The sequence below is a fragment of the Molossus molossus genome, unplaced genomic scaffold (genome assembly GCF_014108415.1).
Source record: "Molossus molossus isolate mMolMol1 unplaced genomic scaffold, mMolMol1.p scaffold_m16_p_9, whole genome shotgun sequence".
Taxonomy (NCBI): domain Eukaryota; kingdom Metazoa; phylum Chordata; class Mammalia; order Chiroptera; family Molossidae; genus Molossus; species Molossus molossus.
The window spans coordinates 39,636,334-39,708,422 of record NW_023425403.1 but is presented as its reverse complement, the minus strand read 5'-3'; the positions used below and the strand labels follow the sequence as shown (position 1 = coordinate 39,708,422).

At 34.0% G+C, this 72,089-nt stretch overlaps 1 protein-coding gene across 1 annotated transcript; it reads right to left on the bottom strand.

The window, feature by feature from the left end:
- Nucleotides 1-42,533: 42,533 nt before the first annotated feature.
- Nucleotides 42,534-49,445, bottom strand: SLITRK5 (SLIT and NTRK like family member 5). Its single transcript, XM_036250133.1, has 2 exons — nt 49,254-49,445; nt 42,534-46,742 (listed from the first exon to the last, which is right to left on the bottom strand). The coding sequence occupies exon 2, from the start codon at nt 46,732-46,734 to the stop codon at nt 43,861-43,863; it is 2,874 nt and encodes a 957-aa protein (XP_036106026.1). The 5' UTR covers nt 46,735-46,742; nt 49,254-49,445; the 3' UTR covers nt 42,534-43,860.
- Between the last annotated feature and the right edge of the window lie 22,644 nt (nt 49,446-72,089).

Below are 72,089 nucleotides of genomic sequence, written 5' to 3'. Positions count from 1 at the left end.
CAACGTTCTTATTTGAAGGTTTGGAGGTTAAGTCTTGCTTCTCTTTAATTCTTTACAGTTTGAATGAGATCTTATGAGCCAGTTAAAGGTCACAGGTCATAGGAATTTGAGTTGCTTTTCCACATTGTTCTATCATTTACTTTGAAAAGGAACATGATGTTTAGAGCAAAGTCCCCTTGAAAACATGAAAAGATTGGCTTGGTGAAATCAGAACCTGTGTTATGTTTTGTTTTGTAAGTTTATGACAGCAAGTTAATAAGAATATTTTTACATAACAACTCAATTGAAATAATGAGATATTTAAATTCTATCCTTATATTTAAAGACATCAAAAAAAGAAAAGGAGGGAAGGAAGGAAGGAAGGAAGGAAGGAAGGAAGGAAGGAAGGAAGGAAGGAAGGAAGGAAGGAAGGAAGAGGGGAAAGGGGAAAGAAGGATAAAGAAAGAACAGGACAAGAAGGAAGGAAAGGAGGAAAAAGAAAGGAAAGGGAAGGACGGAAGGAGGAAGGAAGGAGAGGAACGGAAAGGAAGGATAGGAAGGAAGGAAAGAAGGAAGGAAAAAGAAAGAACAGGAAAGGAAGGAAGGAAGGAAGAAAGGAAGGAAGGAAGAAAAAAAGAAGGAAAGGAGGAGAGGAAGGAAGGAAGAACCGGAAGAAAGGAAGGAAGGAAGGAAGGAGAAAAGAAAAAAGGAAGGAAGGGAAGGAAGGAAGGAAGGAAGGAGGAGGAAAGAAGGAAGGAAAGGAAGGAAGGAAGGAAGGAAGGAAGGAAGGAAGGAAGGAAGGAAGGAAGGAAGGAAAGAGAAAGAAAGAACAGGAAAGGAAGGAAGGAAGAAAGGAAGGAAGGAAGGAGAAAGAAAAGGAAAGGAAGGAAGGAAGGAAGGAAGGAAGGAAAGAAGGAAGGAAGGAGAAAGAAAGAACAGGAAAGGAAGGAAGGAAGGAAGGAAGGAGAAAGAAAAGGAAAGGAAGGAAGGAAGGAAGGAAGGAAGGAAGGAAGGAAGGAAGGAAGGAAGGAAGGAAAGAAGAAAGGAAGGAAGGAAGGAGAAAGAAAGAGAAAGAAGGAAAGAAGGAAGCCCTGGCCAATGTGGTCAGTTGGTTGGAGCATTGTGCCTTACACCAAAAGGTGGTGGGTTCAATGCCAGTCAGGGCACATACCCAGGTTTCGGGTTCCATCCTTGGTTGGGGTACCAGTAGGAGGCAACCACTCAATGTTTCTCTCTCACATCCATTTTTCTGTCTCTTTTTCTCTCTCTCTCCCTTCTTCTCTCTAAAATCAATTTACAAAAAAAGAAAATAGATAGTAAACTGATAGTGAGTATAGTACATTTTCTTCCACCATACAAAGGAACAGAAAACACAAAACATTTAGTGTATTTGCCAAGTAATATAAAATGTTGTGATAAAACAAGTTATATTTTAAATGCATAAAGGAGTAAATTAGAAGAATTAAAATAAATAAGATATTTTGAGTTTTAATTACACATAATGTCATGCCAGTAACTTTATATAGCTTGATAATAGAAAGTGTTAACATAAATTTTGATGTTTAATTTTTGAAGAGTATTCAGAGATTTACAAGAGACATTTATTAATACAGAACTTCGGGTACAATAAGAACTCAGTGCTTTTGTGATCATGGTAATAAGTAGGTTGACTATATAATTTTTCATCAACCAGCAAAGTCTGGAAATCTAACAGGTTTCAAAAATAAAATATTATTATAAAATATTTACATCTTGATTTTATTTATTTATATTAACTTATAATATATCTGATTAAAAATTAGTAGCTGAAATATTTTTTATTTCTATGTGTTCACGGTTTGTCTTACCAGTGAGCAACAAAGAAGGGCATCCTTCAGAGAGAGGTGTTGGTAACATTTCCATGACAATGCTCATACAGGGAGAAAATTGTGGTTCAGGTAATCCTACCTACATAACTAAATTTTAAATTGAAACAACCAGAAGAGACCATGGAAAAAGCTAGTTTTACAAAATGGAGTTCTACTCTACCCAGTTTGGCTTAATTTAATGCAACTATTAGTCCTAAGACCACAACAAAATGAAAACAAAAAAAGATAAATGCTAACTTAGGTGATCCAGACTATTCCAGAAGATGTAAATAGGAATTCTCCTAGCCAGACTTGGATTTATATGCACCCAGCAATCAGATAGAGAATGATATATTCACATTACATCAAGATAAATAGAGAAGAAATTTTTATATTCTGTAAAATGTAAGGTATTGTTACAAATGAATAAAGAAGCAAATGAATATTTTATTTGAAATATTACTAGTAATGACAATTAGATTAAAAGAATATTAAGACATAATTTTCAAGGTTTTATTATGCAATGTGGTGTTTTTTTTCTTAAATGAGTAACTAAATTCTTCTTGTTTGATTCATTTAAAAAACTATTACACATAATTTCCAGTACAAAATTTGAAAAATAGTAAATGGGTTAAAAACATGTGTTATTTGAACAATGCACTTTAATCTTTACCTTTTATTTAGGGGAAAAAGTTTATTTCAACAAACTAAGTAATCTATCTTCTTTTATTGTATTGAATTATAATTTAATCTTCACAGGCATTTCTTTATTTTTTCCTTCCAATGACACACTCAAAGCCAGTCCACATTTGATAACTAGCTGTGAGGTCTTAGCCAGATGGTCAAAACTTGTGGTAGACTCTTCTTCATCACTTTTTGATTGAAGACAGATAACATGTATGATGTTTGTGATTATATGTATATATTGAATACAATTAGTGTAGCAAGTTGTTATGTTAGTTAATAGTTATCGAATTCCTAGAATTTAAAATATTAAATTATAAGGGTAATGTTTCTCCTGTTACATAATTTAAAAAAAATTTCTCTATTATTATCAGATTTTAAAACATTTCAATTAATATTTATTCAATATGTTTTTAAAATTTATAAGGATAATCTACATTATACTTTTGTTGTGGTTTGAACTTAAATATGTTTTTATTTTAAAAGAAAAATGTTATAGAAAAACTATAAAACAAAAAGTTAAAAAATGGAAATTGGCATAACTCTACTACTCATTAAAAACACTAGTATTCAGTATGTTCCATATTTATACACAAATTTTATCATAATTTATTGTAATGTTCTAACTCAAAATATAATAAATTAAGTTAAAATACTTCAGGTGTAAGGAGTATTAATAGACTACATTATTTTAAAATTCTTATTATTCTAAAATATTATCATTTGGTTAACAAATTATCCCAAATTTGTTTGAGGTACTTGCAATTCTTTGCCACAAAAATAACATGAAGAGTAGAAAAATCTTTAGAATTAAGCTTTTGTTTATATTTAATTTATATTTTTACACCATAGTCTTAAAATTGTACATACAAAAATGTGCAAACTTTTTTTTCCTTTATATTTGTATCTATGTTTTGATGCCTGTATCTGGACATGGGCCTTTACCTGAACCATATGCAGTACTTCATATTTATTTCTGTCTATATATGTATTTAATATTTGGTGCTATAGTAGTGAGAAGAGAAGATGTCTCTATTGTTTGTTTATTCTACTTTTGTTGAACAATTAATTTTAAAACTGTTTGATGTGTTCTTCTTTAGGAATAGCCTATTTATATATTTTATATACTTTGTTATTGGGATACTCTTCCCTTTTTTTCCCCTAATTTGTAGAGATCCTTTATGTATTGAGGAAACACACAATTTCCTTTAATATATGTTGCACTCAAGTGTTTCTTGATCTGACAATAAATTTAGTTTACCATTATATATATTTCTAAGTAGTTTATCTTCTTCATGCTATTTGCTTTTGGAGTCATGCTTAGAAAACCTACAGCAATGCTCACTTATATTGTGTCCTTCTGTTATTTTAATAACTTTACATTTAAAATGTAGGTCATTCATCAATTTGAAATTTGTTTTGGTATATCTGCTGCAGCTCTTTTATTTAGATTTAGAGCCATTCCTGGAATTTTTGAGTCTATAAGCTCTGCTTATTTCTGTAATATAATTCCATACAATTTTTCATATGTCATTTTATGTATTATAAAATTTAAAAAGCTTTCTGTACATGATAAAAGTACATTCTTCTAAAAAAATTTTTCAAGCCACTAAGTATATGTGACCTGTTTTATATTTTTACATCATATCTGGTTTACTTTAACTTTGCATAACAGGATACAGAAAGAAAGCAAAATAGAGAAAAGATGAAATTATATCAAATACATCATTTTGAGAAGCTTAGGGAATATTTGCGAGGAGGCAGATGCTCCATTTCTGGAGAGATGGCGAACAGGACTGAGACTCTTAGTAAAAGTATTTAAGGATATGTAGGCATATGAATCTATGAAATATCAGTGTTCATCTCTTGAAGTTATTCATAATGTTCATCTGACAAAGACTAAATATGCTGGAATTGTAGCTTTTGAGACGTTATGTAAAGATTCATTTTCATAGCATGAAGCACCCAACTATCAAACTAAATATAAGCTATGTTCTAACATTTTCAAGCCATTTAAATTATCTTATAAAACATGATTTTTAGTAATTCCATGTATGTATTTAAGTTACAGTCAATGTGAGGCTAAATGTATTGTTCTGATGATTATAAATTTAATACAAAATTAATTCATACTTTACCCTGATTTTCTGTGGAAACATTGTTTTATTTAAAAAGAAAATCCCTCAGGCTCATTTTATTTCTGGTTGTTTTTTTCTCTGTAACTTAGTAACATCTGTCAGTGGAGATTCCCCAGGGAAGAAAAACTGCTTCCCAATCCTGAGTTATTCACCTAGGCAACAGTGGATGAGGGTGGGTAATGCCGTCCAAAGTGAGATTAAATTGCATTGGCTGCTACAAACTATTTCCAAGCCCCCACTGCCTCAAAAAAGTTTATCATTCAGATTTGCATTGGCCTGCCCCAAAGGATGTCCCGGCAGCCTTGCTGGCTTCTTTCTCCTAGAACCCACATCCCTCTAGCAGGAGCCAGAAGCTCCCCAGTTCTGTTTTAGTCATTCCATGTGTGGACTGTTGGAACCAGGATATGGAAGTGTGTGTGTGTGTGTGTGTGTGTGTGTGTGTGTGTGTGTGTAGAGAGAGAGAGAGAGAGAGACAGAGAGTAAGCATTTATAATTATTCTCATTCTGTCTGGATGGATGATTCTCCAACACTCAACTCTAAAATGACCAAGAGCCTGAGCATAAGAAATAAACAGTTGAACTTGTGTGTGATAAATTTCTCCTGGACCTCATCAAATTATTATAAAAGGGAGAATAGCACCTTTCTTGCATTCAGGAGCTCTAAATTGAAGTTTATTTTTATTAGTTCAGAAGTCTCTTTGCAATATTATCTTTGCTTGCATTAAATCTCATCTAATCTAGCATGCCAAGGCTCTTTCTTTTTAGATAAACTTAAAATAAATGTCAGATAACCTTAATATTACCACTAAGTCGCCTTCCTAATCCACTTTCCCATCTCCTTGGTGTGTTTCCTTTCCTCCTCCTTCTCTCGTCTGTTTCTTGAAAATTGGAAGGCAATGTATAGTAATTACTGTTTCCTAGATTTTCCAGAATACTGAAGAACAGGCCTATGTATCCTGAAACATAAAAATAGGCAACAGATTTGATGTCTTTAACTTTCTTTTTGAATCCTCTTTTTTATCTGTAAGAGTTAAGTCAGGACCCACACTTGTAAAGAAGGGTTTGGAGAAGCTTCGAAAGCACACCATCAACCACGTTCTCCTACAGTGCTGATTTTCACAATGGGTGAGGTGGGGATCACAGTGCAAACTGAGGAGTCCAGCTCTTGGATAAAATCCTACATGTGATTGTTCAGACCCCACCACAGGCAGTTACAAAGCTTTACCTGTCAGGCCACAGCTGGGAAACCCGCCTGTCCCACACCAGGCTTGGTGCACAGCCAACGCGCGTGCCATCTCTGAGGGGAGTTTCAACCAAGGGCTCAGGCCCTCCTCCAGTCATGCTCACAGCATCCTTGCTTCCTTAGCCCCTGTGCCCTCATTCCTAGGTCTCTATCTGAGGCCCCAGGGCAGAGGTTCTTTTCAGGCACCTTTGCTGAGGCGCCCCGTGGGGGAAGGAGTGGACTATCTGGAAGACACTTTCCCCCATTCTCACTAAGTACCCGGTACATTTCCACTCATAGCAATTCCCCCCTTAACCCTATCCCAGGGTTCATAAAACTACAGAAGCCTTTTGTGTGAGGCTTCTCCAGGTGGGATGACCCCACATCTGCATGCTGACCCACCTGTCTCTTCAACCTCTTTCTGCCATTCCACAGAGAAAAATAGCTCAGTGGGAATTGGCACTTCCTCAGTTTTAGAATCTTGTTTATTCCATTGGGGTAAGTGATTAAAGCCTTAACTCTTTCATTTTTGACATGTTGCTCTAATGAGCTACTCAACACATGATAGCTCGGTTCTCTTTTCCATATTAGGTAACTCTTGACATGAACATCCATCATTTTTAGGATGAAATGGCAACATATTAAAATAGGGACCAACAGAAGTAATTGACCTTGTTGCCAAGAATATTTAGCTCACAAGTACTCAGCATTATGCATTGCTGATACCCATAGATTTCCAATACACACTTCAGCCATCTGTTACTATATTAGTGGCCATATCAACTGTGAGTGTTCTCATGCGACTGAAATCTATCAGCATTCCATCTTCTTTCCCTTATTATTTGTATCCTATTTCTTCTTCTCTTGGCAAGATGAAATATAAGCATTGCCAATTCCTTTGGCAATTGACCTTACACTAAAAAACATTTAGCTCAGATAAAATCAGGTGATGTATATATAGTATGGAAGCTGAGGATAGAGAGTCAATGTCATGGCAGAATTAATATAAAAATATTTTTACAATATATTGTGAGCAATTCATACTGCAAACCATGTTTGTTTGATTGCAGGCCCTGGCTAGTATTGATAATTTAGTTAAATGCTTTAGGAAAGCTCCTTGCATAAACATGAATATGATAGTTTTTGAAAGTATATATATATTTCTAAGTCTAGTCAAATATTGATTTATTTTATATAGGCATTCAATAAACTTTATGAAATTATAATTATGGTGTAATGTTTATGTAGCAATATATTCAGAAAAGTATTAAATTACATTAAAATCACTTTTCATAGTCTCATATTACAGATAAAAATGAATTAAATATTTAAATGTGAATTTATGTTGTTTTGATCATGTAATCCAATAAAAGTAAATAGAAAGTAAGTTTTGTTCTACCAATGTATATTAGAAATTTATATATTTGTATTTTGATAATAAAGTCTAGTCTGAGAATATGATTTGTAAAAGTTTTTTACTTTAATTTATAAATTATTCTTGTGATGATTGTTAAATATGAGTAATGCTAGAAAAAAATGATAAATTATAAATTTTGGTTGATCTGTCCCTGTGATTTTGTTTACTTAACTGTTCAAGTCCCTTGTACTTAACTACTCTTCACTTGGAAAAAGAATTGTTTTTATTAACTCATTTTATGATAAAAATTTTAAAAACATCAAGAAAGACAGAAACTATTGTAAATGGAAAAACAATTATTATAATTAATAAATGGGAAATATATATTTAAAGAAAAAAGTGTATAATCTTATACATAACTTTGCTTCTAATTAGAACAAATAATGTATGGCTTATGTTGTGATGTTTAACTAGTATTCTTTTTCAAGAAACTGTATAGCGATAGATAGAAAATAATAAATGAAACAAAGATCAACAATAATAAATGAATACACACACACACATGTATATTTGGGATATTAGTTATTTTGTTCTTATATCAAATCATAGAAGAAATTTCTCTGCCCTGAATTTCTTCCTTTTCTCATGTGAATTAGAGATAGAATACTGTTTTTTAAGAGAATCTTATTTCTTTCTCTTATTTTCAAAGGTTTAATTTCAGAATAAGAAAAGGAGAGTTTTAAATTATTAAGACCTGAGCCATTTTCAGGGAGTATGTAATGTCTTTGTGGAGAGAACAGGCTCCATGGAGAGAACACACAAATGGAAATAGCTGGTAAAGAGGAAATTGAGGGCAAGCAGCTGAGTGTAGAACACGGTTAAGACTGATGCAAACCCAGCAGGTTATTCTAGGAGAATGTGATGGTGTTCTAGAAGGTGAGGGAGAAGACAAAGTCATCTCTCTGTTCACCTAATCAGACAAGTGACAGGTGTGGGAAGAGACAGACAAGTGTGACAGAATATATAAATACTTCATGTAAATTCCAGAAGCTAAGAAGAAAGAAACATAATGTAGGGAGAGACATTAAAAATAAAGAAAACTTCTTGAAATTTTAAAGAACAGAAAACCACAAATGTTATCTAACAAAGAAGGTAATAAATTATAAAACTTTTTTAGGGGGAATGGTTCAAATCAAACATTCAAGAAAAAATTCAAAAATTTGGAAAACTTCAGTATGAGAATTCTCTAACAGATTAAGTAAAATTTAAATATTTTCTTTTATAATTCATTGCTTTTTTTAGAGGAACCAATACTTCCTAGTAAGATTGTAACTTTTGAATATATAAGACCAAGATGCATTCATGTTGTTTTCTTTATGACTGTCTTATGCAATGCAAAAACATATTAAGCAGTGTATGAATTATAAAAATCTCTATGGAATATAAAGCAATTAACTGAACATTTAATTTAAAATCATGAATATTTAAATCACTAAAAATATCTGAATTTTAAAATATTTTTAGCCAACCTTACAGTCTTGAATAAAACATACTTATTTAAACATGTTAAAATTATAAGAGCTTTGAAAATGTAGCAAACTTTCCTTTATATAGACATCTCATATAAAAATTATGCAGATACTAAAAATGTATATTTCTGGCATTGAAAAAATATTATCAAAAAGTACAGTGGTGTTATATGAAAAATTATATCTCATGATGATAATGTTCTGTAGTGTGTACCCCACACACTTTATCTTTGTTTTATTAACTGGTCTGATAACTTTTAGAGTATACTAAAATATATACATTTTATGATTTAAGCAGAATCAGATCAACCTAACTTTGGAAGAAATTCTTTATTTCTTCATTTATTGTGAATACTTATACTAAAAAAAATTCTGTAGACTACAGTATGATGTTGCTATAACTCAAGTCTTATATTTGATCTCTATTATGGTAAGCTTTTTACTGTTCAATAACCATAAATAGTATAATTAATTTCAATATAACATGAGGCAAACTACTTCCAACTTATCTTTGTGATCACAAGGAGACTACTCACTGATCACATAGGGAAGAGTGGTATGAATTTATATAAATTTGCAGAGAAAATATTTTTTGGCATAATCTTTATTGGCAGTTCATCAAATCTATTGCTTTCATGCATTTAAAATGAAATTTTATGTTTCAGAAAGGTGACCATCTAAAGTAAATAATTATGTAGGCAGGAAGATAAAAAAAAAAAAAATGACATCAATATAATGAAGTATTTAACATCAGAACATTTGTGGCAGACAGATGTGGGTTCCAACACGAACTCTGCCAATTAATTTCTTTGTGAACTTGAAAAAAATTATTTACTGTCTCCAAGATGTTTAATGGTAAATAAGGATAATAATAGTTCTTTTTGTTATTGGGTTGTTTTCTTACTTAATAGTTAAAACTGTATAGTAAATTTAAATGTTTAGTATGGTATTTGGCACTTCCCAAACACTCAATAACTATTAACTAAATTAGTACTTGCATTCAAAAGTGTTTTAAATGTTTTAAAATTTATTTGTGTGTGATTTGATAAAAGCACAATGCCATTAAATAAAGACAAGAAATATAGGTATTAACACATTAATTATTATAAGTTGTGTTGATATGTTAATAGACTCTAAGATCCTCACTATATTAAGATCCTAGAATTAGAAGATATGTTTTCGGTTGTTTATTTCTAAACCCTCATACCTAGCAAAGTGCTTAAAATATTATAGGAGAGGTCAACATATTTGTTGGCTGAATGTGTTTTAATCATTCTCAGATTTGAAAAAATAAATATAGCAATTAATTCTTATTTACAAATAAATTTTAAATATCCAAATCATCAATTTTCCTCTTAAAAAAATAAACACATTTTTATTCTCCTGTGTCTCAAATTGTTTTTTGTTTTATTTCCTAAATATATGTTATTATAAGATGTTATAAAAATATACATGAAATATTAAAAATGCAAAAATGCATTATTGCTAAATGTGATTTTATGGTGCATTATAACTTGGGATGGGGCTCAGTTCCTAAATTATTGCTTTCATTTTGATTAATAACATTAACTAATTTCTGACAATGGTTTGAAAAAAGTGTTGAAAGGATAGCAACCTTATTAACAAAATGTTTACCTCCTTAATTTTGGAGACCTTATTTTAAATATAATTCCACAGGGAAATTGAAGACAGTTGAGTGATTTGTCTCTAACCCCACTTTTTCTAATTTTCTGCCATTTTTTCCTAACCCTTTCAGTTTGAGTGAATACCTAGTTTTTTTTAAAAAACAGAATTGATGAAATATTTTATCATGTAGTTTTTTTCAAGATGTAGCTCTCCATATTAATCATTTGAATTTGTCATATAAATGATACATATATGTATATATTTCAAAATCACTTACCATGCATTGTAGAAATACAAGAAAAAATCATAGTTAGTTAAATAAGAAGTTAATGGGGCATAGATTGTAAATTGACATATATGTTTTCCTAATAAACACTTATATCTTTTATTTTCAGACTTCTTTTATATATGTCTATGTTATAATAATTCACTATTTGCAGATTTGATTATTTTGTGTCTGTTTAGTTTTAGTGGATCTCTTTGGTACATTTAATCTGTCTTTAGTCTTCTTTAGAAAAATAAAAAATTTCTTATTTCCTTTTTACTTATAAATGGGTTTCACATATCTGAGACAATAGTTCTCTTTACATCTTCCAATGTTTCTCAAATCAATTTAACTAATAATTCAGTTAAACATTCATTTACAATGTTTCTGACATGTTATGTATCACCTGGTAGAATTTACAGTGTATTTATTTATTTTGACCTGTTGACTTTGGTTTTCGCTATAAAGTGTCTTCACTTTCCATTGCACACCTCTTCTTGTAGATGTTGCTAAGTTTCTTTGTATACTCTCTTCCTTCTCCTAACAACCTCGATTTCCTTCTTTATTCAAAGTTTCCCACTTTGAAAACAAAACAAATTAAAAATATTTCTCACTTATAGGGTGATTCGTTATTAGTAAAACAGCTTTGAAAAACATTGCAAAAAATAAAAGGATTTTGAATTGTAATTCTACAACATACCAAACGTATACATGTTCATTTACCTTTTCAAATTCATTTTATCAAAAATAATATATTCTTATGGAAACCATGTTAAATGTATACTAATTTTTATGTCTCTATTCAATTACTTTACATATTCTAGAAGTTTTCTCAGCAAAAACTTAAACATATAGTTCATAGTTCCCAGAAACCTTTCTGGAGCCCTTGTCACGAATGAGATATATATAAAAATCTCAATTAATTCTTCAATGCACTGGATAACTAGTCCAATGAATAGTTCCATTTAAGTTACCTCCAAACTTTGGGATTTGTATTTGCAGCTGTGTAATTAGCCTTTGACAATATTAAATATAAAACATTCCAGTTATATTTTAGTTACATTTAGTTTGCAACCCCACCTACTCGAAATGATAACAAAACAGTTGGCCTTTGATTTAACTTCTAAGGCTATCTAATAGTTAACATCAGAAAAACAATTAGAAATGAAATGATGTTTCCAGTGTAAATTCATTTCTTATGGCTGCTGTATAAAAACAACACAAAAGAATTCTCTCACATTTCTGGATATCAAAAGTCCGAAAGAGTCTTATGGGCTGAAATTGAGTTTTTGATAGGGGTAATTCCTGCTGGAGGTTCCGGGCAGAAGACAGTTTTTGTCTCTTCCAGCTTCTAGAGATTGCTATCATTTTTTTTTTTTTTTTTTTGGCTACCTTATTGCTCTGTCCCTCCCTACAGGGCATTATTCCTCCCTTAACTTTTCTTACTTCCCCCTCATAAGGATCTTTTTTTTTTTTTTTTTTTTATCCTCACGCGAGGATATTTTTCCATTTTTTGTACAGATAGAGTGGGAGGGAGAGAGAGGAAGGGAGAGAGAGAGAGAAGCATCGACGTGAAAGGGACACATCGAGTGGCTGCCACCCGCAGGACCGACCAGGGCCGGGGACAAACTGCAACCGAGGTACGTGCCCTTAGCGGGAACCGAACCCGGGTCTCTTCGGACCGCAGGCCGACGCTCTAACCGCTGAGCCAAACTGGCCAGGGCAGGATCTTTGTGATTACACTTAAGCCGAGATAATCTCCCCATCCTAAACATTTAAACCAGGTGCCCCCTTTACCATATAAAAATTCATTCATAGATTCCAAGTTCCGGAGTTAGGAGTAGATATCTTTGGTGGGGCTGGGGAGCCTTTTTTTCATTTTACCACAGTCAGTATTACTGAAAGTATAAAGTACATGTGATATAATTACCAAAAATAAAAATAAAAATTTAACTGGCATTCTATGAAACTCTGTTAATTAGAATTAATATTCTATTTCAATATTTATTAAGTATGCATTATGTACTAGATTCTGGAAGATATAATAGAGTTAACCAGAACAAAAGTGAAAGACTCCATGATATTTACTATAGTTTCAGAATTGTTCCCAATTTTTAAAAAATTGCCTGCTTATGTATAGTATATTTGGTGGTTTCATATTAATTAGAAATGCCAATTTCCTATGATAGATACAGTAGAATCATTACAGAGTTTACAGCAAAACAAAGTTAACTTGCATTATAACCTTGGTTCCCTGATGGTTTAATTTCTAAGCCTCAGTTTCTTTTACAAAATAGGGATACTAGATAATTTTCCAGGTAATTTTGTAAGGATATAATGAAATAGTTTTGTAAGGAATCTAGTTCGCTTTCTGGCATTTGAGCAATGGTCAATGCCAGTTAGGTCACTTACCTGCAAGATACGGAAGATTATGTAATAAATTTTCTTAAAAATACAGCATTCTTGAAATTGTTATGATACCCTTCTTCTGTCACCTGCAGCCGAAACTAAATATCTTGGCATGCAATGTATGTTAGTTTTGTATAGCATCATTCGACCATCTGCACTGATACATTGTTAATATGATAAAAACATTTAATATAAAAAGAAATAAATTTACATTATATGCACTATTAAATTTCAGAATATCATATGAGAAGCATCACAATGGAATTTATGTTGAATAGCCAATTGTAGAACTAGATAGATGAGCAGAGACATATGTGGATATTACATTTGGCCCAAACTTTCCAGAACCATCCATCTGTAGTGGTCAAGCAGCTCATAACGGATTCTGTTCTTTCATTGTACTTGTTTCTTAATTGATAACTTAAATTTCAAACATTCTTAACAATGTATTTCTGGAGAAAACTAAAAATAAGACCCACTTAAAAGAATTTTAAAGAAAGCAATTAAAATAGTCAATACACGGAGTACTCACTGATAAGACTACAACGATTACACTATTTTTCAGCCTGGAAATACTGAGGTTAAAGGAATGTCATTGATGCCTCCAATACTGAGAGAGAGAGAGACAGAGAGAGAGAGAGAGAGAAAGAGAGAGAGAGAGAGAGAGAGACTGTAGAAAGCCCAAAATTTATATAAAAGTCCCAAATTACTGATTTATTCAAGATGGGCTCAGAAGACAACTATTCCACAAAGTTCCTCTTGCCTTCTTCTCTCCCCTTTTTCATTTATCCCCAGTAGAGTAGGTACTTATGTTATTAACCAAAAATTTTTTTAAAATCATTGCTATATCTCTCATAGCATTAATAAGCAAGTTTCCTAAGGTTTCAAATCACTTTTCATTTCTTTTTCTTAATTCTAACACACTGCATGACACATTATGTGAACCAAATAATGTTTGTGAAAAAAAAGGATATAGAACAAATGCATGCACAATTTTTTAAAAATATGGCACTGAAATTTTACAATAGCTAAAATAAATACTTATGAAGTAGATGTTGCAGATTAGAATCACTAAAAAATTAAGAGACATACAGATACATTATTGTGATTATTATTGTTATTAATAAAGTAGAAATGTCAGTGCTACAGTTCTATGTTTTTAGAAAACTAATGATAGAATAACATAATTTATTGTAGGTAGTCTAAGTCAGAAACCAGGTACAAAGGAGATGGTCTAATAAAGAATGGCACTTCTTGAAGTTTTCATAGAATTTGATAAGTGAAGAAAGATTGGAGACTTGATCTAATATGACTACTGTTCTTATCTTTCCCATCATATTTATGATTTAATGAAGGCTATAGCATATTTTAGTAATTTAGTTCATATAGAAGCAGAATATACATATAATGAATAATTGTGGGTTTTATTTGGTTCCTTATCAACTATAAAGAAAAAAAAATTATCAGTTAAGAGAGATATTGAAGGAGATGATATCCCTAGACATAACCACATACAATTTCAAAGTCAAAACTAAAAACACAAATCGAAACTAGTATATATTAAATTAGAAAACATCTAAAATGAAGTAAATAATTATTTCAAGTCTTAATATAAACAAAGCAAAATAAATAACTGTCATTTCAATAAATCAGAAGTATAGCATTATATTTAAACTGGCTTATCAGAGGAATATTTGGCTAAGTGTTTCTAGAATAGGAAGATTTATTCAGAATAATCATAGACTGATATTAGTAGCAGATTAAATCACCTGAAAAAATCAAGAATCTCCATCATAGTGTTCTTTTCCCCCTATTATTTTAATCCTACTGTGTATAATAAGGAATGGGCCCCAACCCAAATGGATAGTGAGTGGCCAAATGGCTGTGTGTTCTTTCTTCTGGGTACTTTCAAGGTTGAGTTAGGATTTATTTTTTCCCTATAGTCATAATTTCACTCTCTTATAGGTAATACATCTATCGCAGCTGCTGCTGACCAACTGCTGCTGACAGCAATTTTTGTTTCCTAATAGGGAGGTAGCCATGCCTATTTTGAACATATTTTCTACTTGGCATTTAGCCCAGAAAAAAATACTTAACTTTCTTAGATGTTCTTGACCTACACCTTCAGATGACCCTTCTCAAATTTTCTTTCATCAAACATATATCCATTGTCTTGCCTTTATCCAGATTTCTTACTCATAGGCACTGGACTACACTTAAATGCTCTTATTTTTAAACTTGCCCTTCCTAAGAGATTCTCATCTTGCCAATACTTCCCCCATCACTGCCTTTTCTAACATCTTTTCTCTCAGCTCATCTCAAAACTACACGCTCTTCAAGTTTCCACCTAATCAGCCACTAATTTTATATTAAACCTAACATTATGCTAGACGTGGGATATAAAGATGAATAAAACATAGTCCTCTCCCTAGGAAAGCTCATGGTCTAGCAGGAAAAGTGACAAATATTATTATTTATATAGCAACTGACAAAGTCATTGTAAAAAATTAGGCATTATATTTAGTGGTGCACATGAAATGGACCCTATTTGAGTTTGAGGCTTAGACAGTAATATGTTATAAGGAAGGATCTGCCCATGGTATGACCTGAAAGAGACAGATGGCATTCTAAGGAGAGGAATGGTATCATCAAAGAGAGGGAGGCCATCAACTGCAGCTTATATGTCAATTCTGCGTGGAGAGTGAGGCAAGGACTATGTCAATGATAATATTATTCACCATCACAAGGACCTTAGTGTTTTTCCCATAGACAAAAGGGATATATCAGATTTTTAATCATGATCAGATTTATAACTTATATAAATTATTCGGATAAAATGTAGAAGAATAAATAAAGGTAGATGTAACAAAATATAAAAAAAAAAATAATGAAGTTGGATCCTTACCTTATATTATATACCAAAAAAAAAAAAAAAAACAACCCTCAAAATGGATCAAAGACCTAATTGCAGGAACTAAACTATTAAATTCAAACAAAAACACAAGGGAAAGCTTCATGACATTAGATTTGCTAATTATTTCTTGGACATGAAACTATAAGCATAGGCAACAACAACAAATAGATACATTGGATTACATTAATATTTAAAAATTGTGGGCATCATAATACACTATAAGCAGAGTAAAAATATATTTGCAAAACATATATTGAATAAGGGACTAGTATCCAGAATAAATAGAGAATTACTACAACTCAACAATAAAGAGCAGTTTTAAAATGGGCAAAGAACTTGAAAATATGCATGTGACCACCAAGCACATGAAAATATGTTCCATATCATTAATCATTAGGGGAATGCAAATTAAAAACACAATGATAAACAACTTCACACTCATTTAGATGGCTACTAATGAAAAATAAACAAACAAAAACAGAAAATAACTAATCAACATTGGTGCGGATGTGAAGAAATTAGAACACTTTTGTATTGCTGGTGGGAATGTAAATGGTGTAGCTGAGATAAAAGACAGGTATGGCATTTCCTCAAAAAATTAAAAATACAATTACCATATGGTTCATCAATTACACCTCCGGGTATTTACCCCCCAAATAGAAATAGGGACCCATGTTTGTACACCCATGTTCAAAGTAGCATAATTCACTATTGCTAAGATGTAAAAGCAAACCAAGTGTCCACTGATAAATAAAGAAAATGTGTTATACACTATATATTATTCAGTCTTAAAAAGAAAGGAAATTTTGACACATGCTACAGCAAAGATGAACCTTGAAGACACTGTGCTAAGTGAAATAAGCCCAACACAATAGGACAAACATTGTATGATTCCACCTATATGAGGTACCCTAAGTAGTCAAATTCACAGAGACAGAAAATAGATGGTGGTTTTCTGGGACTGGGGGAAAAATATTGTTTTATTGTTTAATGGGTATGGAGTTTAAGTTTGGGAAAATGGAACATATTCTGGAGATAGATAGTGGTGATGATTGCACATCACTGCAAATGTACTTAATGACAGTGAATTGTATACTTAGGAGTGGCAAAAATGGTAAATTTTATGTCATCGATATTTTACCACAATTAAAAGAAAACAAATTGATGGTTTCAATTGGAATAGTATTGTCAGAAGTAAAACAGAATAATTTTGGAAATATCCAAAAGATAAAATGACAGCATATAAAGAAACAGAAGGGTAAAAAAATATATTTAGCATGGGTGAGTTCCATTTTACCTTTCTCCTTAGAAATTTCAAACAGTGATGGTCTATACATACCAGAGAGGGTATGTAACATTCTCTTTCAAATGGCAGAATCTGAAAGACCAGCTGAATCAGACTGAGAGTAGGGTAGGGGCTGTCCAAACATCTGAAGTTATAATAAACTCAAAAGCACCTCAAAGTTTTAGAACCACAAAGCTAGGGAGAAAAGAATGATTAGAAGACCAAATTTAGCCATCTGGAAAACACCAACATTAAGAGGAAGAGGTACAAATGATATTCACGATGGAGAGAAGAAATGATTAAACAGATGCAAGATGAATCATAAAAGGTCATTTGAAGCTAACCAGACAAGTTCATGAAATATAGAAGTAATTAACTGTGTCAGATGCAGCAGGAAAGTTCACTAGATTAGTCCACTAGGTTTAATTAGAGTGAGAAGAAAGAGAAGTCACAGCTAGAGGAGTCATTAAATAAAATTAAGCTATTTTCTTTTTTAATTCATGGAAAAGAGATGTGAGCATGTTTATAGACTGAAAATGGAAATCCAGTAGAAAGAGTGAAAAAATATATAGAAGAGAAAGAAAAGAGGATTACAGCCAAAGAACAAGGCAGACTTGATAACCTGGGAATTGGAGGTATTGAGTTAAAGAAATACCTCTCTTGAATTTCTAAGTCCTGTTCACTGTATGTACCAAGCCATAGATTTTTAAAGTCAAAATAAAAACCTTTCAGTTAGTAATTAAGTTTTTTCACAACATTCAGATGACAACATTCACATTGTGCTTCAAATTGTAGGTCGATGTTCCAGAAATTCAGAATCGAAGCATTTTTAATCATCCCAGAGTTTGCTGTCTTTTCTGCTTACATTTGAGGCTTGAATAGAAGCCTGGGAAAATTTATATTCCATTTTTAATTTTGTTTCCTCTCTCAGGATGAGTGTCTAGGGGCATATCTATACATGCCCTTCGAAAAGAAATGCTGCATATATGGCACTACTCCAAGTGAGGAGTTAAAATAGGGCCAGCTGGCCAGAGCACAGCTATTGTAGCAGTATCTCCTACAAGAAATCATAAGGTCCTTGCAGAGAAAGCTTCATTTTCAAGTGCTGAATCCTGATCCTACTGTCATTTTGTTTGTAACACACAAGTTGCACTAGAGATTACGGAGGGCTTCAAGGATAACAGAAATGCAAAAGAACACCTTGCGAGGAAAATCTCACTTCCAAGCGCCATGAACAAATTATGACACTGTGTGTTCATTTCCTCTTCAGGGAAAGGAACAGCTGAAGTAAGGACCCATCCAATTTCGACTATCAAATATGTTCTACAAAATCAGTTTTTGAGATTTTGATGCAAAATGTCTATTACTAGAAAAACAAGAATATTGTTACCTAAACTCTTCAGTGGGATGAAATAATTAAATCTATAAGTCCAAAAAGAATACTGAAGAAACTGTGCAAACCCAAGCTTGTGTTAATGGTGAATGGCACCAGATGTTAATTATTTGTGCTAGAGTTTTGACTAAGAAAGAATTCAGAGCTAAGACTCAAATATAAACAAAAGTTTACTTAGAACGTCACAGAAGTAGAAGTAGTGAGCTATGAAAGAAGTAAGCCAGCTGGACTGTGTGGACTCAGAAAACAAGTTACAGAGAAGGGCCTTTGGAGCTTAGGAGAAAGAAAGCAAAGGTACACACCTCCATGGAAGAAAGGGGGAGGGAAGGAGAGAGAGAAAGAGAAAGGCTTCATGTGTGCTCAAGAGACAGGTAAAGAGAGAGCTGAGTCCTTTGTCTTGAAGGTTTTTATCTGGACGTCTCAGGGGACAATCTCAATAGAATACTCATCGGTTTTCAGGGTGTATCTACTCAGGACCTGTTCTTCACTCACTGGGTGGCATCATTAGTCATCTCAGTTGGTCCTGATGTTGGCCACGGCATGGCTCCGCCTGACCTGCTTTTCTGGGGCTGGAGCTGAAACAGCTGGGGCCTAGGTGTTATCTCTACGTCTTACTGCTTCAGGGAGTTGTTGTGCAAAGGAGTCACTTGAGGCTATTCTCTGTCCCCTTGTTTCTTCTCTAAGGGTATCTACGACATGACTAACATGCCAGGGGAGGGTTTGAACGGTATGACCAGCGATTTGAAATGTCAGGGGGTCTACATTACATGACCTGCAATATGCTAGGACATGCTAGCTTTCTGCACTGGGTGACTTTCTCCTTCTGTACCTGGCCCATCGTTCCTAGCCTTCTTCTGTCTAACTGCTTACTATAACAGTTATATGTTAACATTTTTTTTTGTATCCTCACCAGAAGTCATTTTTCCATTTTTGTTCAGATAGAGTGAGAGAGAGAGAGAGGAAGAGAGAGAGAGAAACATCGACGTGAAAGGGACACATCGAGTGGCTGCCACCCACACGACCCAACCACGGCCAGGGACAAACTGCAACTGAGATACGTGCCCTTAGCGGGAACCGAACCCGGGTCTCTCCGGACCGCAGGCTGACGCTCTAACCACTGAGCCAAACCAACCAGGGCTATGTTAACAATTTTGATTGCCTTAGAGAAATTCTGGAAATAATTTCTTTCATATGAAATATTGGAATCCTGCTCAAGCTAATACACCTAGAGAACTGGTAGACTCAAGTAATTAAGCTAATTTCTGTGCATTTTCTATAAGGACACATACATGCACACACACAAAAGCAAGAGTGGTTTATCAAAGCAGCCCTTATATTGAATTTGTTTAGTGTATTTTCCACTCACTGGAAAATACTTATTTTTAAATCTGCTTTTCTCCACCATAGGAAAGCACACAAAAAATCAGTTGTGTCTTATACCAGCTGTATGACTACATGCGTATCCAAGAGGTATTTTAAAAACCCATCGTGCTGATCTGCAATTCACAGTGATGGAACACTTCAGTTAATATTTAATTATATAAAAAAATAGTAAAAAAAACATTTACCACTCTCTGTTCTCTATCTTTGATAGAGTTGTATATACCGAAGAGGATTCAAAGGCAGTTTTAAAACCTAATCAGCAAATAGGAATAATGAAAGGACTATTTCTGACATCAAAATTTGGAATCATAAAAATATATTTCTCATCTCATTCCCTGTGGCAAACAGTCATCCAAGTTTATTTATATTTGACTAGTTTCTCTCCTTCACCCACTATTAATTCAAAAAGAATTCCCGATTGCCTCCTCTGTGCCAGGTTCTTATCTGAGTGCTAGGGATACAAGAGAGACAAGAGAGAGACAAGAAAGAAAAGAAAGAGAGAAAGAGAGAAAGAAAGGAAGGAAGGAAGGAAGGAAGGAAGGAAGGAAGGAAGGAAGGAAGGAAGGAAGGAAGGAAGGAAGGAAGGAAAAAAGGAAGGAAGGAAGGAAAAAAGGAAGGAAGGAAGGAAGGAAGGAAAAAAGGAGAAAAAAGAAAGAGAAAGAAAGAAAGAAAGAAAGAAAGAAAGAAAGAAAGAAAGAAAGAAAGAAAGAAAGAAAGAAAGAAAGAAGCTCTATGTTTTCAAAGTATAAATTCTGGTAAACACACTCTATTGCCTGAACGTGACAATTCTTTCTATAGACTGTCTTTGTTCAAGGTTCTCTCATTTCCTTTTCTACTCTCTCCCTCTTTCTTTAGTTCACCCCTGAGTTACTGCAATGCCTACCCAAGCAGTGTTCTTTTCACTGTTTCTCCTTTGTCTTAGTCAATCTACTCTCTTCTACAAAAGTTATATTTTCAAAAAAAAAAAAAAATTGTTAATTATGTCAGAACCCTGCTCAAAAACTTTTAATTTGTCCTCAGTTGTCTGGAAATTCCCCAACATTGCTTTAAGATGTTTTATTTTTAAAAGATAAGTTGATTTTCCACAATGTTCTGCAAATTCCACCACAGTAATATTAATTTTTTAAATCCTCACCTGAGGAGAATTTTCCATTTGTCTTCAGATAGAGTGTGTGTGAGAGAGAGAGAGAGAGAGAGAGAGAGATTGATTTGATGCCTCCTGCATGACCCCGACCAGGGCCAGGGACTGAACCACAACCGAGGTATGTGCCCTTGACTGGAATTGAACCTGGGACTCTTTGGTCCACAGGCCGACGCTCTAACTACTGAGCAAAACCAGACAGGTCCACGATAAAATTATTAATATTAATATTAAACAGGACTGCTTCCTACTCTTAGTCTGTCCCTGGGACTTGCAGCTTTCATGACTTGCCTGTAACTGTACATCAAAATTTCTCTTTTCCCTGTCGAGATTTTGAAGCAATTGAGGACACCATTTCTTCCATAACACCTTTCCCATCCCCAGTGCAGTGCTTCTTCCCCATCTGTCTGCTCACAAACTCCCTTTGCATTTCTATAAGAGCTTTCACAGTTTTTTTTTTTTTTTTGTATATCTACTTTTGTACATAGTTTTAGAATCTAGCGTTCATGAATGAGAACAAGAATGTGGTGGCAGAGGAGATCACCTCTTAGTTCTGACTTCATCACTTACTCGGTAATCTTGAAAAGTTTAACTTTTCTATAACTCATTCTCTTACTGCAAAGTAAAACTAAATTTCTTTGGGGAGATCGTGCATACAGAAACTGCAAGGCATTTGTATGCACACGTAGACCGCAGTTTGAGAAATAATGGCTGTGCACACTGAGAGACTAGACACGATGCCAGGATTCTCCATGGCCGTGTTCTAGTGCCTGGCACATTCAACGTACGCAGTGATCTTTGTAAACAGTGCTGATTTACAGTAATGCTTATTTCCAATGTACATCACAACTGCCAAATGCTGGGTATTAAAATAAAACCTGAGGGGTTCAAGTACAAATCCACATAAAATTGGAAATCTAGATTTTTGTAAACAGAGAGTTTTGTTTTGATTAATTTTTCTCCATTTCTTCCCCAGGTTTCCCCTTCCTAGGAAGGGGTGTGTTATATTAATCCAGGAAAATGAGTAAGCTATATCATATGGTACTGTGTATTGAGTAAACTACAGAGTATATTTTACTACTGATGTCCCATAATCATATTCTTTATTGCTGACTTTCCAAAAAGTAGCTGCAATAAAAGCCTTAAAGCTTTATTACTGTAGGTAAATTTCCTATTACAAGAATCTTATTTTTCAGGGACAATCATGTAAGTTAAATGTGGTGATTAACATTATGACACATTTGCTTTTATCTCATAAAAGAAATTGTCTAAATCTAAAGGAAATAAGGCTTTGGGTATAGGCAAGTGTTAATAAATATAAAAGTTCAACGTACTGAAATATTACTTTATGTTACTCTACTGATGTTCACTTCCAACAAGTGCATTAATGTGTGGTATTCACAGGGAGAGTTGAAATTAACTTTTTTTTTTTTTTTTGGCAAAAGAAAGAAAAGTATTCTAATAATATTTATAAAAATATTGTAGTTGAACTTGTTATAAACATTCACGATTTTGAATACAAAGTATTAGAAAAGATAATTTAGCACAGTTTCTGATAACTCATGAGTCTCAAAAATGTGTTTAAGACTTCAAAATTGTAATATTGAATATTTTATATATGAAGTTCACCTCTCTCTGGAATGTCAAACACATATAGAGGACAACTCTAAAATACTGTCAATATATTTTGAACTTTTCACCTTATATTATTAAATAAGATTCCCAAGATTATTTGAATTTTAACCATTATGAATTTTGATATAGATTTAAGCTGAATATGTTCAAATTTACAAGAACAAAAATTTAATGTTTTTTCTCAAGTTTGGAGAAAATTGACAATCTTTTAATATCTTGATGTTCATTGAATTGAATTGAATAGTATAATCAAATATTTTGACCAAAATTGTTTTTTGTTTTGTTTTTAAATATTTATTAGCTATATTCATGTAACTTGGGTCAGAGATATCTGAAATTTCAAACAAAACATTCCAAATAACCTAGAATATCTTTAGTTTAAATAGTCAAACTTTAGTAAAATATTTTTATTAAGCCGGAACCATCAATTGGTGAAGTCATACCTGATTATAAACTGTTTCTGTAATTGGAATCAATTAATTATTTGCAGACTTAGTGTATGAAGAAGGAAAAGAAGAAGAGAAAGAGAAAAATGAACACCTTTATCCCAGTGCCTTGAAAAAACGAATTTCTTTTACTTTGATAATCAGTTGATTTTTAGATGGTAGTTAACTTAGCATAAGGTCCAGGTCACAATTACTATGATCATTTCTGTTTTCAATAATCACTTTTTGAGTACCCAAACACACCAATTTCCCAATCAACTGAATTATATATGAGTAAAAGAAGGAAAACGTGCATATGAACCATGATTCCAAAAATATATAATGAATTTAAATGAGTAAATAGAAACAGTTTTCTTTTTCTTATCTTCACCCAAGGACATTTTTTTTTGTTCAGATAGAGTGGGAGAGAGAGAGAGGAAGAGAGAGAGAGAGAGAAACATTGACATGAAAGGGACACATCGAGTGGCTGCCACCGGCACGACCAACCAGGGCCAACCAGGGCCGGGGACAAACTGCAACTGAGGTACATGCCCTTAACAGGAACCGGACCGGGGTCTCTCTGAACCGCAGGCCGACGACGCTCTAACCGCTGAGCCAAACTGATCAGGGCAAAACAGACTTTTCTTTAATCATTTTAGTAGTAGCACTAATTAAGCTCCTCAAATTTTTAGCAAAGATGAATTCTAATAGAAGGTGGAAAGAAAAATTATATATCTATATGTAGCATGGTTTCAACTATATGTATTGATATAAATATGATTAACAGACTCATTAAAATAGAAATCAAAGTGATCAATCTTCAAATCAATATTGGACTAATATTTTAAAAGTAACTATTTTAAATAAATTCCAACATTAAAATGATAAGAAATTACAAATTTATATCCTGGTATATTAAACTTATCTATTTTTTCTGTATGTTTCTCTATCCAGATAGCTTGTGTATTGAGGGTAATTAATGACTAGTTCTATTTTATTGTTTTTTAATATGCATTGCCTATAAACTGTCTCTTTCATACTCTATGAATATTAATCTAATAAGACAAGAGCTGTTCACTCATTTGCTTGTTTTAAAAAAGAATATAAATTATGACCACTATTTTAAAATTGACCAGTTTCTAACAAGCACCACTGTCAGTTGTCAAGAAGGGACAAATATAATGTTCCTGGTTACTTTACCTCACTTCCCAGCTGAATATAAAGACCTGCATATTTCTAACAATAAGAAGAATAAAACAGACCTTATACTTGCATTATCATGCTGCTTTGTAAAATGTATTGATTTTTTTCTATGCTTATTTCCAATGAACAGCATGACTACAAAATGCTGGGTGTTAAAATAAAACCTGAAGGTTTCAAGCACAAATCTACATAAAATTTAAAATCTAGATGGCTGTCCCGGAACTTGTCATGTGTAAGGTTTATTGTTTTACATGGTTTGCTACCCTTTGGTGGCTGTCTTCTCATTTTCAGAAGTCATTTCACTCCCTGACAGTTTTCTCTCTTTGCCTAGTGGTCTTCATACAGGACACTAATTTGTGATTTATCACAAATGCAGCTATTCCATCTTGTCAGCAAAATCTCTGTTGCAGCCATGTCATAGGTATAAATATTCTGCTTCAAATCAGGCTGAAAAAAGTTCATATAAAAATTCTCTGGCTCATACAATAGAAACAATATAAATTCTTAGTATTATTAAATAATTAGTCAGAAATCCACTCACAATCCAGCTCAGTTATTCAGGCAGGTTGCCTTATTGATGACTAAGTCATTAGATAGTAAGGATGTCCAAGTGAAGTTAATGATCCCTAACTATAAGTGTTTATAACCATGATGGATTCTTAAGGACTGATGAGGGAAAGCCTGTTGGAATGAATGCTTAATAATATAGCTTTCATTTAAAAATTAAATTTATATTTTAAAAATTCATTTTAAGAGATATAGTATTTTTTAGATTTAGATGTATTAGTCTGAACAGAAAAAAATTCACACAAATTGCTCATAGTGTGCTCTTAGAAGATAAACATACCTATTGCCAATATCCAAATTGCTCTATTGGAATCTACATATAGCTATATAATATATTGTGGCTATGCCTTTTGACAATGACAGAATATCTTCAAGGACATAGATTCTTAAATATATAATTTACATCAACTGGTCTACAGTGATATTTTCTAAAAACCTCAGCATTTCACATACTAAATAAAAATTAATTCTACTGCATATATTCTTATATATTTCTGCAACTAATAAATTGGATTAAATGCAAAGTTGTGAATTGGTTATGAAATAAACAGTAATTATTTACAAATGGGTTATTTTGAAACATTATCATCCATAACCCCTATTTTGAAATTGAATTTTTTTAATATGAGTCAAACTATAACATACTTGTATAACTGTCAACAAAGGTAATTTAATCAATAATGGCTCTTATATATTTATTATACTGTGTGAATATTACAGAAAACCATTTGTGAAATGTTCAAAATAATTCAGAAATCTAAATTACCAGGAACTATAATCGGGCTGGATTATAGGTTATTAACTTCTACTTTCTCAAAATGTAAAGGCACAAGGGATTCTTCCAATTCTAAAAAAACTAATTGTGCCTTTCAAGGACTGCAGAATGAATTCAAGGTAAGATTGGGTGAATGTAGATAAATGGAAATAAAAATCCTGTGGAGGAATCTTCAGCTCAAGGACTAGGGTTAGAGCAGCAGCTCCAGATAGAGAATAAGATGAGACTTCTGAAGACAACACATCTTAAGCCAACTAATAGTCCCCCAATTACTTTCTTTTTTCTAATTCCTTCTCCTGACATTATTCTTCACTTCTATTAGAGTTTCTTTCCTCTCAATCTACCAAATAATAGAATAGAGTTATAACTACACAGTGTCTCCCCTTCCTAAAACAAATCCAGTTTATCTATCATTCATCTATCACCCATCTATCTATCATCTACATCTATGTATCTATCTATCTATCTATCTATCTATCTATCTATCTATCTATCTATCTATCTATCATCTATCTATCATCTATCATCATCTATCTATCTATTATCTACCTACCTACCTATCTACTATTGGCAGTGTTAGGAAAACAGAGAGATAGGGTTAAATGTTTACCTTTTCTTTTTCAACTACCAGTCTCTTTTGGTGAATAGATGGAATAGTAAAAACAAACAACACACACACATTTACATACACACTAAGTTCTGAATGCATGGACTAAAATCAAACAAAAAAACAAATGAAAACTACTTACATGTCACAAGACAATATCAAAGAAATATCATCACAGAAACAAGACCCAGAGCTTTGCACTCACACTTGGGGCACTTTCAGAGAAGTGTGAATGAAGAAACAGAGCAGGCTCTGGAAGGCTCCAAGCATGCCAGTCCCAGGGCTGGTGAAAACAATGCTCGGAAGAGTTCCCTTCTCCAATTATTTTCTCCTTTACCCCTGTGAACTCCAATTTACACCAATGGCTCCATCTTGTACCAGCACCAGGAGTCTCTGAGCATGCAGGAGGTGAAAGAAGAATATTAGGCTGCATTCTTGGGAATGAAGAGTGAGGGGAACAGAAAATTTAAGTGCAGAAGTAGAAAAAGGCTTGGGTTCAAGAAACACTGAATTGTGATAACTCTTCTTAGGTGGCTATTTCAAAGTAAAATCTTCAAGTGACTCAGATTATTGAAATTGTCATTATCTATAGTTCATAGTTTAGTGTTATTTTAAAAATCAATTATACAAATGAATAGCCATCTGTAATTTAAACTTAACTAATTTTAGGAGGTTAGGGAAATAATAATACCAGAAAAGGGCTGAGGGAAAAGGCACACAAATAAATTATTCTTGCATAATATATAATGCAACTTTCACTTCTACATGATACCTGTTATAATATTTCCTTAAGTATTTGTCTAGGCTTCATGAGTATTCAAAGCAATAAAATGAAATAAAAAATTAAATTTCTGAATTTTCCAAATTTTAGTTTTACACAAGCACAAACACATGAGTAAAATAAAGTAAAAAAAATTAAATTCATGGTTCCAAAAAATGATTTTTCCATTCCCAGACTTTCAAATCATCATATAAATCTTGTAATAAAAATAGGCTCTCCATGAAGCAAAATATAAAGAAAAAGGAAAACTGAAATAGTACATAGCAAGTAGGGCATTGGAATGCAAACAGGAAAAAAAGGCCTATATTTTATACACTGAATAATTATCCACATAAAGTACAAAGTAAAACAAATAATGACCTAGAATTATATAATGAGGAATATTTCTGGATACTTCAATATTATAAACATTTCTCTTTTTAGTAAGTAGTAAATAAAATGAGAAATACGAAAATAATCACTCCAAGAAAGAATGTAAAAATTCATCTTGCTGTGTGACACACTAGAAATGTATCAAACTAGGCAAAACAAAGAGAATTGGGAGACTAATTCACAGTAAAAAGTTATCATGTCACTTTTTTTTGTCTTTATCTTAATTACATGGCACCTAGTTAAACATTATTTGTAAAAATGATAAAAAAGATATTAAAAAAATAACTCAACTTAAGTAGATTGTTCATTAACTATATTTACTCACTAAAGACTATTTTTTTTCTGGACCTAAACTATTGTTTGAAATATTAGTATATTTGACAGTGATATTTGAAGATATGTAGATATTATTAAGATCTTGCTTAACATCCCATAAACCACAGAACATACATATATGCAGTTAACAAGGTACAGACTAGCACTGCAACCACAGTGAGCCCCATTCTGTCTTTAGAACATGGCTAAGGAAGATGAAGACTATATCTCCTAAATCTTGGCATTATTTTCTGTGGGTGATTGATGGGATAAAAGGATTGCTGAAAGATTGTGCTGCCCCTTCCTTCACATTTTCAGCATGTTCCTGTGTGTGCAGCTTATAATGAAAATGTTCATTGATGGCTTGGCTTACAAAATAGAAAAGAAAAAGGAAGCAGAAACTGAGTGAAACAAGCTACCCCTCCTGTAAAAGCTGCACAACACAAACACGCATGCACATGTAATTGGGGAACATGCTGAAAGGAGACGCCGTCTGCTTCTTCAGCTCTCTTATATTTGCAGATACAAAAGATAAGTTTATTGCACCAATTTAAAATTGCTGACCATATGCAAATTCCTCTCTTTTTTATCCACTGGAGTGTTTTAAAATATTTTAAAGATACTAATCGTCTTTAGATATTAAAAAAATGTAAGGATCATCTACTTATTTTATAATACTTAGATTATCTTATAGGAAATATACTGAATGCAGAATTTTCTCTTTAAAAATCTCAATTGTAAAACCGAAAGCATTTTTGTAGCTTAGATTATACATAACAAAATAAGCACAAAAATTCTCCATTTTATTCAGGAATCACAGAATCATATTACTATTGAAGAGTTATGCTTTTACTTACTACGGTATTTAAATTAGAATTATTTGAAAGGAAATAATTATTTGTTCATTTGAACATAGCTTTCACAAAATTGCAGTATATTTGTGATGGTAAATATAAAAGGTTCCATTGTACCAGTAAATAAATTATAACTGAACAGTATAGTACAAAATATATTTCACCCATTTGTAGTTTATTAAGTAAATATGCATAATTGTTATATCAGCCAATTAATAGAAAAAACTATATATATTCTCTTTGAAAAATTTTTAAATTTTGAACTAATGTCAGAATAAATTTTGTTGCATATGTGGAAAAACTAACTATTGTAAGTGCAGTTCATTTTGTTTCATTCATTATGCCACATGAAAAATGTGGCAAATGCAGTTTAAATCAGAGTTTTTTTTAAAGCCATTGACACATAATTAAAATAATTAGATTTGGTGATTAAAATACCTTTTCTTAATTAAGTCCCATTTGTACTCTCAGTTTTTCCCCACGATGGAAAATATAAAGCACAAAAAGACAGGTGACTTATTCTCTTAGGTGGCTAAGTTTTCTACATGATGAGCAAGTTTGCCCCTCCAATAAGACCAGTGGGCTAATTTGCATAGCTTCTGTCCTTGGTGCTGAGTTTGGCTTCCTGACCCACATAACTGTTCACTATCACTGTTGTCACAGAAACTGGGGTTCCATAGGTAACAGTGTGCTTAATAGCTTTGAAATCATTTTGCTCTCCAAGGCACCTTCATCTTACTATCACTCTAATGAAGCACAATGTCATGAACTAATTAACACTTTAGAAAGAATGAATTGGAAGCAACATGACTGTAACTTTCTTAGTTGAATTGTCTGTTAAAAAGAAAGCCAAAATAGAGAGAACCAAGTTCGTAAGGGAGGTATGATTGATCTATTTCATAGTTTTCCCAGGTTAAGACAAACAAAATTCAGCCAATTCCTAATGTTGTGAGCAACTACAAAAATGTAAATATAAACATTTTCAAAACTCAAAGTAATGTAAATCAACTATGTTTAAAGTAGTCACAGTGTACACAATGAATTAAAGTTGTCAACATGTAAAAAAGATCAATAATCACTTTAAAATATCTTTGATTTTCATTTATAGACAGATGTCATATTATTACACTCCATTTGATTTAGTAACCAATTCTGTCTGACTCATTGCCTTACAAAAACTTACCAGACAAAAATGTTATTTTATATACAGTATATGAAAGGAATAGAGTAATCTTGACATAGGGATAAATAAATACCTATAAATTACACTTAACTAAAACAATAGAAACTATAATATACTGTGAAATGCAGTCTAATAATAATGTAAAAACATGAATGGTTCTTGTGAATAATTCATTATATAGGAACTTTTGCACCAAAATTCTATACCCCTTGGTAAAATTCTTTTAAAAATGTAAGGAAAAAATGTGAGACCCCTTCTAGTTCCCAAATCCTGGTTAATACATAATGCTACTCCAATTATAGAACAAGGATACTACACAAATATGAGAAATATGTATACCATATATATGCACAGTAGCCAGTTCCAGATGATAAGACCTACATAGTGTTTCAACTACAGAATGATTCTAAGGGGAAAACCTAGCAGCAGAAATAACAACATGATTCATTTAAAGAAAATCACCTCAAATGGAATTATTATCCAATACTTCTAGTATTTCTAATATCTCTAATATGAATCTAATAACAATGTTGCAACAGATTATGATGTAGTGAGATTAAGAATTAATTTAAAATTGTGAATCAAAATTCAAATATAATTGTCATATTTGTGTAATTGTTTATTTCTACCTGATAGATACTAAATTCAAAATTCCTTAAAAATAATTTAAGATTATTAGTTTTAAAATTGCCTTAGTTTGATCATAACCACATCCTTGTATTCCTTTTTTTTTATTGTGGCATCCACATGAAAAATTTCTTGTTTCACTCAAACATTTTCAAATGGAGAGATACCTAATATATGAATATAATAAACTGAGGGCAAAACCAAATCCAGCAGTACTCAAGCAGTAAAAATTGCAAAATTTACAAATTTGTCAAAGCTGTGGAGCAGGATATGAAAAAATAATTGTCTGACATCTTTTATTTTGCTATTTTGAAGTAAAAGTTTTAAACAGGTTATTATGTTTGTCAGATATTGGTATTAGTTAAAATAAGTGCAAAAAGTATGTGACAATACATACTACTAATTGAATAAACAGACAACACACCTAAAGATCAGAATTAGATTAAAATTTGCTGTATAAATACACTTTTTTGTAAATATTTTATTTATTATGTTAATCCGCACCCAAGGATACTTTTCCACTGATTTTTTTTTTCCTTAGATAGAGTGGAAGGGAGGGAGAGGAAGAGGGGGGGAGAGAGAGAGACATTGATGTGAGAGAAACACATTGATTTGTTGTCTCTTGTACAACCCAAATGGGGCCAGGGACAAATCTGCAACTGAGATACTGCCCTTGACTAGGAATTGAACCCACAAACTTTTGGTACACTCTAACTGCTGAGCTAAACTAGCCAGAGCTCTAAATATTTTTAAATAAAAATTATTTATTTCCTTAAACTATATTAATCTTCATTGTTTGTCATTGTAAGTAATGTTGTTTATATTCATACCACATATAATAAAGTTTAATGTGATTTTATTTTAAAAATATTTGCAAATAGAAATTTAACCAGATAAACTTAAATAAAATATTTGCACATTGTTTAACTTTAATACAAATATTCAATTCTGCCAGTACGTATGTGGTTATAATTTTCAAGTTACTTTACAAAAATGTGCACACTATATTATATTATATGATATCATATTTTATCAATATGATGACCTTAAATGTTCTCTATTATTCATCTTAATGGTATGTTGTCTTTTTTCAATACAACAAAAATATGTAATTTAAACTATTAAGACAGTACTTAAATCATAGATATGAATACCCACATTCCCACTTTAAAAGACAGATACAGAAATCTTCATGTCAGCGTTGTTAAAGTATCATGGTACAAAGGTTTAGAGAGATTCAAATTATTAAAAAAAGACTCATTATTTCTTTTTAAATGTATTCACTATGTTCTAGCATGTGATAAAATGGCTCTAATGTCCAACATATATAATAGTTTTACCTTTACAATTTACGAATTAATTTAACTAATCTGAATTAATTTTAGTTAAATGTCAGTTGAATGCAAAAATAAATAGCTAAATCAAATTTATGACTCAGTTCATATATTATTTTATTTTAAGTCAAAAACAGTGATTTTACTTTTACATAATAAATATCAATTCAAATTAAGCAATTTTAATGAATATTAATAATAGGAAACTGATTTTGTATCAAGAAATTTGAGAAAATAGTGGAGAAAAAGATTTTTTTCCCCAAATACAAAAACTTACTTTCATTTTGATTATGTTTAATATTTTGTAAAGGTGCTTCTTTGATTTTATTCCTCATAATAACAAATAAGGTTAGTATTCATAAAATGAAATACGTTTTCGTATTTATTATCATATTTCTATTGAAATATTTTGATAATATTGATATACTTTATGAAACAAAGAGTTACTATATTTGGTGGTTCTGAAAGTATTATTTTATAAATGAGGCATAATATAAAATTATTTTAATGTTTTAATATTACACATTTAATATAAAAATTGGTCCTTATTTTAGAACAAAAATGATGAGTTTGCACAAGATAAAATAGCTAAGTATTTAAAATTCAAAAGGTCATGTAGTTGCATTCCAAAATTCTTTAATGGGTAAAAATAGTGACTGAACAGAATTTTTAAAAATATGAATGTTAAATATAATGTTGAGGAATTGAAACGTGATTACAACGTCAAACAGCTTTACATTCTCAATTTATAAACTCTCCAAAATAATGAAGTGACAATAAGAAGTAATTACCTCATCCTTTACGTTTTCATCAATGTTAAAATTCAGTAAGTTTGTATGGAAAGAAAGAATTTATATTTTGATATCAAAAAAGCTTAGAGACTTCCTAAAACTGTGCTGTGTGGGGTTCATAAGTGAAATTCTAAAGTCACTTCATTTAAGATTCTTGTTCCCTGTAAATATATATATATGATATATATTAATTATTATCTATTTTATTTCTAATATATTAATAATTATCTATTTTATTTACCTCAAATATGAAGACAGTTAAAATTTTAACAATAAATAATATTTACTAAAATATAATTGATGTATAAAAAAGCTTAGAAAAATATGTCAATATATACTCAAAATAATACTTTATCTTATAGTCACGGTACCTTATGACTAAAAGCAATGATAATTTAAAATATTAAAACCCTCTCACTGAAATATACATGAGTCAGCCCCAGAGAAAAATGTGTCCTTGTATAAAACTGCCCTGAGGAATGTACTATTCCTTCTGGATTACCTTTTCCCTGGAGGTAACATTCTCATTAAAAGGATGAACTGATTTTCTCACACCCAGGGGAAAGTACACAGTGCCCAGAAAAGCTTTCTAAATAGATAAACACCTCACCAGGCTTAAAACACCAGAAGCATATCTGTGAAATGCCTGAAAATTTCACTTGTATCTTGAGTAAGGCAGGCTCTAAAATATAATGTAGTGCCAAACAGCAAACATTACTTTCCTTAATTATTTAAAAACTTCGCCAATTGTACCAACAAAACAGAATTAAATATTATGTGTGACTTATTAAAATGTCACCAATGACTCTGTTTCTGGAAAAAACTGTTAAAATCTCTTTTGTTGTAATCATCACTTGAGTTTCAGTTGTCACTAGGGAAAACTATTTTTGGAAGGAAAAAAAAAACCATAATTAAGACCAGATAAAATATGTGTCAAGTAAAGTAAATATTGGGTAGCTATCTAGGAATAAAATTACAAAGCAAGCCCTAAGATGGGCATTGGAAATACAAGCTTACTTATAACCAATTCTGAACGTGGTGTGTAAGAAACAAATGGATGGGGAATACTGGAATATCCTCTTCCCAACTCTGATATGTCCAGAACCTTTAGATAAGCCTTTTAAATCTTTCTACCTTTGTTAAGAGAGCAAATGTTCTGCAAACTACAATATAGTTTGAAAAATATTTTTGTCTTTATTTTATTTTATATTTTTCCATCACCATTTTTTGAAAAAGAATTTTTAATAAAACAAAAAATTTTAATAAGAATTGCAAGGTATGGCAAGGAATACCCTGTACAAATGTATTCATACTGAAGAGCTTTTCCTTTCAACCTTCCCAAGTCTTCAATTTCACTCATGTAGAGGTAATTACTATTAGTTTGAACTTATTAAATAAAGGCCCTAATATTTATTATAAGCCAATCTTTCAAACAGTAATATTGAAATTTACTACAAATTGCATTTAGTAACCTGTACTATTCACAATGAGGTAATAGTTATTTGTAAAGATGGTAATTATAGAAAGATCATAAAAATCTCACTCACTCAAGTGATACAATGAGGACATTTTAAAAGAATAAAGAAAAATTTTTTTAAAATAAAGAGAAAAACATTTAAAATTGGGATGAGTTTTATATCTAAGTGCTCAAGTTTTCTTTCTATTTATACTTATGTAAATTTTGTTAGATAAGTGGACTAAAACTGGAGCCATTTAAAAAACATTTCCTGTATTTATTTTAAATATATTTTAAATTCATTAGTAGCTTTCCAATGGTTTTCAAATATAAATTTGCATGCCAAGGTACTGAACAGTCAAATAATATATTTTTTTTAAATATATTTTTATAGTTTTTTTTTAGAGAGAGAAGGACAGAGAGAGAGAAACATCGATTGAGAGAGAAACATCAATTTGAGAGAGAAACATCCATCAGCTGCCCCCTGCATACTCCCTACTGGGGATCTAGGCCAGGAATGTGCCCTGACTGGGAATCCAGCCAGGGCCTCTCAGAAATGGGATGATGCTCAATCCACTGAGCCACACCAGTGGAGCGAATATTCTTACTGATATTTTAGACTTTCTTAAATGTTTATGCCAAGGTAAATAGACAATTTAGGACATTTATAATTTATACTGAATTCACCTTAGTCAGTAGACATCTATTAATGCATATTTGTTCACTCATGGGAGTGCCTACTAAGTCCAAGGTATAGTTCTAGGATCTGATAATAACAGCCATTATCCCAGATATCTTTTTTTTCCTGTTATACCTTTATTTGGATAAATTTTGGCAAGTCAATTAGAAGGAAAATTATGATCAAAATAATTCTGAATTAATTAATTTTCTGTTGCACTGAATAAGACTATATTTATATAGAACAATATAAACATTGTAAGATGATATTATTAAGGCCTTTATATTAGGTATGAATGTCAGCTTGCTAGAATTCCCATACCTTTCAAGACATTATTTTGATGTACATGAGTTTGTTTTGTTCTTAATAGAGAAGGTAATGATTTAATTATTGTGTTTATAGTAGAGATGTCATTGCTACCATTTAAAATTCTGAACATTAGAGCTCTCTGTAGCAATCTGTGAAGATTTGCTGAAGCATGAGGGGATTTCAAACTGTTACTGAAACTAGTAAATAGCAGTTGTAATAATATTTAAATATATTAAGACAGAAATAATTTTATTATTGAATTAACAAACAAATTTATAAAACCAGATAAAAGAAAATGAGAAACTACCTATATTATTAATAATTATGTAGGATAACAGTTGCTAAATTTAGAATATTAAAATGATAAATGCTACATGACATATTTATTCTACTTTTTGTAACTCTGAAATGAAATAAGCCAAAGATCCTTAATTATATATAGTTGATTATTAATATATTTTTGTATGATATTTATTATTATATCTTAGCTAATACAAAACTAATATGCCCACAATTGTTTTAATTAAAACCAAAATAATAAAAATTACCTCATACATAATTTCAAAATGTGTTCTATGTAAAGAAAGTAAACAAATGTAAAAAAAAAAAAAAAGTTACCATTAATTTAGAAATAGCACTCAATTTTTGAGAAATAAATTCTGGTGATATATTTTGGAAATATACTAAAATATACTGAAAGCTCAATGTAATCATTGCAAAGGTTAAAGAATGAAGTCAATAAAACTAAATTAAGTTCTTTGTTTTTTAAAGTTGTACCTTCAAATTTACTGTGAGTATCTATAAATGGCCATTTAATTTTATAAACAATAAACTGTTAATGAAAAAATTGAAAAATACATTTCAAACTATGACATGCTTTCACAGGTATATAGTGTAAATAGCAATAATTAATTATCATGCTGTTAATTTTAGAATTATAATTGACATAGAACCAATAGAGAAAATGGAAATATAAATTATTCAAGCTCTTCATTTGATTATGCATTGTATTAAGTTTTAAAAATTAAAAATAAGGCAGACACACAAAGAAAACTGCTAAAGGACACATCATCTGTAATAAAGAAATAAACATAATTTGGAATTTTAGTATTATCCTCTGTCTTACTCCCATTGGCTATTATTTGTTATAAAATAACAGCAAATAATATGCAACTATTACTTTGCTATTTCAGGCCCAGCTTATCAATAAACCAAATCACTAGTAAAAATAAAAATCTGACAGAATACTTATATAGCAAAGCTAATTCACATTTTGTTAGAAAAATATAAAGAAGATAAAATCCAAATTTTTTTTTTTACCAAATATGTCAATCTTTAGTCTCCAAAAAATGAAAAAAAAATTTTTTTTGAAGAAACTAAACAGATTCGGAGACTTTGGGAATCTCATTATATTATCACTTACTTCCTCTAGATATACATCAGATTACAGTTTATCACTAGTAGTGTCAGCAATACTGATGAATAGCTTTCTTCTCATTATTTTGTTCTAATACACTAAAACAGTCTTAGCAATTCTGTTTTCTCATTAAAAAAAAATGTTCTAAATTTATTGGATAATATTTTTCCAAGTTATAGCTTCCGTTCTGGAAGCAATTCTTGTATTTGATGTTTGACACACTATCACTAAATTGACCTTTGCTCTGTTTTCAAGTACATCCACAGCTACACGTTTGGGGAAAAGCTTCTGTTGTCAGCTGTGATTATAATTGTCCCTCTGTAATAAAATACTTCTTACGTTATTATTGCTGCTCCCTTAAGGTGTCCAAGGGCCTGTGGGAGTCAGGGCAGTTGACAAAATCTGCTCTGGAGACTCCAAGTTTCTGCAATCTTTAACACATATTTATATTTCTAATAGAATACTCATTTGTAATAAACCAATTTCCTCTGGTTGTAAAGGCATTTATTCTTAGTTTTTTTCTATATTTCCTTTGATGTCTTTATATTATAAACCTACATAGAATCTGCTACTTCAGATATTATATACAAAGCATGGAGAAACAGTGAGCTCCTAGAGAATAATGCCTGGAAATCCTTGATTATGATACATACATTTTAATATTAGAGGAACAAATTTTATTTAAACATGGTTGAAAATGCAAACGCCCACATGGTCCAGCAGATAATGTAATACTATATGAAGCGCTAGGTGAATACAATATGGAGGGTGCTTATTGAGCCTAAAGGCATTGAAATTAAAATTTATTTCTTTAAAAGGAAGTAAAATTGTTCTGATCAAATAAAACACCAATGTTTCAGGATTTAGCCCCACTTGGCTAGGGATGCTTTAGTGTTTATAAGCACACAGTAGAGGTATTTTGTAAACTATATGAGCTATCTAGTCAATCAAAATGTGTAATTTTAGGTACATTAACATTAAAAGAAATTTCACCTTTAAATTTAGATGTCCTGTATTAAAGCTGATTATTAATGAGTGATGAGTCCATAGTGACAATTTCATATCCATATCCTCACACTCACTTTACGTTGTGCTTACATAGTACTTGCAGTGTTACCCTAGGAATGATGTGGGATAATCATCATTTAATATTTGCTACCCAAATGTCAAACAAAACAAAAAAATGAAGAAAAATATTATGTGCATTAGTATACTGTAAGGGGATATTAGCAAGGACAGAGATAAGTAATATAAAGAAAAATACATACTGTGAACTTTATACACTTGAGAGTGGATATAAAATCAATGTTAAAACTCAATTAAATAAATTGAATAGCTATAAGTCTCATATTGTTATTAGGACTTTTGGAAGTGAAACACCCTTTTGACTTTGGACATAAATAGAGTAAAATATTCTATTATTGTAATGTTAAAAAGCATGATTTTGTACAGATAATTTATGTAGATATATTATTATGGATAAAATATACTTATTGATCAGTTATTTTTACATAAAAATTTTATATTTAATATGTAAGTTTTTAGTCTACTTGGTTCTGATGAATGTCTCATAAATAAAGCATGCCAGTCAAAGTCTCTATTGTAGTATTTGACAAAGAACTTTGCTAATGAAAATAACATGTAGTTACTGCCAACTTTAATGTTTTATTTAAATAGGTGTGTACCTAATTACAAATCACAATTATATGCAAATTTTGATTTAAATATTCAATATTGTTTTGTTTTTAAAGAACCATACAGTAAGATTTTAAGATTCTTAACGAAACGTTTTATTTGGAAACAGTAAAAATCATTACTGGTGGTAAAAATAAATTTTTTAAGGAAAAAAAATGCATGCATATTCTAGAATATTGAAAAGTAACCATATTTGGCTCTTGAATTTCTATGATTGAATACCGAAGTAGTACAATTAAATTTAAATTGAGTTTATTTTATGATATTTTGAAATATTTATTAAAATGCAATGATCTGCAAAGAAGTTTGTCGAAAGTAGACCAAGATATTAATGAGCCTTCAATAAACCACCGTTCCATTGCTGCATATAAAATATTTTAAAAATCCTTGAAAACATTTTTTGATAATTTATACTTTTAGAAACATATGTAATTTTGTTTATTTTATAGTAGAAATATATAATATTCCTCTATTTCACTGATAGAGATACCTAATTAAAAAACAAAAAACAAAAAAAAAAACCTTTGGAAGACTTTCATTCAACATATCACTAGCAATATTACTTTTCTTCTATAGAATCAATTTTCTAATGTCTAACAAAAATGGACCTGATATACTTAAAATTATGCAATATGTCATACATTTTTATTTTGACAGTAAATAGAAAACGAGAATGTCAAAACATATTTACATTACATCAATTATTTATGAAATATGTTTTGATTGTTAAAAGTTTTTTTAATTAGAAATAATTTAAATTATTAAGGATAATTATTCTTTTTAAAAATGGGTATAAAAGTTATTCTTTTGTTTAAAAAGACTTTTAAAATTAATTTTTAGATATAGAGGAAGGGAGAGGGGGAAAGAGAGAAGCATCGATGTGAAAGCCATATATCAACTAACTGGGTGCCTCCTGCACGCCCCGTACCAGGGATTGATCACATAACCCGGGCATGTGGCCTGACCAGGAATCGAACAAGCAACCTTTCAGTGCATGGGAAGATGCTTAACCAACTGAGCCACACTGGTCAGGGCCAAAAGCTATTCATATTATAATACTGGTACAATTACGATGAAAAATATTTGTGTCTTGCAAGCCAAACATTCTGCTATAAACAGAGGAAGAAAATGATACTGTATTATTGTCACAGTCAAACATTATACTGCATAAAATTCTCTTCTTTACCCTGGTCTAACATGCCTAAACCCTAGAACATGAAAGTATAACCTAAAACAGTTCTAAAAAATGAAATTTAAATAATAGATATAAACTGAGTATGCAATGCTCTCTTTGATAATCCGTATATTTTGTGTGCCACATTCATGCTACATATAGTGAGGGAAATATATGTGAATATTTATGGAAAGATTTTAAATTAAATTAATAATAAAATGCGCAGTTGTCAAATGCATTACTAATTGTATAATGTTCCTCTGACTATAGATGCTAGATAATTACTTTTATGCACATGACTAATGGCCATCCAACTACTTTGATTTTACTGTCATATATTTGTATTTCAAAACAAGTAGAGAATTTGAAAGGGTTTGGGAAACATTATCCATAGGTTAAATAATTAATTTAATAATAGTTTAATTACCACTTTCACAACATTTTATTCCCTTTGAAATAATTAATTAAATGTTCCTTTGTTCTAGCATTTAAATTTGTTGTTGGTGTTGTTTTTAGTTCCTATTTCTCAGTGTAAAATTTAGTTATACCATATTAAAATTAGTTACACCACATATTTTGCCACCCCTGGAAATATCTTCATTTGGAGCCATCTGAAAAGTACAAAGGCATATTTCCAAATCAATTGGAATCCTATTTGTGGTCTGCTTTATTTTCCTTAAGTTGGAGTTGTGTGACTTTGGAAAGAATCTATTGAGCTCTTGAAATTAAGTAGCCAGTTTTTGGCATGTCAAACAAGGACCGAACTATTCTCACTCTTTCCCTTGACCTCCTGAAAAGAAGAGGGAAAGAGGAAGGAAAGGGAAGATGTAAGAAAAAGAGAGAGAGAGAGAGAAAGTGAGTCAAAAATATTAAATTATGGAAAGAAAATTACATATATTTAATCTGAATAATTTGTTAACAACATAACTTAGTAATAAGGACAGAATTAATGATATAGGGCAAGAAACTGGTATATTAGATTGAGATCTTACATTCTAACCTTTTCCACATTATTTGTAGATGTTTTCATTACACACTAGTTTGATTTTCCTAAATGCAGTTTAGGGAACAGTAGTGGAACTGACTTGGATATCCAGGACACTCATCAAAACTTTCCACTTCACATTTTTAAAGGTGATAATCTTGCCTAAAAAAAAAAAAAAAAAAAAAAAAAGGTGTGTTCCAAGTATGATATTTATGCTAAAGTTGATTAAGTCATAACTTCAGTCAATAGTTTAGCTGTAAATTCTTTTTGACTATGAGCTTACAAATTATCCACATTTACTTTCTCTGAAATAATTTAAGTATTTACACTATAATCATATATAGATAAAGATAAGATTTCATAATATCGACCTGGAAGGATATTTGTATGAGATTACACAACATATAAAATAGAACAAACACAAAGAATAAGCTTAGTTTGCATCCAGATTTTAATTGATGTCTGAAACATTACATATTGTTGTTCTCCAGTATCCCTTAATCCGATCATATACCACTGATGTAACCAATTTAATTATTTATTCAGTGAACAAACTAAAATACCAAAATTCAAATATTAAAATCCACATAACTTATGTTCTATTGTATATGTTACTGTACTGGCAGGAACCATGTATAAGGAGAAAAATAATTCGTTTTTAATTTTATCCAAGTTTCCTGATTCTACATGTCAAAAATTTTCCACTTAAGTAGAGAAATGACGTTTAATTTTATCCTCTTAACACACTTGGGAAAATATAATTTAGAAATTAGAAGTAATCTCTTTCCGTAAGTCATATGATTGTTATATTTGAGATTTAAAATAATGTTGGACACCTTAGAAACAGTAGAGGTATTTAAAAAAAACCAAAAAAAAAACAAAAACAAAACAAAGAGAGTGTATGTGACAAGATTCTGTGCTACAGTGTTTGAAATTATTTTGTAAATCTTAGAAATACATCAATGTACTTTCTTTGGAAGCTACATCTTTAATTTCATGTAATTCTTATCTCCTATTTTTATGCATCAATTTTTTAAAAACCTAGTTAAATGGAGGATTCTACTTTGCATTTTATAATTTATACAATACCACCATATCTACATATAATAATATTGAGGAAGTAATTCTGACATTTTCAAAAGAAAAATAACTCCCATAATGAAGATAAATTAATTACAATCCCAATTGTGAAAGCAAATGCTACTATTCATTTTTCTTTTCTAATCCCAGATTTAATATGGAAGAGGTAGATGAAAAGTAAGATACATTTTTAATTTTTCATGATATCATATGACATTATTAATCTTGTTCCTTTCCTTTTGAAAAAAATTGGAAGGGAAAATGTTGCACTGAATGGGGATAGTTTACTTCATTTGACCAATGTAGTGTGTGAATATATATATATATTTCCTCAGGAAAACTATTACCACCTGTTCAACCAGAATTCAAGCAGTTACTGTCAATTTACTCATGGGTGAATGCTGCCTCTTTGTGGCAGAATGCCATGGAAAGTGTTCCTTAAACATAAAGTTCATGAACAGCCCTTGATATTGCACACATTTCAGGTAAGATTATGGGAAGACTCACCAATAGCAATGAAGCACGTGGCTTTTTAAGTTTCAGATTAATTCAAACATTTCATACTCTTAAATACCAATTTCAGATCACTGGCAAACCTTATTCAGAGGTGGACAGCTTATACCCACCAACATTTTGAAGATTTAGGATATAGATCAACTTGAGATAAAGTATCCAACATAATTGTTTAAGGTAATTTAATAAAAGTAAAAATAGGAAACTATGGAAATTTGAAGACTGAATAAATAATATTGACATGAAAAAATATACAATATTGGAAGAAAAATGAATATGCAATATATATCACTTACCATGCTCCATGTATTAGATGAACACTTCAGTAAGGAAAAGAAGTATACAATTAAAATTTCATTAATAAACACATTAAGAAACATATGTAGAAAAACATAATTTTGTGAACCACCATAGGTATAATTACATATCTATATATTTTTAAATTTGATAATTAAGGGATCTTTTTTTCTGTAAAGAATAAGTTAGCTACTATGTCGTAAATTGTTAATAATGGAGATTCAGTCAATCACACATAGCTAATTATTTTTCACTTTAAGTAATCATTACTTCAATCCCTCATATTTGACATAGTTATCAAGTATTTATTCAGAAACTATTTAAAAAATTACATGTGCTGGGATACATATAAGACTGTAACAACAGTAGCCCCATCTTACAGAGATCCTGTTTGTGGTTATTACCATTGCTTGCTGCCCAGAAGGTTAAAGACATTGTATAGGGATTTGTACAGTCCATCATTTGGTCTTCTGAGGTGGTAGTACACGTGGATCTGTACAAATGCAACGATGTTTGGTTAAACAATCAACAATCGGCTACAATAGTAGTCAAATCAATACATCATTTTGGTTGACTAATAAAAATATTTTGAAATCTTCTCTAATAAAACCAGAAACTTGCACGTGATTCTCACCCAAATGGCCCAATTAATTGCCCTAATTTTATTAACATACATTGGGATACAATCAATTATTTTTAAATTACAGATCCAATTGGGTGGGTTGCACTGGCTTTAAAATTTTGTCATTAAGTACTCCATATTTTTAATGGTTTAAAATACCTTCCTGATATCACTTCAGTTTTGGAAATGCTCCTAATATAGTGCGACACCTCTGTGAAAATCATAGGCTAAACAGTGAAGGAAAGAGAAATGCTAAATGTGCATATAAAAATAGGTGCTACAATAAAATATTTGTATATTTCATCAATAAGTTATTTTGACTAATCAATTATGGATCATATAGCTCTGTAATTTTAATGATTTGTCCACATCTATGGCGATCCTTTCAAGATCACAATGCTTTTGTTTTTAATTCAAATGTCCAGAATGCATACAAATACATCCTTTTAAAAGAAAGAAAAGGAATGAGAGAGGAGGGAGGCAAGGAGGTAGAGGAAGGCGGGAGGAGAAAGAGGAAAAGGAAGAGAATGAACTTTCTATTAAAGTTGGGATGTGCTAATCTCTCCACAAAAGCCATTTAGACCCACCCATGGCTTAAAGAGGGAGAAGGGGAGGGGGAAGAGAGCAAAAGAGAGAGTAGAATCTATGCGCTGTCATTTTCCACCATTCTTAGCACTTGCAACTACTACAAAAATTACTGCTACCTTTAATAAGTCACCCTCGCATCAAATTGCTTTCCAAAAAGCCCTTCTCCTCTCCTCCCCCACACGCAAGAGAAAGTGATGTGCCCTGTTTACACAAATGTTTCCCCACGTGTAAAATTAAAAGGAAATTGCACACCCTTTCAGTATCTTCCGCCGAAGCTAAGAATCTCGTGCCAAGGCACTTCACTCTAAACGTTGAAACAACATAATTAATCAAATGTGTTCACCGCGTGTATCGGCTTGCTTGTTTGTTTTAAATGCAAAAGCTCCAAGGGAGTTTCTTTGCTTTTAGAACTGGCTAAATGTGGTCTGTTTTTCCAGCACTTCGAGGTAGTCCGGCTCAACGTTTAGTTTTGCTTTTAACTCCAGATACTCGTTCCGGTTGGGTTCTACAAAGACAGCACTGGGGGGGCTGTAAAGCACCGGTTCCCGCAGCCTGCTGTCCCCTGCCCCCGGGTGCAAATACTGATGGGGGCGTCTCAGGTCATAGTTGGGGGAGAAAGTGTAAGCAGCAGGGCTGCACGGGAATTTGGGATATTCTGGGAGGCTATTGCCGGCGGGGGTGGTGGAGCAGTGTTTGTCTGGTTCTAAAATGCCCCTGTAAAAGCGGTCGGCGTCCTGCACGGGCGACAGCAGGTCCTCCCGGGGTTCGATGGTGCTGACGCTGTAGGCAGGGCTCCGCAAGTGGTGGCTTTCCCGCCTCTCCTCCTCCGCGGGCTGCAGCTGCAGCTGGGGCGGGGGCTGCTGCTGGGGCGGCGGTGGCGGCGGCGGTGGCGGCTGCTGCTGCAGGTGGTGATTGCTGCTGTAGGTGACCTTGAGCTCATGCAGGTCTTTGTAATCCTCCACGGAGTTGCCCTCTCGGGAACGGTAGATAGGGTTTTTGCACATGTGGCCCAGTGGATGGGGAATGTACTCGTACACGTGGCCCGCGGGAGTCTTCACCTTGGGCAGCGAGGGTCCTCGGTGGTGCATGTGTGCATGCGGGTGGCCGCCAGCACCTCCGCCGCCACTGTACACGCTGTACTGCATGTTGAAGGAACTCACGTCGGAATTGTTTGTGCTGGTGTGGTCGCTCTGGTTCTTCTTCCTGCGCTTCATAACCAGCACGAAGAGCCCAGCGGCCACAAAGACAGACATGATGAAAACCAGCAGCAGGCTGAGTATCAACACCGACAGAGGCACCGACGAGGCACCTCCGCCCGCGCCCAAGCTCGCAGGGGCCCCAGTGCTATTCAACCGCACCGTGGGGGTCACCGCACTGGTCCTCGCAGGGACCTGGATGGAAGAAGGCGTGGGCGTGGAAACAACTACGTCGGAGTAGTCTGGACACAGCAGCTCTGACTTAATAGAGCGCATATCTGTCTCAGCAAACTTCTTGGGAGCCTTGCAGATGACCTCATCCACCAACACACCCACTTTGAGCTGCTCGACCCACAGCTTCATGCCCACCACGTCGCAGGTACAATCCCAAGGATTGTCGTGTAGGTCGATTTGGATGAGTGACTTCAGCTGGTCCAGAACTCCACTCACTGGCAGGGAGGTGAAGTGGTTACTCCTCAGGTTCAGCCTGAGGAGTGTCAGGCTGGAGAAAACACCCGAGGGCATGGTCTGCAGGAGGTTATTATTCAAAAATAGCAGCTGGAGGTTTGGGACCGGATCGAAAGTCCCAGGCTGAATCTCGCGAATGAGATTGTATTGGAGGAAGAGATACTGTAGGCTCTGCAGGCCATAGAACAACTCTGGGTTCAGCCTCTCAATTCTGTTGCCATTTAGGTAGAGGCGCCTCAGGTTGGTGAGATCTCCAAAGGCGTGGTCCTGGATCATGGAAATGCGGTTGTTACCCAGGTGTAGGAGGTCCAGCCCAGTGGCCTCCAGGAAGTCGCTCCTACGCACCACTGCAATGTAGTTCTCCGTCAGATACATTTTCTTGGGGTTGTAGGGCTTGGGCTGCAGCTCTGCGATGCTCTCGATCTTTCGCTCCTGGCAGTTGACGTTGAGGCCCAGATCAGAGATTTGCAGGTTGCAGTAGCACTGGGTGGGGCACTCCAAAGGCACGGGAGATTTGGTCTGGTAGGCGATGCTGGGTCCAGAATTGCTGTAGCTCAAGTCCTTGAAGGGTTGCCTAGAGGTGGGGCGCACCCTGGGCTTGTTGGGTTGGCGTGTCCCCTTAGGGGTTTTCAAGGGAGGTTTGTAAACAGCAGAGGAAGAAGTGGCCACCGAATTCACTGAAGCAGGGGTGGTGTGTAAATACCCCGTGGTGCTCAAAGGCGTCTGCGGCCTCATCTCGTAGTCTGAAATAAGTTTCCTTGGGCAAAGTTCCTGCTTGGACACTTCATCCAAGTCCCGGCCATGTAGGCGGAAGGGTGTCTCACAAACCACATCTCCCACTAGGGCCGAGTAGGAGATGCTGTCCAACCAATCCTTTAGAGAGATCAGCTCACAGGAGCAATTCCAAGGGTTTTCCTCCAGCTGTAACTCCACAACTTTATCCATGTGCTGCAACAGCCCCACATAGGGTAGAAGTTTCAGCCGGTTCCCCCGCAGGTCCAAGTGCGTTAAGGGCACAAAACGGAAAAGGTTGTTGGGTAAACTGGACAAGAGATTGTCATTGAGGATAAGCACCTGCAACAAATGCAGTTTCCCAAAAGCATTGGGTTCAATGACACTGATGTAATTATAATCGACCTGTAGGTACTCCAGGCTCTCCAAGCCAAGGAATATATCATCACGCAGAAGTTCCAGTTTATTATTGTTCAAATGCAGTCTCCTTAAACCCCGCAGCCCATGAAAAGCCCCAGTCTCAATGTCTTGGATAACATTGCTACCCAGATGCAAAATTGAAGCCCCAGTGTAATTGACAAACTCATTGGGATAGAGACGGTTCAAAAGGTTTCCAGACAACAAGAGGTGGTAGACTGGGAAACGGGGAGGGCTGATTTCAGAGAGGCTGATGATCCCTCGGTTTTCACAGCTCACAGTTAAAATGCCGTCCTTTTCCTCACAAGGACATGCATTGTCACAGATTTCCCCATAATAATCGATGGTTTCTGCACACGAAAGGACGAGAGATGTTAGAGCAAATGCTAGAGTCTGCAGCATCCAGCTATGCATTTTTCTGTGAAGGTCCTGTTCCAAAGTTACCAGGGGGCAGCAAGTGTGCATTTTACCTCCTGCAAGGGAGAAAGGAAAAAAGGAAACAACAGAATATGACAAAAATTTTAAGGGATCACTCAGAAAGTCTCTTCTCCCTAATACTATTTCTCTGAAATCCAGTAGGAGGGGCTATGAATGATACCCCCTCCCCAACATGAACATTTCCAGACTTTATTAAAATCTGATAATCATTTTGATTTAAAGGTTGATTTCATTTCCTAAAGAGTACAAAAGGAAATGCTGCTCTTTGCAAGATAAAGGCAAGTTAGATGATGTCCCATTTTAATGCTCTTCCTATACCCCACCCCTTTTCAAAACCAATCCATAAATATACATAAAATGGCTGTCAGTTCAGTTCTGTGGTTCTAATTGAAGAGAAACACACACACACACACACACACACACACACACACACACACCATTTTACAAGGTTCCCCACCTCACCTACACCCAGCCTCTCTGCCTTTCTTTCAAAATCTCTTCAGTTAACAGTTCACGTCAAGGTCTCTCATTTTCAGAAATGCAAGGAGTCACAATATACCAAGGTGGAAATCTAAAGAACACTTTTCAGATAGATGCAGAAAGAATGTAAGATAATGCATCAAAAGGACCCAGAAGAAGCTCTTCAATTACCAATTGTCTTCAGGAGCTTTGAGTGGAGGAAAAGGAGAGCGGTTGGCTTTGATGGTGGACTTCACTACCAAGCTATTAAGCACATCAGCACCCTAATTGCATTCACGATGCCACTTAACAGTGCTTCTCACAGAGCGCCCTGAGTCCACTTCTCCTCACTGATCATGTCAGCGACGCTACCAAACCTCATCTTTAAACCACTGAAATAGTTCTGCACGGTGGATTACAAAGGGCTCTGCGAAGGCATCCGCAATCCCGGAACACCTTTCCATACCTGGAGTTTAAAGAGGACATCCCCACTGCTTACCTGAAATCAGCTAAACGTAAACCAAGGACCAGCGCCAAAGCCCCCCTTGCCTCCGGCTACATGTCTGTTTGCCACGGTATGCAAAACTAACCCTATTGAATTAGCAATATCTGGGCTGAACTACTACCATGCCAGCATCCCCATCTTTGGAGTTGCTTATTGTATTTAATTGTCAATGCTTTACCCGCCCCCCCCTTTTTTTTTCGTGGGGAAAGGGCACTTGGGCTGATTGGAAACAAAATAGAAAGGTGGAAGAGGGAAGAATGAGTGACATAGGTCAGTGCTTTAATATCCGAATTTCATCTCCCCAAGGAATCAATATGATCCCCTCCCCCTTTTCTTCCTTGCTTTCTTTTTGTTCTCTTAAAGGTTTTCTTCGACTTCTTACTTGGACTGGACAGCAGTACTCATAAAAGAAAGGGCATAAATGGAGCGAGTGTGTGAATGCGTGTGTGAGTGCGTGTTGCGTTGGCTGGAGGGAGGGGACATTTGGTGGAAATGCTCTGTTTAGGGAACCAATGCCTTTTCTCTGGTCAACCTTGCATTTGCCACACCACCACCGAAGTCTGATGTCGAATCGCAACCCAAAACTAAAGCCAAGACGATTTTGAGTCACGGGTTCAAGCCTGGAGATCTCGATCTGGATCCCGGAGCCGGATCCAGCGCGTGCTATTAAGAGCCCCCGCACTCGCACGCACATGTGTAAGTGTGCCTGCGAATCATTCACGTGTGGCCACCCAGACGTGTTGAGAAGGATCGGAATCACAGTGTATAAAAACCTCCCAAGTATCCCCGACCTCCCAACGCAACGGCAGACACCTCATGGCTTATAAGCGGCAAAAACACCCACCATGAAAGCAAAATGTTTACCTTGAAATTTCGGTTCTCCGCGGGATCAAATCTGCACATCCATTCAGCGCGGGTTGGGTCCCCTCCCCCTCCCTCCCCCTCCCTCCCTGTGCTTCCCCGCCCCCATTCACCTCCCACCCCTTCTGACAGCCCATTGCAAATTGTGTCCAGCCGGTATTAAACTCGAGCCTCTACAACTTTAATTCAGTACTGGTTAGCCAGGGTCGAAGAGCGTCCTCTCACCCCACTCCCTTTCCCCTCCTGCTTGCCAGTAAAGGAGCCCAACAATTTGAGAAAATAAAGTTGAATGAGCGGGGAAGGTTGACATTCTGACTCGGAAAAGCACCTTCGATGTAAATTCGCTGGCGCGCTGCACATTCTCAGATTATCATTTTATTTTATTTTTTTGGAGGGCAAGGGAACTGTATTTGCTTTCCCCCCAAAATTTAAGCCTGGATCATCGCCTTGCACATCCCCTTTAAGCATCTCGGGGCTCCACGGGCTGGAGCCCAGCACCCAGGCCGGACCCACGATTCCGGGCACAGCTGTTCCCACAGCGGCCCAGGCAGAAGCACCGGGAGTTCCAGGACGCGAGGCTCCCCCTCCCCCACCCCGCCCCAAAGCTAAGGAAGGGGAAGGGAAAGAAGGAGGGGAGGGAGGGGGGGGGAAGGCCACCCCATCACCACACACACACACACACACACATGAACCTCTTTTGCAAAGTAAACGGCCGACTTACCCAGTCTCACATATCCGGGGCCCACTCATCGTAGCCACCCTTAAAAAATACCTCTTTGGGGTGTGCTCTGGGTTTCTTAAGCCTAAACCGGGCGAGGAGGAAGCGAGCAGCGCAGTCCGCGAGCCTGGAGGAAAGACTCCCGGACATCGCCAGCCCCGGGCCGCCGCCGCGGTGGCGACCGCGGGTTCCGGGGCCCCCTAAACGGCTCTCCCCGTTGCTCTCCGCAGTAGTGGGAGCGGGCAAGGGGGTTGGGTGGGTAGAGGGGGGCGATCGCGAGCAGCGGGCAGGGAAGGAAGGGGGAGGAGGAGGGGGCGGCAGAGTACCCGATGTAAGGGCGCCTCGCAGTAGGGGCAGTGAACAGGGGCCGGGCGGGGCGGAGAGGGAGCTGTTGGAGGAGGGGGACACAGAGAAGGCAGCCTGGCCCCGCCGGCCCCGCCAACGTGACGGTCAGCCCCGCCGACCGCTTGCACTCGCTCACACTCACGCTCACTCGTACACTCGCTCCCACCCGCGCCACCGCGCGATCGCGGGGTCCCCGGTATCTTTCACCGCACACCCCAGGCGGGTACTTACACTTGCCATCTGCATAGGGGGCAACTTTCTCCAAGCCAGCAGCAGCCGCCGCCCCCTCCAGCCGCCTTGGGTTCCTCGCACCCTCCCGCCTGGGTTCGTGCCGGCCGGCCCTCCCCTCCCCCCTCGGCTCTCCTCCTGAGTGTCTTCACCACATTCCCCCCTGGTCAGTGGCGCACGCTCGGGGACGAGCCAGAGGGAGCGGAGCGCGGGGGTGTGCATGCATCGCCCGCCTTCTTCTTGCAGCGCACACTGTACATGGTAGTGAGGGGGCGAGTGAAGGTGGCACCGGCCCTTCGGCTGCTCCCGCGGCCGCTGCGGCTCCGGCACCGTCCCCTGCGCAGTCCTCCGCCCCCCTCGCGCAGCGGCGACCACCGCGCCGGGATCCTGCTGCCGCTCTCCGTGAGCCGAGCCCGCTGCAGCCGCCGCCGCCGCCGCGGTCCCTACTTAGTATTTGTACGGCTCCCGCATCCTCTTGACTGTTTCAGCGCTCCCGCTGTGTGCAGGCTTTTTTTTTTTTTTCTTCCCCTATCCCTTTGGCAGATGCGGCTCACGACCGTCATTATTTGGAACTCTCTATCTCCGACATCCTTTGGGTGTTCTGGGGGGACAGGAACAGCCGTTGTTCTACGCCTGTGGCGTGTCCCAGCAGCCCGGCGACTCTAAAAAACTCAAAGAAAGTCGCGTCTTCCCTCCCTGACGTTGAGGAGGTGGCTACGCGGTAAGCATCTCAGGGGTCTGTAAGGCATCCGCTCCGGTGCGGGCGCAGGGCCCCGTCCAGTGTACTTGTTTATTGTCGCGCGGCCGGTGCGAGCCAAGCTGCTGCAGACATGATGGGCCCAGGGCGAAGAGGTCCCTCCGTGGCCGATAGATGGCAGGCGAGAGCGGAGGCGTTCCCGGTTGGACTCGGCGGCACAACCAGAGTCCCCCTTGGATGTCACATTCTCGGGAGACGGAGGAGTCTTGGACCGTGTGCGTAACACGAACGCGGGACTGTGCAACCCTGGGATTGAAAAAGAGAGGAGTGGAAATAACCCCGACAGTTCCAGGCTTGTTGGTGGTCAGGCACAGATTGATTCCAGCCCTGTGCTGATCGCCTGCCTTCCCCCTGCCATTTAGAATAATACAGCCCCTGCTGCTGTCTCATGTACATACTGTAAACGACCCTGGAAGAGGGAGTGGTTCATCTTAGCTGCAAACAAGGGTGTTTTTTTTTCTTTTTTTTTTTTAAGAATTGCATTTTATAGGTATGTCTGGGCGATACAAGGGAATAGGAACGACTTTCAGAGGGAATATTTCTGAATGCATTTGGTGTGTACTAAAAAGCTGGAAACCCCTAAATAAATGCAGTATCAATAGAGAGCGAGTTTCTTGAAGAGTCACCTGCTAAACTCCACTAGAATCATCTCTACAGTAAGTATTCCTGGCTCTTTCCATGAAAACTAGACACCACCCTCCCTCAAAGTGGGTGTTTATATCCATAAGGAGTGTATTTCCAATGTTTGTAGTATTAAACATGCAGCCCATTCCAGGCACAGAAAAAAAAAGTTTATCGTAAGTAGCCCAGTGCAAGCAGAGTGCACATGTGCCAGGACCTTTTCATAACTGGGCAGTTTTACCACTTAAATGTTTATTATCCATTTTACTTTGGAATTAATTATGTGGAATCTTTTGGAATCATCTTAAACATAGCTGATACTGTCTCCTTCTTGGATACATTTGGGATAACATTGTGGTTTTGATATCCTGATTAAATATAGGCTTAACCTAGATTCTGCTATGTAGAGCCACAAACCTATCTTCCCACATCCTCTGTATATATTGAATTAGAAGTGATGAACATTGCTGTCTCCTGAAGTTTGGCAATATTTCTTGAAATTTCTTCTGACTCTGTTTTGCAAATATTTTTTAGTTAAGCCATATGTATTTTGCTGGAACAATTTGTTTATTTTGTTAAAATTTGGGACATTTTGAAAGGGAGAAATGAAGTAATCTGTAATATCAGATAAGGAAAATAAATTCTTATAATAAAACTTTATGTTAAATTTGGAAATATTTGACCTAGGAATTATAGCCACTTGCTACAGAACATTGCATAAACAGATAACTTAAAGGGCACTCACAAAAGGCTTGTTACTGTATTTTACATGTTATTTTTTTACATGATTGAAATATTTTAAAAATTTACTTTTTAAAGTATAAAATCACCTTCACATTTTCAAAATAAAAGTTAAAGTGTCATAATTTAAAAATTACATATTAATTACAGTTAGAAACTTTTGGTATATAAATATTGTTTTATCACAAACATAATTTTCAATGTTGATAAACTATAGAATTTCTGAAAGAACAAAAATGCTGTAATCAATTATTGGACTTATCTTTAGTGCATTATTTTATTACAAAAATCTTAACAATTACAATAAAATACCAATTTTTAGTTCAATTTGTGGTTTTGTATTATTTTTATTTTAAATATTTATTATTTTAATTAAAGTAAAATTTGTTGCACTAAGAAATTAAACATGTTTGCAGTTAATTTGGGTTATAATTTTGTTAAAAACACTGACACTGAAAATAACTCAGGTTACTTCTTGTGGTTCAAATAAAGAAATGATGTCAACTTTCTACCATTAAGTCAGTATTAAGGATGGTCTGAGAAGCCATCATTACGATTTTCCACTAGGTGTCTCTATAATCTCCTCTGCAGGAAAGTGAATTTTGAGAAAATACTGTGACATGAAGAGACGACAGAAGAGCTTGAGAGGGAAAACATCATAGAAATAAGAAAAGCCTCATTCACTAGTTTGTCGTCTATTTTCTTTGAATGTAGACTGTTGCCTAGAAATGAAATACATGAATCATGTAACAGTGATCAAATTTGAGCCCAGGCTTCTACCACAAGAGCAAACATTATCTATGTTTCAGTCCATATTGAACAATATACAGTCCTATGATCTACTTATTTCATACAATACTCAAATAAATGCACATGATTACAAAAACACATATGGAAACTAGAAAAATGAAATAATTGATCAAATAGATCTCTTTAAAATTAAAGTCATTAATACTAAATTAAACATTATTTGATTGAGTAGGATGTGAAGAGCTGAAAATCTTAGTTCAAATGTTTGTGCATATATTTATGCATTTTATAATTAGCCCATGATGTGGTAGCATCATAAACGCATTTCATATATGGCAATATATTGGGCTTTAATTAATGCAAATTATGGACATAATTTGATGCCTGCATATTAAAATTTAAATTCAAACCACAATGAGCTTACTTATTACTTGAAAGAGAAATACGTAAGTTCATATTTTTATTACCATGAATTATTGTTTTAGTTTTTATGGGCTCTTTGAGGAATTCTTATGTTATATGCAATTCTTGAAATATCTCGTCATATTACATTTGTGTAACACTCTGTGGTTTCTTTAGAATATTAAAATGCTTAGTCAAGGAATGCAGTTTCAGATGAAGCAACCTAACAGATTATAAACAAGGAAATTCTTTGGTAATAATTTTGAAGTTTTATAAGAACTAATCAACAGCATTGAAATCTAAATCCAGTAGACCTTGTTTTTTTTTTTTTGTTAGCCTAATTGGTGAGGTGAGATTATAGAATTTCAATGTTAAATTGCGTATTCTTGTAAAATTCGTTTTATTAGGTTATATTTGTGATAGTAATAGATAAAAATTTATGCAATCATATTTATTAAATGACAAATTTTTTCAGAACTAAATTATATTTTTATGTCTTTGAAATTGAAATTATATATACCACATATCCCTAAATAGAGAAAAGTTTCTCCCAGATGGTAAAACACTAGTCATCATTTATGATTGTTTCTCCATGCAATTGTTAAATTAAATAACCACATAGCATGTGTTTTTGATCAATCTGACACATTTGCAATTATAACAATCAACTATGTAATGCAGTGATGTTATTAAATCCAAAATGGCCATTATAGACTTAATTTTTTATTTACAGGCTTAGAATATGTTCTCAGAGGCATAAGAGAAAGATGTTACACAACATAGTCAATTTTCTTCCTTGCTTCACAGTTTATTGTAAATACACTTTGATATTCTTCTGCCAGAATTATGTGTTAAAACATTCTTTTTGGAGAGCTGATTGGAAATATCTATCAAAATTTAAAATGCATATATCTTTTGAACAATTATTTTTTCAGAAAGTAGTCTACAGGTGTACTAAAATAAAATGCACAAAACAATATGTAAGAAGATAGTCATTCTATCTGGTGTGCATTTGTAAACGGCTAAGAACAGCATCTACACTTTGGAATACTCTTCTGCCTTTAATAACAGTGCATATATGAATATGGTTCTGCCATTACTAATAATGTATATAGCATCATATAAAATATATATAGAGAGAGAGGGAGGGAGGGAGGGAAAGGAAGAGAGAGAGAATGAGAGAGGAGGGAACCTTTTGTGGAAAGACATGCACACTTTCAGTTATGGTGGTTACCTCTTGGGAGAAGACTGAGGAGTTTTGAGTAGAATGGAGATCTATTTTTTACCATATATTATATTTTTAGTATTAGAAGATTTCAATTGATATGCACATTTCAGTAAAAAATTAACAAGAAAAATATGTACTTGGAAGAATTATATGAAAGATGATGAAGAGCTAGAGATGGCTTTAACAAATGAATCTCTGTCCCATAGTTCTTAAAACTATTGAATTTTTATGACACATTGTTATGAATAGAAACACTGAATATGTTTTTAAATAAATAAGTGTACATTTATTAAAAAGTTTTTTATAGCTCTTATATGTGACATTTAATTCTAGTTGCCTAATTAATGGATTGGTTAATATAAACTAGCTTCCATTACCTTTGCTATACAGATCCATGCAGTGTACTGACAACATTAGTTTTATTTGATACTCTGGTGAGTGAAGGGAAAGATGAAAATGGTTTTCTAGAGAAGATGAGTGATCACACTTGAAACTGTCAGCAGCAAATCTTTACCGCTATCTGCAGGAAAATGAGTTAAGTGTGTAATTGTGACATTTAAATATACAAACTATCATCAGGCCCTGTTAGAGCAAAGGCTGCTGCCATCTGGCTACACTCACATTGAAATATGCACATTTCGCTGGAAAAAGGAAGTTTTATTATATAGCTAGATTGACTTTTTTATGAACCTTTCTATTAGAGCCATGATTTGTCTTTGGGGATCTACTGGTTCTTGGTTCTTTCATATACCTAGTCATTTTTAGGAAACAAATCCAAATAGACATCATGTTATCCCTATATGTTCTGTATTCTTTCTGGTTTTTCAAAGAAAAAACAACTAATCATTCTAAAACACAATTTTATCACAACATTTTCAGAACCATTATGTGTATGAGAAGGATTAAATTGACCAAATTTCAGTCAATATTTTTCCCCCCGAAAAATGTAGCTTGTCATTTCCAATCCAGAAACTGTTACTTCATTCAACTTTTACTAACTGGAATCTTTCATTCAACAGGAGAGTCCCAAAATCTCTTTATCTCCTCAAAATAAATCAGCCTCTCTCTTAATTCTAAAACTTTGGTTTATACCGCCCTTTCATCTCATTGACTTTCCTTTTTTTTTTTTTAATCATTATTCTAGATAATTTACTGTTAAATCTTTTCTTCAATCTGAAAATTCTTTCCTCTTCACTCTAATCAACATTGAACTTGTTCATCTTAAACATTCTCTTGCATTATCTAGCATTTGATCAAATAGAGTATCCTATTTCCTGCTTAAAGTTTTCTTCTGGCCTATATTGCTATTTCTAGTGAGAAGAGAATATTATTGTGTTTGTTACCCCCTAATAGTGAGGAAAATTAGCTCCCAAAACCTCTGTATACAGAAGAAATACTTGTCTATTATGAATTTATTTATTCAACTAATATTTACTTAGTACTTATGTTTAAGATAAAATAATTAGTTGATTCATGTCAGGGTAGCTGGATGATTTCAGAGACATTGTGACTTTTGGTGAGTCACCTGTGTTCTCTAGTCAAAACAAATGAACTGTAATATGTCAACATCTCATTGCATAAATTGTATACTTGAATAATATTTCTTGTAGCATATATTTGCCAAGTCTCTAGAACAGTGCTTTCCAATAGATCTTTCTGTGATGATGGAAGTAATCTATATCTGTGTTGTCAAATTTGGTAGCCCAGCTGGTGTGGCTCAGTGGTTGAGCGTCGATCCATGGAACAAGAGTTCGCGAGTTCAATTCCTGGTCAGGGCATATGCTCGGGTTGTGAGTCTGATACCCAGTGGGGGGCATGCAGGAGGAGGCCAATCACTGTTCTCTCTCATCGATGTTTCTATCTCTCTCTTTTCCCTTCTCTCTCTAAAATCAATAATGAAAAAATTTTTAAATAAAATTTGATAGGCATTAGCTACATATGACAATTGAGCAATGAAAATATGGCTGTTATGACACAGGAAATACAATTTAAAATTTTTATTCATTTAAATTTTAATTGTTACATGTAGCTAGTGGCTACCATATTGAACAGTACAGATCTAGAATATAAATTCCTATGAGGCTGAAACTGTGTTTCTTGTGCAATTTTTGGGCACCTTAACAATTTAATTAATATGAGCAGCTGCATTCATAAGTAATAATGGTGATTATGATGTCCTCAATAAAGAAGAAAAATTGTGATTCATATTTGGCGAGGGGTCTGGTTTGCATTCTGTTGAGGGGTTCTGGTCGTTTTTGAAAGATTGCATTCGGTTGAGGGCCTCTACCATTCTTTTAACAATTTGAAGACATTTTACAGTCATCTCAAAAGTCCTTATTACATTCTCATTTACACCCCTATCAATTAGGAAAGGTAGATTATTTTATTATCAATAGACTTTTATTAGGAGACAAGTGCCTTTTTATGCATGATAAAGCGTTTTCTAAAGTGCTTTTGTCCGGATCACACAGTGGTATGTTAGTAAAACTGGAAAAGAAAGTCCTAAATGAGTACTTTGCCTCAAGAATGATCTAGAATAGGCTTTTTGTGCAGAGAAGTCTGGCAGTCAGTAACAAAACTGCACTTGAACTCTTGCATTCCATCTATTTGAATACAAAAGCTCTATGTTAAGTTTAGTGGTGTTTTATACAACTAGAGGAGGCTAATTGTAATTGATAAATTTATAAAATGCAAATATGGCCTCTAATTTCAACAAGGACCTGAAGAAATCTTAGTTTAAATAAAATTATATTTATATATTTGAAATAAAGCTGTAGTAGCTTGGTAACCAGTCCCATTTACAACAAATTATTGTAATTTTTTAGATTAAGTTGTTTTTTTAAATCCTCACTCAAGGATATTTTTTATTTGTGTTCAGATAGAGTGGGAGGGAGGGAGAAAAAGAGAGAAACACAGATGTGAGAGAGACAGAACAATTAGTTGCCTCCCGCACGACTCCAACAGGGCCAGGGACCAAACTGCAACCGAAGTATGTGCCCTTGTCTGGAATCAAACTCAAGACTCTTTGTCTGTGAGCCGACACTCTAATCACTGAGTCAAACCAGCCAAGGCAAGTTTTATTTCTTTTGAATCAATGTATCTTAAATATTGGTAACAAAATCGACCTGTATGTTCACTATTATACTTCTTTCATGGGCAAAATCAATATAGATTCAAAGGCATATTGAGTGAACTTAGGGGCTGAAGTCGAAACTAAGCAGGAAGCCAAGTGATCCAGAGCTGCAGACTAGCTCTCAGAGGCCTCCGCTCCAGCCTTAATTATTTCTCTGCATCGATCGTGCACTTTCATGTATGTAGACACTTATCTTTGTAGCTCACGTGTTTTATATATACAGTTCACAATGGAATACTACTTAACTGTAAAAAAGAAGGAAATCTTACCCTTTGTGACTGCATGGAGAGACCTGGAGAGCATTATGTTAAGTAAAATAAGCCAAGTGCCATATTATTTTCCTCATATGTGAAATCTAATAAACAAGTAAACTAGCAAACAAAATAGAAACAGACTCATAGATATAGAGAACACACTGAGAGCTGTCAGAGGGGGTTGCAGGGCTGGGTGAAAAAGATGAAGGGGTTAAGCAAAAAAAACCCAACAAAAACAACAACAACAACAACAACAACCTCATAGACAACAGCATGGTGGGGGGTGGGGGAAGGTAGAAAGGGGTAAAGGGGAAATAAATGATGATGAAAGGAGACTGGACTTGGGGTGGTGAACACAAGACAATATACAGATAATGTGTTATAGAATTGTACACCTGTATCCTATATACTTTTATTAACCAATATCACTCAAATAAATTGAATAAAAAAAAGAATTTACTGTACTTTCTTTTCTTTTTTTTATCCTCACCAGAGGACAATTTTGCATTTTTTTGTTCAGACAGAGCGGGAGGGAGAGAGAGTAAGAGAGAGAGAGAGAAACATCGATGTGAAGGGACACATCGAGTGGTTGCCACCCGCACAACCAACCAGGGCCGGGGACAAACTGCAACCGAGGTACGTGCCCTTAGCGGGAACCGAACCCGGGTCTCTCTGTACCGCAGGCCAACGCTCTAACCGCTGAGCCAAACTGGCCAGGGCTGTGCTTTCTTTTCAATAAGACCATATAACTATCACAATTGTTAATCACATAATAAGTATTCAAATGTAATGTTCTTGAAGAAGAAAATATATAATTATTATTCTTACAATAAAGACTTTAAATTATTCACCTAATCCTGAAATGTATAGTTATCTTTATTTAAACAAATATTGGTAAATGAATACTAATTTGTAAATGGTATACCTTCTGTGGAAAACAAATCTCTGGCAGCTCAGTTTTTGTTTAATTTTACATAATGCATTTTTTTTTTTTATCTCACAATCTAAAACATTGCATCAGTGATCAAAAACATTTGCATCAGTCTAATGAATCTTTTATAGTGATACTAGATTTATGGTTACTGTCATATGACATATTACAATGTATGCTGTAATTTTAATTGATTTTACATACCCTAATGAAGAAATAACCAATTTTAACGGAATCACCGGTATGAGATGCACGATTCATTGTACAATTAATCTGCATCCTTAATTGCTGTATTATATAAGTAGTGACTTCTACAGAGACAGAGTTTATCAGTGACTACACTGCCACTTACTGGTATAAAGATATTCATGAATTTATTTCCAGGTATTTTTGTATCTAAAAGTATTTCATTATAGTATTGTAATGGCAGTATTTAGAAGTAATCTAGTATAAACAGAGAGGTAAACTTAAATTGTTTTTTCCCAAAGAATAGAAATCTATTTGGTGAAATTTTTCTATTTGTATTGTGATGTATCAGTCACAGTTAACACAAGCATCAGCAGGCAATTTATACATCATTTATAATTCAAAATCAGAGGTAAATAAACTATGCATATATATAACATACTTACAATTATTTACTATTTGCCTGCTATTTTATTAGATTTCCCCCCCTTCTTTCATGTAATTATTACAACTTCATGAGGTGTTATACTTTTCTTTACAGATGAGAAAACTGAGTTTCAAGGTAGTTGGAGATAGTTTCCATATTTTATACAGACTATATAACAGATCCAGACTATGATATGAATTACAAAGATTCTCGGCATCCATTTTTTTTTTTTTTAACGTAACTATGCTAATTCAACTGTACCCTTTTGGCCTTCCTCTTCAGTTTAAAAAAAAGTAAAAATAATTATTAGTAAATAGCTTCAATAAAGATACTTTCTAAGTAATTCATTATTTCTATAATGTGAATGTATTCTGAGATGGTCAACAAATTCCAAATTACTATTACTACATAATATTACTCTTTAAAAAATGTAATAATATGTATATTTAACTGATTGTGAAATATACTTATAAAAAACTATCTCTATAGTGATCTACCTTAATGATATCAAATACATTATTAACTACCAGAAATTATTGACACAGAAACAAAAATACATAAGGGTCATAAGCAATACCTTTTGAATGTATACAGTATATTTCTTCCTAAAGTAGAAAATGTTGCTAATAATAGTTTTTTCCCATTATTTAATTTTTGACTAATTATTATTTTATATTTATTAAACCAGTAGTCAAAGCAAGCTATATATATACTTCCTAAAAAGTCAATACTAAAATGATTCCTTTGGGGAGGAGTCATCTTAATCTTTTCATGAATAAGTTTAGGGATATAACCCCATAGCCCTTTGGGACATGAATTTGTTATTTAACTAATTTAATATTGCAAATAAAATGATATACTTTCTATTTTTTTCAAAGGAATACATACAATGAGATAATCTCATGGCTAAGTTAAATTGCTTAATAATTAATAAATCACTTTAATTTGTGAAAATATTAATTACAAATCCACTCCAAATAGCTAAATTTACTTTATGTTTCAATATCTGACATTAACCTTATTGATCATCCCTATCAAACAATCCAATTTTATTACAAATACAACATGGGTATCTCCATAAAACTCAAATAATTGAGCATCTGGGTACGTCAGTATTTATTTCCTCAATGTAAGTAAAATAATATATGGAATGATTTGACATAATTATGAGTCTCCAAATGTTCTAATTTTGTAAACATTAGATTCATCATTGACTGTTACTGTATCTATTTTTGACTATGCTGACATCAGTATGTGTATAGAAAGAATACAAGTATCTGTCCACTTTAGCAATTCATGATCTTTCTGACCACCTTCTCCTAATATGCACTCAGAGAGCCTGCAGCAGCACTTGAGAATGCATCTTGGAGTGCTTCCAGAAACTGTGTCAAAGAGCCATGTCTACATCCACAAAGAAGCATTCACAGCTGTCAGAAGTTAAATGTCCATGAGAGTCATAGTACAGCTGCAGTCCTTCCAGTACACTGACAATATCTGTGGAAACTAGAATTTGATAACTAGTTCTTCCATGAAAAAATATCACAGAAGAATGATTAATCCTTGCTTGGGCGATAATAAATAATTATGCAGTCATAGCAGATGAAGTATTGTTGTCCTGCATTACTTAGCCTGCAGTGCTTTTGCAGCTAATTTTCACGACCAGGGAAAGTACTCTTGCTGCAATAAACTGTCAATGAACTTCTTTTAGGCAAACATCTGCAGACACCTGCTAGCAGCATGCATAAGATTTAGGGCCACAGAAATTCCAGCATAAACCAAACTCTGCAAAGCAGTACTGGGTGAAGTGAGTGTGTGAGAGCATGCATGACTAAAGAAATGCACACTCAAACACAAATTTTGTGTTTGTATTTACACTTGATAAAATGAATAGACATTTTTTTCCCCCCTGAAATGTGTAGTATAGCTGAGGAGAGTAATAGAAAAGCAAGCTACACTTGCAAATAAGGTTTTCAATTTTGGATACTCTATCTCAGTTTATTATCAGGCCTTTTCAGGACAAATAATTACTATGCTGAAAATGTTCAGCTGTATACCCTATGTGGAGATAAATTATCAATAAGTTATAAGTTATCAATAACACATCAATACGGAGATATGTTATTCAGACTTTGAATCGTTTTTTTTTTTTACAAAAACTTTTAGAAAATATTGAACAATTCTAAAGGTTATAAATCTTTGTTTCTGTAATAGATTAGATGACGTCCAAATGGAGGTAAATGGATTAGCTCATCTTTGAGTAACTATTCAACTTTATGATTGCATGGAGAAACCCATTTGAAAATGTATCCATTTTTAATTGTTGAGTCACTTAGGAGGTCAATAGTTCATAAATATTAAGATCTGGTTCCTAAAATCTAGTGAATTATTGAATATTTACTTCAAGGGAAATTTTTTTTTAAAATCAATATCTAAAAGTAAAATCAATTAGAGGTTTTTTTAATGTCAGTTTTTGAGTACGTTTTTTGGATTGCGGGCATGAGAAATAATGATTAAAAATGGAAAGCTTAGTTGCATTAAATTTTGAAAGTGGCACGGGGTCCGTGGGGATCATGAGCACTACCCCCTGATTTAAAGGACCAAGACAGTATAAATGTTTTTTTGTGTGGTGGTGTTTTTTTAATCCTCACCTGAGGACATTGTTCCATTTTTTTGTTCAGATAGAGTGGGAGGGAGAGAGAGAGAGAAACATCGCCGTGAAAGGGAAACATTGAGTGGTTGCCACCCGCATAACCCAACCAGGGCTGGGGACAAACTGCAACCGAGGTATGTGCCCTTAGCGGGAACCGAACCCGGGTCTCTCTGGACCGCAGGCTGATGCTCTAACCGCTGAGCCAAACCGTCCAGGGCAATATAAATGTTTTAAGCAAAGTTTACTTCTGGTTGTTGGAAAACTAGATAGGTATCACAATTTTCTGACACCTTACTCAGTGTAAATTAGCCTGAACAAAAGTGTGAGTAAATTTGATAAATGACTTATTCTGAAAAGCATGAAATGAAAAGACAACATTAGCAACCACAGTTCCCATGCCCCTGTGGCACTCCTCTATGTCATTTGCAAAATAACTTCATATACTGAATTGATTGTCATAAAAAGTCAGCCTGGTTTATTGAAAAATTTTGTTATACAAGGTGAGCGATAGGTAAGCTATAAAGTTGTAATCTTATCATGCCTATTTGACTAAAAATAAAGCCAAAAGGCTAGTTAACTTTACAGGAATAAATAAAGTTGATCTGTGATGAAAGTGCCCTACAATCCTGGTTACAGGTACATTAATTTGTGCATGTTAGTTAGAGCACGCTTAGGGTACCTTTATTCATTCATATTAAGGACTCATATCTGTACATTTCTGATATCAACTAATGCACTATAAGAACTTTATATTTTGAATTTTAGTTTTTGGTGAATTTGATAACATTTTAACAGAAGACATAATTAAAACGCAAAATATTTCCCCAAGTGGCATTCAGGACAGGTATTTTAAGAACATTGAACAAAAATCTAAAGTGCATAGTGGATTTTTTTTTTTCATATCATTGTTTAGGAAAAATTGGTTTAAAGAAATAAATTTTTTATTGCATTTTCATCCAACAATTCTTTATTAATGTATATTTATGTATTTAATATTTTCAAGCACAGAGGTAGGGGTCCTTTTAAATTGCATTGTTGTTTTTCCTCTGTGTGATGGACTTATTCACAAATAGTACAGTGATAAAAACAGAGATTTGGATAAACATTCTCTAGGAACCCAAGTCATCTCTTCCTTTTAGTGATTGCTTAAAATATTGGTTAATTTATTTATATCAGATAATATATTAGCTGTGAGGACAAAATGAGATAATTTATACAAAAGATTTAGCATAATTCCCAGTATATTGTAAGCACTTAATAAATGTTAGGTGTTATCATTGTTTGGTTGTTGTATTGTGGCTGTTATAGGCACCAACATAGTTTGAGTGCACGCTGTAAAGCCAAGAGTTGGAGAAGGCCACACAGGATTGCAGAATAGACATTGTTCGGGACAAGTTGTATTCATTATCAGCTGATCCTGATTAGTTATAGATTTATAGCACCAAGAGTGTGCCATAGATTAAGTGGTGCTGGCTTGCAGATTTCACCAGCTCTTTTTGGCTACTGGAATAAGAAAGTGGGAGTGCTTGCCAGACTGCACTTCCTATGATGAATTTTATAAAACTCATGCATGTAAATTGTTCCAAAAGGCCTGGAGAACAGAATAGAGGAGAAACTGCAGTTTTGCATCTTGAGTCTATGACATCATAAATAATGAAACATTCTAATGAGATGGTATACAAAATCATATTTGAAAGTGAAATATATTTTGATACACTAAAGAAATTATAAAGGAATTCTTATAACTGTCTTCATTAAAATAGATATAATTTGCCTGGCTGGTGTGACTCAGTGGTTGAGCGTCAACCCATGCACCAAGAGGTCACCCATTCGATTCTGGGTCAGGGCACATGCCCAGGTTGTGGGCCAAATCCCCGGTGGGAGGCATGCAGGAGGTGGCCAATTGATGCTCTCTCTCATAGATTTTTCTATCTCTCTCTCCCTCTTCTTTCCTCTCTCTCTAAAATCAATAAAGAAAAATATAATTTATGTATATTTAAAATAAGTCCATAGTACCATAGTTAACATTTAGATATAAAAATAGAGATTAATTTTATAGAAAAATACAGAACAGACCATTGAAGTTACTAGGAATATTAAACTTTAGTGCAAATTACTTAGTTTACCATGCACATAGAACATTATATACGTATACCATTAATTTAAATTATTACTCTGCTGTAGTTTTTATTAATTTTTGTCAGTATGTGTGCAAATATATTTCAGAAATGTTATGGTTTCATTGTTAATATATATACATATATATTTTTTTTGCTTGTATATTTTGAATGATTTTTGTCCCACCTGAGTTTATATTTGAAGCATATACAACCTTAATAACTTTGAATTCTGTTATTTAATATATTTATTTTTTAAATATCTCTATTAAATAAGCACTTTTGTTAAGTGCAATTTTGAAGCCCAAAATTGTGACCTTCAAAGTCACATATAAGAATAAGAATGTGTTCCTTCTTGAAGAAAAATTCCACAAACATTAATTTTGGTGCATTCGACTTAACAGATACTACTTTTTACATAGCAGCAAGCTGTAGAATAACTTTGCTCTCATAGCTGTGGAGAGGGAGTTTATGCACACACACACATACACACGCACACACACACGCACACTCAGCAGAGAGTGAGAATGATAAATGTAGATACCATATGTGGAGTATCCAATTTTCAAATATCAGAGTATAATAAAATGTACTCACCATGAATGTCATCCTGAAAACAGTGATTTTTTTCATTGCCAGTTTTAAAAAACACTTACCACATGTATGCAAATAAGCTCTTCTCACTAATCTGAAATTTTCTTAATGGTTGGTAGCAGCTTTATACTAATATTTATATCTTTAACAACTAGGCTACTTATTGACTGACTTTCACATATAGATTATGATCTAGATTGCCCATCACTCCAAATAATTTTTATTATATCCAATTTTAGTTAATAGACAGTTTTTGCTGGGAGAAAAACCTAATGATTCATATTTTACTGCATTTGGGGGACTTATATATTGATAGAATATTTATGTTACTTCAATTGTGTATACCAAGGTCACAGGTTGGGGCAATATTTAGACAGCATGTTTAGGCAGAGTTCCTAAGCCTGTTTTACCTATTCCTTGCTATTTTCTAACACCCGAGTTGAAGAATGTCTGTTTGTTTTTATTTTATTTTTAAAATTTTTATTCCTTACACATCCAGCCATCTTTTTGCTGAATGCTGATTAACCCAGGACTCAGAGCTGAGCTCACTGAGGAGGAGCCTGGGGCCACCTTAGCTGGAGCTTGTGGGGCCCAGGGACTCCTGCGATCATCCAGAGGGTCCCTGCTGGAAGAAACCCTTCAGAAATGTGTAGCCCTGAAAATCCTGATCGGTTGACTAGGCAGGTTGTAGCTGAACATTAAAGCTGCTCTGTGCTAGCTTTGAAAGGCTGCAAAAACCTCTCGCAGCTGTTAGAACAATTACTTCTGGAAATTCCTCCCTGTCGCTAATAGCAATGGCTGATCCTAAAGTGCTCAGCCCTCCGGAGTTCCTGAACGTCCAGGGTAAATTGTTAGGAGAATCTGATGAATGTTTTCACAAAATAAAACATAGAAATAGATTTGGGTTTGCTTGTTGCTTTGAAAAGCCTTTTCATTGTGTGATACAAAATAAGAACTGGATGGTTGCCAACACGTAACTGTATAACGAAATTTGTCAGTAAGCAAATGTATTATTATTATTTTAAAGCAATCTATTTGTTGTACTCCTGTTTTTTTTTTTTTTTTAAAGCAGTTTAGGATCAAACAATGATGATAAAAGAATTAAATTGGGGTAAATTTACAGGTCAAATTTAAGATATGCTAAAAAATTAGTCGCTTTAAGAATGATAAGTTTTGAGTCTTTCTAACCTGGTAGTTTTAAGTACTGAGTGCATACTGTCTAACTTAGAAGATGTCTGCTGGAGAGATTTAACTTTTTGCCTTATCTGACTTTAATATAAAACTTCTAGGAGCTTCATATTAAAAGCTGCTCAAACCCCTATATTTCACCCTTAATTTGACCTCATTTCTTGCATTTGCTGTTAAGGGTAAATTACACAGAAATTTTCTTAGAATCTTATGACACTTATAGATCCCCACCAATAAAAGTACTCTGTTATTACATGAATAATTACATAATTTGCTTAATAAAAATATTAAATGATCCACACATTTTCTTATTTTTAAACTATGTGTTATGTAAATAAAACAGGTAGGTTTTATTCATAAGTTTTCATGAGAAACAAAGTCAAATCTACAGAATGGTTCATGTGCTTTAATTTTTCTAATTTTATCTTATCTACCCTTTTTTGGTAATTAAACTTTGTAGAAGTTTTAAATTTTAATATCTACATTTTGATTATTACCTACATTTCAGTCAGATATCTTTAGGTATCTTCTACATTAGGTGACTTGATTAGATATATACCATTAATATATAGTTATGATAAGACCTCTCCTTCCAGGAGTTCATAGTATTTTAGAAAAACATACATAAAAATATTTAAAATGTAAATTATTTATTCATAATTCAATAAATTTATAAAAAGGCAATACTTTGGGGAAGACTGTGAGTTAAAAGTAAACCTTGATTACACCTTTTCTAATTATTAAAAAACCTTCCAATAATTTATGAACCAATAGAAGAAAAAATACTCTGTATTCTGCTATAAATTTAATGTGACTGGGTTGCATATTTGAAAATTGTTGATAAAGTAGATCTTAAAAGTTCTCATTACAAGAAAAAACTTGTAACTTTGTATGTTGACCGATGTTAACTAGATTTATTGGTGATCATTTTGTAATATATACAAATACCAAATCATTATGTTGTATACCTGAAACTAATATAATGTTATACGTTAAAAAAAAAAAAAAGAAAAGAAATTCCGGGGTTGGGTATTTTAGAAAAACACAGCCTTTGCTTTTAACAGGGTTGAAACCATCTAGCAAGCATCAGAGGACCTGTCATATGTTGATTATACATATACTGTATTATAAATCACCATTCTGGAAGGGACAGATTTTTAGCTTGCATTTTAAATTAATTTGTGATTTATTTTTAGAGAAGCATGTTACTTTGTTGAGGGTACAGTAAATTATTCTCCATAAATAATTTAAGATGAAAATAGCTCACAAGTCCATGAGGAAGTGTTAAAAGTTATTTATGGATGGTAGTTGAAAAGTAAATAACAAGAAACATGAGAAATAGAGCAGCAAATTCATAGAAATTCATAGTGAGATAGCAAATATCTCCTCTCTGTCCACTGCCTTCCTCTCCCTCTCCTCCTGTCTCTCCCTCATCATCTCCATCTCCTTCTCCCCCTCCCCCCACCTCCTTCCTCTCTGTCTTTATCTTCATCTCTATCTGTATTTCACCAAACCTGAGATGTACTGATCTTGGCACTTCCTTGATCCCAATAGAAGGCATCAATGGAGGTTTTTACATAACTTTCTAAAAATAGTCATCTAAATGATAGTGATTGTAAGACATCATTTACTGTAAAATACACCCTTATTTTTCATGTTGTATAAATGTAAAAAAAAAAAAATTGTGCTAGAATGGTTAAAGCAGACTTTTGCTTGGTACCTTGGCTGGTTAGAGCATCAGTCCGATACACCAAGGTTTCAGTTTCAATCCCAAGTCAGGGCATGTACAAGAAACAACCAATGAATGCATAAATAAGTGAAACAACAAATTGATGTTTTTCTCTCTCTCACTCTCTCAAATCAATTTTAAACACATGATTGATAAAAACATATAACTATGTTGATTCCATGTTAGAAATTAATACTCAGGCTCTGAAAGAAAGGTTTTTATGTCTTTTTATAAACTTCCAGCTTTGTCTGTGCCTGCTCTCCACATCTTTATCTAGTTAACCCTTTTGCTCAAATGTCCTTCAAAACGTAAAGAGATCACCAACCCTGAGAATATTGCTCTGATCCTTCCATTAAATTTACATCTGTTTTAGAGAAACAGTGGACACCTCCGTGACTGCATTTATCACACCAGGACTTAGTGGTTCATTTGTCTCAGTGTCTTATTCTAAAATTTTGAACTTCAAAATTTAAAGAAAAATGTGTCTCCAAAATCAAGTAATATATATAAGCAGCTTACAATAAAGGATCAATAAATAGTTGTTGGATGAAAATTCAGGAAATCAGAGGACAAGCTATGGATGTTAGGTATGTTTATTACTATTTCACAAAAGAGAAAACTGAAGTCTCAGGTAGGTTGAATGATTTGTTCAATAAATGGTGCCAGGTCTCAAACCTACTTCCTGTGTATTCTAGCCCCAGAGCGCTCTCCAGTGTTCAGACCTAATGTTGGGTTTTCCTCTTTGCTATTTAAATGACACCAAATGACCACGCACCAGATATTGGCTCAGGAACAAATTTTGACATAGAAGAAACCATTTTGAGGATTAATGTTTTAGCAAATTAAATTGTATGTGAATGTTGGATAATTAGGTCCACAATATCCATGACAATGGACTTGGATATTGTACAAAGTGTCTTAAATGGATGGTCCTTTAGAGGTTACTCTTAGTGGATTCTATTAAGAATATTCTTTGGGCCTGGCTGGATGGCTCAGTGATTGAGCATTGACCCATGCACCATGAGGTCACCGGTTTGATTCCCAGTCAGGACACATGCCCAGGTTGTGGGCCAAATCCCCAGCGGGGGGCATGCAGGAGGTGGCCAATCAATGTTCTCTCTCATCAATGTTTCTATCTCTCCCTCTCCCTTCTTTCTCTAAAATCAATAAAGAAAAAAAATTTAAAAAGGAAAAAGAAGTAATCAGTGTTTTAAAAAATACACACACACACACACACACACATACATACTTTGGGGCTAAAAAGCAGATATTGTAATACACCAACAGCTAGATTTGGAACTTCTTTTAAATAATAAACATCAATAATTTTGAAATAATTCTAAGTGCCTGATATTACTTGATATGTGTTCTATAATTTAACTTGGGCCTAATAAAAGGTTTCCTTGGATTACAAATGCATGTAATATTGTACAAATTTACAAGCATCTGTCTTCTCAGTTTATTTTCATGTTTTAATTAATCTCAGTTCCTAGTATACGTCAATAACATAAAAAAATCTAATGATTAATATTGTATTCCTGAGCAAGCAGCAACACCTCTTTGAAAACTCTTGAGGTTTCTAACTGCATAAGAAACACATGTAAATTACTAGGAAAAAAACTGAAAAATTTTGCTTTCATGATAAGTTTCAATTAAATTATGAACATCTTCTATCATAATTATCCTTTTAGACAAGCAGGTGCAATTCATGAGACTGTTGCAATATTAACCTTGTTTGCCTTTTATTATTTAATATACATTAGTCCTTAATACATTATTCAACATGTATATCATCAACTCTTACCATTAAAATGAGAAACGATGCTAATACAAAAGTTATAGAATGACATAAAAATGTTTTCAAAAAATATTAATTAAATAAAATTTGTAATTTTGGAAGCTTTGTAATTAATATATAATTTTACAATATTGAGCAAAGCAATCATTTTTCTACATTTTTAAATATATTATTGCAACAAAATATGTATAATCACCAGAACAAGTAATTCATATTAAAGACATTTTTGTTTATCAATGTCATATATGACCTCACATTTTTTTTCAAGTTGTAACATCTAAGAAATCATATCAAGATGTATAAATAAAGCTGTTAATAAAGCAAATTAAGAAATATTCTTTTGGATTGATTTTTGTATGAAAGTGTAGTTTCAATATTAATTATTTGTAAGTAAAATATTTTCACTTTATCTTGAAAAATATTTCTGGAACTATGCTAGAATTTAAGTAATAAAATTGAAGCCTAGTTTATATTTTTGTATTAGCAAATATGTAGGCTCATGGGGGTCCATGAATTTTTATTGGATGAATGTAAGTGAAAGAATGTAGCCTTCTCTGTTTTGCTTAAGTACAAATCTGTGATTACCATTTTTTAAATTAATATTTTATTAATTTATTTTTGTTACAGATGTTTCTCCTTTTTTAGCCCATTGATACCGTCCTCCCCAACCCCCCCACGCCATACCTGGCTTTGTTGTCCGTGTCTATCGGTTATGCGTACATGCATATAAGTTTTGTGGTTTATCTCTTTCCTCTCCCCACCACTCCCTCTTCTGAGGGTTGTCAATCTGTACCCTACTTCCACGTCTCTGGGTCTACCCAATTCCTCAGACTGTTATGTTCATTATATTCCACAAATAAGTGAGATCATGTGATATTTGTCTTTCTCTGCTTGGCTTGTTTCGCTTAGAATAATACTTTCCAGGTCCCTCCATGTCGTCTCAAAGGATAAGAGCTCCTTCTTTCTTACAGCTGCATAGTACTCCATTGTGTATATATACCACTGCTTTTTTATCCATTCGTCTACTGATGGACACTTGGGCAGTTTTCAGATCTTAGCTATTATAAATAGTGCTGCTATGAACATAGGGGTACATATATTCTTTCTGATTGGTGTTACAAGCTTCTTAGGGTATATTCCTAGAAGTGGGATCACTGGATCAAATGGCAATTCAATTTTTAATTTTTTGAGGTAACACTATATTGTTTTCCACAGTGGCTGCACCATTCTGCATTTCCTCCAGCAGTGTACTAGAGTTCCCTTTTCTCCACACCCTCGCCAACACTTGTTGTTTGATGATTTGTTGATGGTGGCCATTCTGACAGGTATGAGGAGATACCTCATTTTTGTTTTAATTTGCATCTCTCTGATAATCAGTGATGTTTAGCATTTCTTCATATGTCACCTAGCCATTTGTATGTCCTGTTTGGAGAGGTGTCTTTTTTGGTTTCATATGAACTTTTGAAGTATTTGTTCTAGTTTTGTGAAATATGTCATTGGTATTTTAATTGGGATTGCATTGAATCTATAGATTGCTTTGGATAGTATGGACATTTTAATGGTATTAATTCTTCCAAACCATGAACAAGGTATGTGCTTCCACTTTTTTATGTCTTCCTCTATTTCTTTTTCCAATGTCCTGTAGTTTTCTGCAAATAGGTCCTTTACTTCTTTGCTTAAGTTTATTCCTAGGTATTTTAATGGGATTGTTTTTTTAGTTTCTCTTTCTGTGAGTTCATCATTTGTGTATAAAAATGCTGTTGATTTCTTGACATTAATTTTGTATCCTGCTACTTTGCCAAATTCATTTATTAAGTCTAGTAGATTTTTGATAGAATATTTAGGGTTTTCTATGTTTGATATTATGTCATCTGCAAATAATTACAGTTTCACTTTCTCCTTTCCAATTTGGATCCCTTTTATTTTTTCTTCCTGTCTGATTGCTGTGGCTAAGACTTCCAGTAGTATGTTAAGTAAGAGCGGCGAAAGTGAGTATCCCTGTCTTTTTCCTGTTCTTAAGGGAAATGCTCCTAGTTTTGCCCATTGAGTATGATGTTGGCTGTACGTCTTTCATATATGGCCTTTACTATGTTGAGATATGATCCCTTTATTCCCAGATTGTTTAGCATTTTAATCAGAAACGGGTGCTGAATTTTGTCAAATGCTTTTTCAGTGTCTATTGATATGATCATATAATTTTTATCTTTCATTTTGTTTATGTGGTGTATCACAATTATTGATTTGCAAATATTGTATCAGCCTTGCATCCCTGGGATGAATCCCACTTGGTCATGGTGAATATTTTTTTTTTGATGTATTGCTGGATCTGATTTGCTAGTATTTTGTTCAGATTTTGGCGTCTAGGTTCATCAGGGATATTGGCCTGTAGTTTTCTTTCTTTGTAGTGTCTTTGGTTTTGGAATTAGAATTATGTTGGCCTCATAAAACGAGAATGGAAGTCTTCCTTCTTAAACTTTTTGAAATAGTTTGAGGAGAATGGGTATTAGTGCTTCTTTGAATGTTCAGTAAAACTCCCCCATGAAGCCATCCGGGCCCGGGCTTTTGTTTGCTGGGAGAGTCTTGACTACCTCTTCAATTTCCTTAGTTGTTATTGGTCTGTTCAAATTTTCTATCTCTTCCCAGTCCAGTTTTGGAAGACTATGTGTTTTTAGAAATTTGTCCATTTTGCTTAGATTGTTGAATTTGTTGCCATAAAATTGTTCATAGTATTTGTTAACGATCCTTTGTATTTCTGTGGTG

Excerpts from the sequence above, each read along its gene's own strand:
- SLITRK5 (XM_036250133.1), bottom strand. The coding sequence starts at position 46,734 with ATGCACACTTGCTGCCCCCTGGTAACTTTGGAACAGGACCTTCACAGA.